This window comes from Rhinolophus ferrumequinum, chromosome 11 (genome assembly GCF_004115265.2).
Source record: "Rhinolophus ferrumequinum isolate MPI-CBG mRhiFer1 chromosome 11, mRhiFer1_v1.p, whole genome shotgun sequence".
Taxonomy (NCBI): Eukaryota; Metazoa; Chordata; class Mammalia; order Chiroptera; family Rhinolophidae; genus Rhinolophus; species Rhinolophus ferrumequinum.
The window spans coordinates 23893540-23965628 of NC_046294.1; the positions used below are offsets into that span (position 1 = coordinate 23893540).

General features: G+C 43.6%; 1 protein-coding gene and 1 long non-coding RNA gene across 6 annotated transcripts in view; one reads left to right on the forward strand and one right to left on the reverse strand.

Moving 5' to 3' along the window:
* LOC117031326 (uncharacterized) overlaps nt 1–370 on the reverse strand; it is an 893-nt gene extending 523 nt beyond the window's left edge. Inside the window, exon 1 of the long non-coding RNA XR_004424501.1 lies at nt 291–370. This is a non-coding gene — a long non-coding RNA (uncharacterized LOC117031326). The remainder of the gene's footprint in view (nt 1–290) is intronic.
* A 27087-nt stretch (nt 371–27457) lies between these two features.
* On the forward strand, nt 27458–48754 carry LMO2 (LIM domain only 2). Of its 5 annotated transcripts, XM_033121050.1 has the most exons (5): nt 27458–27648; nt 38742–38970; nt 41243–41378; nt 42988–43203; nt 47768–48754. In XM_033121050.1, the coding sequence occupies exons 3-5, from the start codon at nt 41359–41361 to the stop codon at nt 47985–47987; spliced, it is 456 nt and encodes a 151-aa protein (XP_032976941.1). In that variant the 5' UTR covers nt 27458–27648; nt 38742–38970; nt 41243–41358; the 3' UTR covers nt 47988–48754. The 5 variants fall into 5 exon arrangements, with proteins under 5 accessions (XP_032976941.1, XP_032976939.1, XP_032976937.1 ...); XM_033121048.1 differs by lacking the exon at nt 41243–41378 and having other exon boundaries at nt 27466–27648; nt 47768–48751; XM_033121046.1 differs by lacking the exons at nt 27458–27648; nt 41243–41378 and adding an exon at nt 37725–37964 and having other exon boundaries at nt 47768–48751.
* The last annotated feature ends 23335 nt before the right edge of the window (nt 48755–72089 follow it).

A 72089-nucleotide genomic window follows, 5' to 3' on the forward strand; every position in this document is an offset into this window, starting at 1 on the left:
CGTTCTAGGAATTAGGGTATGAACATCTTTAGGGGGAAGCCTTGTTCTGCCTGTCCCACTTTATAACCTTAGGAAAACTCTTTTTGTTTTCCTGAAAGCCTCCAGCTCTCCCCAAAATAGGTATTATAATAATTCTTGGTCCTACTCTTATATAGGGATATGACGGAAATGATTGTGTATATCATTTCAATCAAAGACGTAAATATTATCATTGCTTTCCTCATCTGACAAATGCGGATAAGAGTGGTGTTTCTTCTTTATTCAGTTAAAAATATGTATTGCTTACTTACCCTGAGCCATATTGTGCTCCTGTTCCAGTGGAAACGGCTTGACACAGTGTCTGCGATAGAAAAAACACTCAGTAAAATGTAGCTGCAGTAGTTGTGTAAGTTAGTTAGGTTTCCGAGCCTTAAATATGTGTCAGCAACAGACAGCGATGAGGCCAATTCTCTTGAGGAACCAACCATCTGATGACTCAAATCATTACGCAATGTTTGGAAGAGAAGCAATAAACTCAGGTCCCAAGATGCCCCAGTGATGATGAACTTAAGAGTCTGTCCACTGAGCTAACTGAGGGTCACAATGAGCCTCTGCACGCCCCTTGGTAGGTGACAGGGTTAGGACTGTATGTGCCCACCAGAGGCTGTTAGTCCCACCCCTCTGGACCAGTGTTCGGTGGTGATCAGGGGGAACAAAAAGCAGCAGCAGGTCCATCAGAAGAAAGACATTAAAGTTGATTAAGTGAGTGGGCCAATTAGCGTCTGGCTTCATGCAGTGTGGAGTTAATTAGCCTCTACAAAACAACAACAGCTGCTTTAATGGTGGAGCAGGAGGCCCAGCAGAGAGGAGCCATGGGAAGAGAAGTGATAGGGCTAGTGCTTAATAACTTGGCTGCAGAGAGCCTTGCCCCACTAAAAATGTAGAACAAAGCCCTGGGCAAACTTCCCGGCATGTTTCCAGACGGTGCCTGGGATGGAGAACCAGCCCCTTCTAGTGCCCTCCCCTTAGGGAGAGGCCAAACTCAGACCTCAGGCTTGAGTTATTAATACTTTTTGAGGCTATTTAGCACAACTTAGTTTGCATTGTAGCAAAAATCACTCACTACAAGTTTTGTCTTGATCCTCAACTTCATAATTCACATTGTTTCCTAATGGTGGTATTTTCTTCCTTGTTACGAAAGTAATACATATTTATTGGAGAACATTTGGAAAGTATATAAAAATATAGAGGGGAAAAAAATAGTCCCTCCCCCCTGAAATGGATTCTTTTATTCATTAACCATGTATTGTTTGCCTCCTAAATGCCAATGCTGTTCAAGGTGTTCAGACAAAGTACGTATCAGTTTTGGTTTTCCTCCATGCAAATCTACATGCTGTTTTATACATCGGACGTACTGTGCATGGTCTTTAATAACCTACTGTTTTAAGCAATATGTCATGAACATTTCCCCCATCTCATTAAATATTTTTTTAAACTATTCAGCCTCTATGGTTCTACTAATTAAGCTATATTTTAGTTGTCCATTTATTTACGCCTCTTGTCTCCTAACAAACTTCTTGAGGGCAGAGACAACCGAGCCAGGCATGTGGGACATACTCATTAAAAATGTGATGAGTGAGTAAGCAAGTGAGGGAACCAATTTAACTAGTCCCTTCTTAGGGCCACTGAGGTTGTTTCCACTTCTTTATGATTATAAAAAAGGCTGTTCTATCACGTAAGATCAGGTTCAACTGTTAGTGACAGAAAATGCAAGCAGTGGCTTAAATAATATAGAAGTTTATTTCTCTTTTACAAACGTTCAGGAAGTTACTCCAGAGAGGGGGATGGTGCTTCACTCTCCATTGGTAGGGACTCCATTTCCAACGTCACCTCATTGTTCAAGATGACGTTGCTGAAGCTCCAGCCACATTCCAGCCAAAAGCAAGGAAAAGAAAGAAAGAGAAGGACATGAACCCTTTCTTTAAGGACCCTTCCTGGAAGTTCCATATTTCACTTCTGCTTGCATTTTCATTAGTCGGAATTTAGTCACATGACCATACCTAGCTGTAAGGGAGTCTGGGAAAAGTGGTCTTAATTATGCATCTCATCTTCAGGGCTACCATTAATGAGAAAGAAGGGGAAGAAAATTGAGGGATCATTAGCTGGAATGGCTCTTGCATTTCTGGACTGACCCCAGCCTCTCAAGCTAGCCCTTTCCTGATGTGACCCTTAGTTTTTCCGAGTGGGGATCTTGGTATTTGTCAGGTCAGCCCAGTGTCTTGGACTCACGTCTGGGACCAGTGCACTGGGAGGGTTTCCGAGCCTTCACCTCCCTGATGTCAACTTCATGCTATCAGTTGACATAGTCATCGCCAAAGATTGACCCAATAAAGATGCCCCATTTCCCTGAGGATGATTTTCCAATTAGTGCAAAGAGGAAGTTCCAGCTGTGAGAACAGGAATCAGGGGTTTCTGAAATGCAATGATTATTAGTAACAATCAATCAAGCGGCCTCGTAGGACAGTGGAGAGAAAGAAAGCCAGCTCTGGAGGATGCTTATGTGGAACACGGACGACAAGCTGCCTGTAACAAGAGGCAATGTGGCTCCACTGCAATGTGGCCAAGCCCCTGAGACAGAGAGGGACTTTGTAACAAGGTTTTACTGCCTGCAGTAAAAATCCTGCCAAAATGCATTCAGGAACGTGCAGGGAGACGTGTATTCGTTATTACGCCCCTAGCAGCTATCACAGGAAACCATCTGGGCTCAGATGGCCTATAAATTTGCAACTTGCTGTTGGGTGGGCGAGAGGGAATCAACCAAGTGGGAAGTCAAGGTGTGAAGTGGAGCTGGCAGGTTCCATGCACAAGGCTAACTTAGAAAGTTGCCATCCCTGGCAGTTATTGTGCTTTCTAATTTTTTATTGTGAAATAGATCACATACAAGAAGATTGCACAAAACATAAACGTACACTTTAACAAATTATCATAAAGTGAATAGTTTATGTAATCGTCACCCAAGTCAAGGAGTAGGACATTGCCAGCCCCCCACCCCAGAAGCCTCCCAGGCAACCCTTCCCAACCACAATGCCCTCTTTCCCCCCAGAAATCATGGTCCTGACTCTAGTGAGTACAACTGCCTCGTCTCACTTTATTTACTGTTTTGTCACTTCACTATTCACCCTAAAATGGTATCATTTACCTTGTCAATTTTTGAACGTTATATTGTACAGAATCATAGAGTCTATAGTCTTTTGTTCGGATTTGTTTTGTGTGTGTGCTCAACGTTATCTTTCAAATATTTGTCCACATTGTGTAAGACGCTAGTTTGTTCATTTTTATTCCTGAATATTATCCCACTTATCTATCTTACTGCTTTTGGACATTTGATGGTTCTGGGACATTTGAGATGTTTTCACATTGCGGTTATTACAGATAATGCTGCTATGTACATATATCCTGTGCACATATGTATGAGTCTGTTCACAGCCAAGATTCTCAAACTTCAGTGGGCATGATAATAGGAGAGAGCTTGTGAAAATGCAGTTTCTCGGCCCTTCTCCCTAAAGATGCTGATTCAGTAGTGCCCATACGTTTTCATTTCCAACAAATTCCTAGGTGGTAATGAGGCTGCTGATCCCTGGACCATGCCTTAGTAGCCCTGGACAGCAAGAGGTGGCAAACTATGGCCCACGTGCCAAACCTGGCTTGCCACCTGCTTCTGTATGGTCCATGAGCTAAGAATGATTTTTACATTTCTAAATGGTTGGGAAATAATGGAAAGAAGAATCATATTTCATGACACATGAAAAGTATATGAAATTCAAATGTCAGTGTCCAGAAATAAAGTTTTATTAGCACACACCCATGCCTCTTTCTTTATGTACAGTCTGTCAATGCTTTAATGCTCAGCAGAATTGAGGAGTTGTGACAGAGACCATTTCACTAGTTGGTCTTTTACAGAACATGTTTGTTAGTACCTGATCCAGAATATATGCTTTTGAGTGGAATGGCTGTGTCGTAGAGTGGGCTGTAATCACTTTACTAGCGAATGCCAATTTCTAAGGTGGCTGTTCCACTTCATGTTCCCATCAGCAGTGGATCAAAGTTCCTATTGCTCCACATTTTTACCAACACTTTGTTTCGTCAGATTTTAAATTTTAACCAATCCATTGGTTGTGCAGTGGCATCCTATTGTAGTTTTAATTTGAACTTTTCTGATTATTAATAGACGTTGAGCACGTTTTCAAGTGTTTATTGGCTGTTCGGATTTCTATTTTAGGAAATGCCTGTTCAAATCTTTTGCCCTTTGAGGGTTATTTGTCCTTCTCTTTACATATTCTGGATACGATTCCCTTGTACTTGATGTGTGTCACAGATATCCTCCCCTGCTCTGGGGTTGCCGTTACACCTTATGATGGTGTTTTTTTAATGAACAGTTTTTAATTTTAATGTAGTCAAACTTATCAAACTTTTTTGTATGTTGTTGAAGAAACATTTCCCTATCTTGAGATCATGAAGATATTGCCCTGTGCTATCTTTTAAAAGCTTTATTATTTTGCCTTTCACATTTAAGTCTTAGTTTACCTGGAATTGACTTTTTGTGCATGGTCTGTGGTAGGGATCTAATTCCATTTTACGGATACTTAATTTTTCCAACACCACTTATTGAAAGACCACTGTTCTTTGGGCTACTTTTGTCATAAAGCAAATATCTGTGTGTATATATGAATCTGTTTCTGGGCCCTCTGTTCTACTTCACAAATCTATTTGTCTATCCTGGTGCTAATACGACATACACTTAATTAATATAGCTTTATATCTGTTGGAACTTGGTAAAGCAAATTTTTCCGCTATTCTCAAGAGTGTTTCAGGTAATTTTGGCCATGGAAGATTTGTTTCCCTTTTAATTTGTTCACAACTAAACATGAAGTTGAGGGAGAGTAGAAAGTCATTACTGATTGGTATCAGATGTCAAACCTCTTTGGAAAGCAATTTGGTAATACTCTGATTACTGAACCCTTTACCTACCCCCTCCCCCACAAAAAGACATATACGTTAACCCATTAATTCCATTTCCAAAAATCTATCCTAAAGAAATATCCAAAATCAAAATTCAAAACAGAGGAAAAGTTTTTGACGCAACAAACATTCAGACTCAGTGTCAGATCTACGTGCTGGAGGTATAATGAGTCAACCTACCTCTACTTTCCAGAAGCTTCATTTCTTCTTAAGGGAGACAGCCATATAAATAGATCACTGCAATCCAGTGTGGTAAATGTTCAGAGAGAAGTATATATTTATACACTATGTGCACACAAATCTTTATCTCAGAATTATTTATAATGGTGGGAAATTGAAAACAACAGACAATGGAGGAAAAGATAAGTAAATCAAGGCATATACATATGATAGACTATTGTACAGTTATTAAAATAAAGACTGTAGCAACATGGATAAATGATTTTAATATAATGCTAAGCAAAAAAGAACAGCACCCAATGTTGCAAACAAAAAATTACCATATCTGTGGGGAAAAAAATAGATGCATTGTAAAAACACTGGAAGGAATATACTACAATGATAATAGCAGTTAAGAATAGGAGTCATTTTTGTCCTTTTTCTTTTTTTCCAAATCTTTGGTAATGTGGCTATATAAACTTATAGTAAAAATATAAGTAAAAAAGCCAACTGACTCCTTTTTTCAGTACCTATCCTGTGCCAGACAGTATGCTAAATGCTTTGCATATGTGATCTCATTTAAGCCTCAGAGCCTTTACAGGATGGGTATTTTAGGTTATTATTTTAGGTTATTATCTCTTCACGAATAGGGGAGGAGAAGGAGGCTGTGACAGGTGAAGGAACTTGCTCCAAGTCACACAGGGAGATGCAGAGCTGACTCATGGACATTATGTGCCAGTCTGTGGTCTTAACCACTGCCTCAGCCTGCTTCTACCTGCTACAGAACTGTAGTGTCTATCAGAGGGAATCGGATTCAAGGGTGGTCTAAGTGCGGTTCTGCCTAGAAGAAAGTCGGTCATTAGCCTTTAGACCCCTCTGGGCGGGGATTCTGATTCTCAAGCCCATCTCACACTACCTTGTAGGTGATCTTAGATAGTGACCAAATCCTGCTGAGCACCAGCCTATTCTTCTGTCAAATGCAATAAACAGAGCCCACCTCATAGGTTGTTGCATTGATTAATAAGATAATATATATCCTTTGTCCTTACAAAAGGGTGGCACTTGTTAATTTATTTCCCTCCACCCAAGGACACAGGAAACTTTAAAAAGCCCCAGCCTTTTCCTGTCACTTGGCCTCTGGTTATTGTCCTGGGTGTAATGGAGTGGAAAACTCTATACATGGCTCCCTCTGACAGTGAATTTCTAATCTCAGAAAACTTAATGGTTTTTGTCAACCTGATTGTCCAGTGAGAGCGGATTAGGGGAATGACTTCCTTGTCACTGGAAAGTTGACTTGCTTCACAGCGGTTTTCCTGCTGCCCGTGGGAGGCATGATCGATACAACACAGACCTAAATACTTACCTGTGGTTTCGGAGCTGAGGACAAAGGTTGGGTGTTCCATTTAAGTGCTTCAGCCATTTCCAAGTAGACCCAGGCGTGATGTGCATTAAGCAGTTTAGGCTGGTGACCCGGAGCTCTGCAGTCTGGGGAGCAAACCAGAAATCCAGCAGTTGCTTTCTCTTGACCAGCAATGCAGAGATCCCTCTGGCTCAGCTGAATTTGTCCTCTCTGCTCCAATTTTCTTGTCTGGGAAAGAAAGGCCCATTAGTTCCTGTCTCCACTACACAGGAAGGATGGCCTTGATTTTTTCTGGACCAGGACTTCCCAGACCGAATGCACTAGGGCTCAAAGGAATGGTGACTACTAATGGAAACTTGGGTCCAAATCCCCCTACTCACTGCCAGCCTACGACCTGGGGCATCTCTTGCTCTAGGCTACACTCTGCAGCAGGTGGAACTGAAAAACACCTCAGCAGGGAGCATCCGCCAGAACTTAGTCACCTAAGGAAGCTCCTGCCCTATTCTGGGAAGCTCTCTCAGTCCTGCAGGGCCAAACAAAGCCCTGTTTTATCTGAGGCACTTAAAATATGTCACTTCCTCAGAGACATCATCTCTGACATTTCAGACTAGGCAGGTCTCCTGTATATTTCCTTCATGATACTCATTCTAATTAGAAATAAATCAGTATCCACATTCGTCAGAATATAAGTTACATGAAGGCAAAGACATGTGCCTGCCTTGTTCACTGCTGATCTCCGTTTTGTGCTTGTAAACATTTTAGCCACATAGTAGGTGCTCAGTAAATATTTGTTAACTACATTAATGAATAAATCTATATAATTACTTGTTTATGACCTGTCCCAACTGTTTGACTGGAAACTCTATGAGAGAAGGAACTGTGTCAGTCTTATTCACTCTGTACCTTAACACCCAAAACAGAAACTTGCACACAGTAGGTGCTCAGTAAACATTGAAGGAATAATAAAGTACTTAAAATTTTTTTTACATTGATTCATGATATTAATCATATTTAAGTAAAAAACTCAATACAGTTACTTTAGAAAAAGAGTAAAGTAAAAGACCCATCTTTTATTAATATCATCCCTCTTATACAGGCTACTGGATTTTTTTTTTTTTTTTAAGATTTTATTGGGGAAGGGAACAGGACTTTATTGGGGAACAGTGTGTACTTCCAGGACTTTTTTCCAAGTCAAGTTGTTGTCCTTTCAGTCTTAGTTGTGGAGGGTGCAGCTCAGCTCCAGGTCCAGTTGCCATTGCTAGTTGCAGGGGGCGCAGCCCACCATCCCTTGAGGGAGTCGAACCGCCAACTTTGTGGTTGAGAGGACGCGCTCCAACCAACTGAGCCATCCGGGAGTTCAGCAGCAGCTCAGCTCAAAGTGCCGTGTTTAATCTTAGTTGCAGGGGGCAGAGCCCACCATCCCTTGCCGGAATCAAGGAGTTGACTGGCAACCTTGTGGTTGAGAGCCCACTGGCCCATGTGGGAATCGAACTGGCGGTTTTTGGAGTTAGGAGCACAGAGCTCCAACCGCCTGAGCCACCAGGCCGGCCCTACTTGAATTATTTTGATGTTTTTCCTTTCAGAGTTTTTCACTTGTGTATTTTACACGTAACTGTAATTGGGTTATTTTAAGCACACACACATCAACCTTCCAGGTGGCAGAGTTTTATGAATTTAAGAGCAGGAAGGGAGGACAGGCTGCACGATACCCTTCTTATTGTTATAATTAATTGTTGGTCCTACAATGGGATTGATAGCATCTTGGGAACTATGAGTGAGAAGTATTGCTCTCTACACGTCCACCCCTGGGGTTAAGGCAAGTCTGCCTATGGAAACAAAAAATGTATGTTAGAAAGAATCTACAGGAAAATGCTTTATTTTTATGTTCACAAATTAGGGAAACTGGCCGTAGCTGCTGCTAAACATAAACTGGTTATATACTCAGCAGTGGGCTGAGTAGCTCAGGGAGCATTTCTCAGCCTTTTTTATTTGGATTGTTATGTGGAAACCAACCCGGTTTCTATCTTTAAGCCCCTAGTGATACGGTGCCAACATGTGACTTCTACGGTAATTATAGAAGTGAGGAAACTACTGTATACTTTAAAAAAAGAAACAAATCAAAACCCTGTTCTGTTGTATTCAAAACGTATCTAACCGTTTTGAGGGAAAAGTTTCTACTCCCTGTAAGAGGCAGTCTGTAATCACCGACAGCCTCTTAGTTTATAGTGAGGAAAATTCATGGAAATATCTTATTGATAAATAAGGGAGGCAGGAAGTTGAGTGAACAAATTAGTCATCTGTTGCTGGAGGACCACCTTTGAGGTGGATACAGACTCTGTGTTGACTGGAGGAAAGATACTCGTACATCTTGGCCTTGATCTTTTGTCTTTTTTTCCTGTTTTTGACCTAGAATAGACAGGAGTAAGGGGTCGGGGGAGGGGATTATTGAGATCAAGAAAGCAGTGCACCTTCAAGAGATAGTTTAGTGGAAAGGCAGATGAACTGGGTGCTAGCTCTACCTCTACGCCCACCTTAGGGTGTGAATTGGGTCATCTTTCTGGGGCCTAGGGATGATGATGACCTCACACCCCCTACACAGAGTTGTTGGGTGGATCAGATAAAACACTGGCCGTGGATGTAGTCTGAAAAGGGTATAGGCAAATGTTTTATAATGAGAGGTAAGACTGAGCACTGCAGGAGAAAGCTGTACTATTGAAAAGGCCCTAGTGAGGAATTTCAATATCCAAGCTCCAGCAGCAGTATAGGAGCCTAGCTGAGAACAAGCTGAGAACCCAGGATTTTTGTATATTGGAGGCACTGAGGGATAAAGAGACTGCCAAAGTTAAGCATACAAAGGACTGCCAAAGTTAAGAGGCAACTAGAGAGGGACAGTCAAGTGTCCCCTGGACTTCCCTGGGCCAAGGGAACATTCTCTGAACATTCTCTTGTGACCCTTCCCTGGCCTTATAAAGTGTTCCCACTTTATACTGATGCTGTTTGTAGACCTGAAAAGGAAGTCACTTTTAATGCACGCTGTTTGTGGTACTCAGACTACAGGCCTGAAGGCAGCTCATGGACAGAAAACATACTGAGTCCTGAGCTAGTGTGAAGAAAGCAGATTTGTGGGTTCCCCAGAGGTCTGTGGTAGGAGCCATCCTACACGGGCAGGGCCTCCATCATCGATCCCAGGGGAATTTGGGATCCTTCAAGTGACTGGTTTTCTATGAAAACCGTCTGGAGGAAATTTTCAGATCTCAGGAAAAAGGCAAAAAATGGTTTCTTATTTGGAAACTAATGAAAACATCTATAATGATAATGGCTGATCTCTATTGAGCCATTTGTATGTTCCAGGCACTGTTAGAAGTTGTAAAATATGTCACTCTGTTCGATCTTTACCACACCTCCATGAGATGGGCATTATAATCCCTACCTTTTATAGGTAAGAGAAAGGAGTCACGGAAGGTAAAATGTGTCCATGATTCACAACCAGTAAGTGGCAAGAACTAGGGCCCAAACACAGCTAGTCTGACACTAGGGGCTGTGCTCTTAACCTCTCCATTACGGTGCTAAGTTTTAGAAGAGGCTTGGGTCTTATACAGGGCTTAAACAGAGCTTGGGGACTGTCCCAGATGGAAAATGCCAAACCAAAGCAGAAGCATCACCAAGAGTAGGCAACAGGTTCTCACAGGCTGATCCTAACCTGGAGATCAGGCTCAGACAATGTCACACACAGGGAGAAAGTCAGACCAGGAACGCCAACACTCAGAATCAGGTTGCCAAGGTCAGAATAACAAGCGCAGGCGGCCTGAAGCTGGGCAGGCAGGGCCAGAGGGAAAGGTGATCTGCCAGGAGGCAATTAACCTGGCTCCTTCCAGGCGGTGTTTCCCTCATCCTGTGTGTATCTTGGCTCACAGTTCAACCCCTTTGTACTCCTAGAATCTGGACCTCAAAGCATTAAGCAAAAGAGTTTGCAGTGAGTTTGAACAGGGGGTTGGGGGGGAGGGCAGAGGTGGTCAGCCGGAGCTAAGAGACCACATCAAAGTGTTTTCTGGGCTGAGCACCCCCAGCGGGGCCACACAGTGCCTGGGGAATTCACTGGGAGATTTAAGCTATGAGAAAATGGGAAACAAGAAAATGAGAGTTTGAAGAAGAAGGAGGGCAAGGACAGAAAAAGAGAAAATCAAAGTGATTGTGGTGAGAGGTCAGAGATTTGAGCTTTGACAATTACTGCATTTCCCTTCAGTACTGAGCCCCAGAAAAGTGGGGGGGTGGCGCAGGGGGGGCTGGGAGGACAGGCTCTGCCAGACAATCTGGGCTTCCTTCCCCCAGTTTGTCCACTCTTTTTAACGAGTTTTGAGTACAGAATGTCTCTCCCTAGGCAGGAACAGCTTCAGTAATAAGATGCCCAGAGTTGGTTATGACACTAAAGCCTCTTGCAAGAAGAAAATATTTTTTTATGTCATCGTAAAGCTGCCCAGCTCACCTCGGCCTGTTGTGAAAATGGTGACTCTGAAGATAGAAGGGAGATAAGAGTCCCTGACCTGAAGCTGAGGTAGAAGGGAAGTCTGGGATACATGTCCCCTCCCAGCTAGAGAATCAAACTGGCCTTTCTGCTATGCCCAGGTTAGCAGGAAGCAACTCTCAGCAGTTAGGGAGGAAAAGGAGAGGGCAAGGGAATGGGGATTTCCTGGCCTGGCCCAGACCTGTCCAGAGGAACAAAGTCTGTGAAAGGCTCCCAGGGACAAATCTTCCCCCTGGGGACATGGAGAGAGGTGTGGATGGAGGGAGGGCATATATCTCTGGGCAGCTGCCCAGAACCAGTAAGTGGTTAACGGAGCTCCACGTCCTAGCTCCTGCCTAAAGTAAGCAAACGCAGGTCTGCCCGTCCGAGTCCACAGAACACGCCCTCCAACGAGAGGCAAGCCAGCGTCTGGGCTCTGGGTGCAGGAAGACCTCTATCCAGATATTGCTCTGCCCCTTCTGGCTGAATCCCATGGATGACTGCCCATCTCTGAGCCTCTTTTCACTCACTCTGGAGTTAGGAAAAATAGTGCCCACTTAGCAATACTCTGAGGCTCAGAGACGGTGAATGCAGAGCACCACCAGCAAAGCTCAAAGCATTGTATCTAAAAATATTATTACACACTTGTCCCACCTTAACGATGGTGTTCAAGAAACTTATCCTTCCAGAGATGCAGCTTTGAGGGTCTTGCTCACACAGGCCCTGGAGACACAGATGAATACGGCAGGTGTCTGCCCTCTAGAGCACACGATGAGCAACGGAGACAAGACTCGCAAACACCTGATGAGAATAAGTGCTAAAAGAGCCTCTTAGTATAAATATACAGCTTTGGGAGCTCTTGGGAGAAAAGAGTGTCTGCCTAGGGGATCCAGGGAGTCAGCATATGATCCAGGCCTTGAAGAGGGAGCAGGATTTTGTTGGATGGGCAGTTATTGGTAGAGGAAGGGCATTTTAGGAAGAGGGGAACTGCATGAAGCAAAAAATATGGTGACTGGATGTGACCCAGGATACTGGGAAGACAATGAATGTCAGAAGGTCTGGAGAATACAGTCCATGATGGGGAGTAGAAGAGAAAGGTGAGAAAGGTAAGCTGTTCAAGACTTAGAAGCAGCTAATATAACTGAAAGTGATCTGATAGACCAAGGGTATCCCAGAGGAGTCTCTGTCATGATGGAAATGTCCTGTGTTTCTCCTGTCCCATAGGGTAGCCACTGGCCACATGTAGCTATGGAGCACGTAACATAAAGTATGACTGAGAGGAAAATTTTTTGTTTTATTTCATTCTAATTAATTTAAGTGTAAATTTCAATAACTATATGTGGCTAGGGGCCACCATATTGGACAATGCAGCCACTGAACTTATGACTATAAGTTCAGGTGTATAGAGAGAGTCCTTAATGTCACCTTGTGTCTTCAGCCCTTCAAATGGGAGCTCCCATGGAGGCTGTTGCTGTGGTTGTGCCGCCGAATGGAGGAGTTGGGCTGAAATACAACTTGTTTTCTGCTTGCCGAGCTGTGTACCCCGACGTGGTTGGGTCTGCTTAGAGGAAGGAGCAGCTTTTTCTAATTCTTACAATGGTGTCATATAGGCTAGCAGCAGCTCTGCTTCCTTCACGTTGCTGTCCTCAGTGGTCTGTCTGCAGGTAGAGTCAGGTTTCCTCTTTGCTCCTGTTCCTGGAACTACCGGGCCAGGTGAGCACACCTGGAGCATGGCCCAGGTGGGGAATGCGGGATGCTGGCTTTTACTCAGCAATGCTTGCAAAAGGTATAGAGGCCAGGTGCTCAGTATGATTGTCACAAGGTTGTGTTTTTGCAGTCCCAAATGACAACAAGCAGGTCCCTTGGCCTGAACTTGGGAGGAGGCAATAGGAGGCTTCTACTTTGGCCACAGTTCGAAAGGGAGATCATTATTCAGCTTTACCAAGCAATAAAGCATATTGCATAGTTTAATTCCCACTTGGCTTCCTGGTCTATCTTTCAGATGTTTCTAATACAAGGAGAGGAGGAGGAAAGGTAATCCATTATGTTCCCTCAGACCCTCCTCACCTGCCTACAAATTGGACATGGACACACTCTCTAGTCTTGAATACAAAACAGTGACATATTCATGAGCCAACATATCCATGCATGACATACCATCTAAAACAGGCACAGACTTGCACCGTAGGAAGGAATATTTGAATTCTAAAATCTCATCGTAAAGTGTGGAAACTTGGGTCCCAGAGAAGTGTGATGACCATACAGATATCAGAGACAGCCATCCAGAGACTGGATCCCAGGTCTCCTGACTCAATCTCGTCCTAATTATAAAAAGCCAAGGTTGCCAACTGGTGGCCATTGGTTGAAGTCAGCCTGCTGGTATATATATATTTTTAATGTACAGTGTTGGCCCACGCAGAGTTTAAAAAATATTTTTAAATTATTTGCCTATACTTAAAAGCCAGAAGAATTCACTTTGAAATCCAGATCATCTATCATTTCTGGGCCTGTAAATCCACATGGCAGCAAGGATGAAGCAACGTAGCTCCTGATCCTGCCACAAAGAGCAGAAAAGAGGAGAAATGAGAGATGTGGAACATTTCAGAAGCTGATCACCCAATGCCATCAACCTGGACCCCGAAGTAATATAAGCTGCTTTTAAAATGTCTGGTTCACAGCTCATTATTGCTTATTATAAGGAGTTAGAGTTTTAATTTGTAAAAGTTTAAACAAAGTGTCCATCTTAGAGATCAATTGGTTGAATCAATTCATTTTACAAATGAGCATCACTGGGTCCCAAGCCACATAAACCTGCAGATAAACACAGGGCCACAGAGGCAATAACCAGGCAGGATTTGATTGGCTCCCCTGGTTCCTGCTTTGTGGGGTGCGCCAGACCCATCACAGTCCTCCCTTCACAGAGTTTTGGGAAAAACTCCCAGGAGTGTTTCTTGTGGATTCACATGTATTGAGGGCATTGACTTCTGTTCTAAACACATTGATGCCCGACTCAGCACATAATAGGCATTCAATAAATGTGTTGAATGAATGAATGAATGAGTGAGTGAGTCAGGGATGACCTCAAAATTGGGTGCAGCTTCATTCTATATGTTATCGTTCTTAGTACACAATCTTTTCAAATTAATAGTGATGAATCTTGAGAAAATACTAATGTCAATGTCTGTTATAATCTACTATTTTATAAATAAACGTGAGATTGCTCTGATTTGGAGAAGCAGTGAATTAGAGCAATGGTGTTAAGTTTTTCTGGATATATGTTGTGGCCTTATAAAAATATTAATATTTTAGGGCAGCCGGTTAGCTCGGTTCCAGCGCGGTGCTCTTAACAAGTTTGCTGGTTCAATCCCCACATGGGCCACTGTGAGCTGCGCCCTCCACAACTAGGTTGAAACAACTACTTGACTTGGAGCTGATGGGTCCTGGAAAAACACACTTATAAAAAAAACTTAAAAAAAATATTAATATTTCTATTGCCTGCAAATAAAAACTAAACAAATCTTAACTTGACTGGGTAGGAAATCGGAAAAAAAATGGGGGTTGCTGCCCAAAGCCAAGGCAACTGAAAAATGGCCCTTCGGGCATCATCTTCTGAAGCCACTAGTGCCATCTTTGCTCACAGCCAAGCAGCTAGCTCCAATGTCTTGTATCTTGCTGTTCCACAGATATTTCAGTGAAAAGCCTTTGATTCAATTTTCACTCCCTCTTTTATTATAGCTCTCTTGTTCTAGGACTCCACTGGAGGCCCCAGAGCTGTCCTCAGAAATACTTCTGCCTTCCGTCCACTGTTAGCCATTGTCCTTGAATGAGATAAATGCCCCTCAACTTTGCCTCTCTTTGGGACAAGTGGTCTTCTGAGAAGCAGCTTGCTCCTGCAGGTAATTAAGTCCTGGGGTGAGGAGGATGTCCCATTGGTCCTCCAGACTGGTTCTGACATGTCTAAACGCAGCTTAGGAAACCCTGTCTATTACATGAAGGTGGTCACACATTAGAAAGAAAATGAGTCAAGTGCTCTTGCTCTTAGCTGCTGTTTAGTAGAGCAGTGTGGAGTCCTTACTTGGCATTTGCTGGGCTCCAGTTGACAGGAGGACATCACTGGTCTTGGTCGCTGTCCTGAAACAGGTTCTACCACTTTGATGGCCTTTGACAGTTGAAAGTGTTTTTTCCATAAGTATCAATAGGCTGGAGAGGAATCTCCACAGTGAAAACCCTTTTTGTATATTTAGAAATGAAGTGTCTGGATACACTTTGGGACAGAGGGGCAATAAACTACAACTTCCTATGTGCCGGGAATTATACCAATTGTACGTCTTATTAAATCCTCAACAGCCTGGAGGGGTTTTATAATCCCCATTTACAGATGAAAAAAGGAAGTAGAGAGAGTAAGCACCTTGTCTGAGTAAGGGGCTGAGCCAAAATTCAATCCAGGCTTTTCTAACTACAAAGCTAGTGTCCCTTTCTTAGTATTGCCTCTCCAGAGACTGTTTTTTTTTTCTTTAAAGCACACCCAAATCATACAATGAAGCTGACCTTCTTTGTATGTAAAACACTACATTCCCACCGTAGTCTAAGATTGCATAGCGCACATACAATTAACCTGGAAAATCTACTGTTTGAACCACCCCGGTAGAGAGAAAACCCTCAGAAGCCCAAAGCACTAGTCATGCGATGGCAAATGCCATCTGATCGCCCAGCCCAAGGCTCAGCCTAAAACCTTCTGCAGGGTGTCACTCTAAAGATAACCCAAAAGGTCTCGTAGCTTCCTGGTTGTTCAAACAACAACTACAGTAGCAGGAATTGAGATCTAAAGATTAGTGGGGTAGAAATGAGGAAGGAAGCAGCATGTTAAATGACTATTTTTTCCCAACTTGCCCTCTTCTTTCTAGATATAGCCCCAGAATATGCATGGTTATAGAGGGATAATCTGATCGATCAAATGCTATTCGAATCTCTATGTACTTTGAAATGTGTGGTGCCATATAATTCCTAGGAGATTTATGTTTCTATCTCTGCTAGGCTAGTTTGACGCAGATACCTCCTCAGGAGGCCTTTCCCAAGCTGCTATGTGAAGTGTGTCATGTAGTTCTCTGGTCTTCCAAAGATATAATCTTAATACTCTGCTTTCTTTTTGTTCTTTTCTGGTTTCATCCCATCTGTTGCTACTTTGGTTCTTTCTAACTCTCTCCCCTAACTGTACTACTTCAGATGAAAGGAGTTCCCTATATCCCCACTTCCAGATTTGCTCCCTGGAGGGCAAAGCCCGTAACTTCTTCCCTCTTCCTCGTCCCGGCACAGAGGGTGCTTCTTAAGTGATGAAAATCTCTACCTCCAAGAGCCCTCACGACTTCAGGCTCTCAAGCTGTAGTAGGAGAAAAGGTTTAGTTTGATGTGGTTAGAGCAGTCATCACTGAACCTTCATACTCTCAGCCTCAAACCACTCTCCTGCTCATCAACCTCACTTTCCATTTCTCTGGAAATCTTTCATGTTTACCACGAACCTCATAGCCTCAACCAAGGCTGAAACAGGGGCCAAAGGGTGGTACATTTCCTTTCCTGGTTGAAATACTGACTGCTGTGGCTAAGCCATTCCAGTTTAGGCTCATTACAGGGAATAAGAGAAAGGGAAAGCAAGAGTGAGTGGGGCTATAAAAACTGTTGTTACATGGTTTCCCTTAAGCCCCAGAAATAGAAAGCCAGACTTCCGACTTGCAGAGGCCCTGTGCAAACCACCAGACCACACTGCCAGATAAGAAAAATGTTAGATTGTGTCATACTTCCTTCATCAGCTCCTGTTTCTGAAAATGACCCTGAATTTCAAAGAGCCTCGCCATGACGCTAAGATTTAGAAAAGATAGAAGAGGGAGGACAAAGGGATCAGACATCTCTCTTTTCTGGTATAAATTTATTTTCAAACACAGAACTAAAAGAAAGAAAAGATAATAAAGATTAGTCATGAGCTAACTTTATTTGCATGTACAAGACAAAGAATGAACTGGACAGCAACAGGCATTGAGAAAAGTAATCCACTAGCTAAAAAAAGATGTTTTATTGGCCTTTTCAATTCACGTGTTCATTTACTGAGTACCTACCGTATGCCAAGCACTGTGCTTGGTGCTGTGGATTCAAAGAGGATGAGATACTGCCTTGCAGAATGAGGAGGCTGGGCTACATTCGGATTCACCTAGATTCCAACCCTTGCGCTCAGCACCACCTCCACCATGGAAATAATTTTGCTTCTTCCCCCCAGAGCAGCCTCAGTGGGCGCCTATGTTATCAGCCACTGCAGGAAGAGTGATGGCCAGGGAATTGACAAGCTCCTAATTTGAAGGTAGGAGGTGCTGCCAAAGATCAGCTGTAGAAGACCAGGGTGGGCTGCTAATGCTTGGAAGAGACTAGGGATGAAGCTTGGTGAGTTGTCACCTAGAGATAAGTAAGGCCTGGCCCAGCAGACAGACAACAACACAGGCAGGGGAGGCGGCTGACAGACAAGGCCCACATGGGGAAGCAGGCATTTCGGGGATGGCAACAATAACACGCATACCAGTACTTCAGAAGTCAGTGAGCTCACTAGGGTGTGGATCACAAGGAAAGGAGAGCCTGGAATGGTCCCAAAGCCCAGGATCAAAGAGGCAGGGCCAGAGAGCTGACAAGAGCCTTGTGGTGAAGACAAGGGAAAGGAGAGACTGGCGTCTGTTTTATTCAGTCAATAAAAATCCAACTACTTATGAGTGACTTCTGTACACCTGTAAGTGTTCCAGGCCCTGAGGTGTTCAAAAGAAGAACCAAATTAGAATTTAACATCTAAGTAAGAGGTGATCAAATTATTGCTGGGGCCGGCCCGGTGGCTCAGGTGGTTGGAGCACCGTAACGCCGAGGTCGCGGGTTCGATTCCCACATGGGCCAGTGAGCTTCGCCCTCTACAGCTAAGACTGTGAGCAACAGCTCTCCTTGGAGCTGGGCTGCAATGAGCTGCCGTGAGCTGCCTCGGCTGCGTCGACCAACAACGGGGGGAATGCAAGGCTCATAATCCCAGCATGGGCCAGGGAGCTGCGTCCTACACAACTAGACTGAGAAACAACGGCTTGAACCGGAGTGGGCGAGGGGAGGTGGAAGAAGGGGAAAAAAAATTATTGCTGGGTAAGACAATGTGTTAGAAAATGTTGGCACTTGTGCAAGTTCTTTCCTTGCATTATTTCATTTAATTCACTCAACGACCCTGCAAGGTGGATACCATTGTCCTTGTTTTAGAAACGAGGGTACTGAGGTTCTGAGAGGCTGTGTGCCTTATCTAAGTTTATCTCTCTAATAAGTGGCTGAGCTGGGATTCAAATCCAGGTCTGTGTGAGTCTCCGAACTTTCTGGTACAGCTTGCAGCATCCCTTTACTGGAATAATATGGTGATACACTGAGTCAGAGGGAAATGTATTAAATACTTACTGGCTGATGGTACATAAGAGAAGCTCAAAGGGAGGAGAAATGGGCGGGAGATGGTGCCATGCGTGAACAGGGTCAAAGATGGCTTCTTGGAATTAGAGGGTCTGTTGGGACCCGTTCAAAGCTGTGGTTCCTGGGTCTTCTCCACTTTCTGAGCCAGAGAATGAGGGTCTGCGTTACAATTGGGGCCTTCTAGCCTTGCTGTCTGGCACAACACAGAGGCCCTCCCTGACGACCCAGGGATTCCACGCAGAGCAAGCATATCTGGTGTCAGTGCTCCCTGCAGGAGCAGAGGCTCCACCCCATCAGATAGGCAGCCAGGCCTCTGACAGGCCCAGCTTCTAAACCATGAGTTTACAACATACTCAGAAAACAGCAACTGGCCTTGAGCAGAAGTGAGAAGGAAACACCCCCTCAGCCCTAGGCCGTGGACTGGGCTTTGCTGTCCAAAAAGACCTGTGGGTGTCCCGGCACAGAAAAGAGGTGGCACTGGCACCAGGAACTAGGATGCGAGGGCCTCCTGGGAAGGAACAAGGCAATTAGCTGAGAAGGTGGCGGAGGAGCAGGCAGCTAAGAACTGATTGGGGAAGCCACCAAGATTACATCATTTGCTGGTGAGGAGGCTTGATTAGCTCTGACGAATGGAGTACTGCAGGGGAAATTTTTCTTCTTCAAGGAGCCAGAAGAAGTGGTAATTAGATTTGTCTTTTAAAATACAACTGTTCTGAAGCTTACCCCATGGTGTTCTGGGCATTCTGGCTTCTCCTTCGGAGAGGGAGGCAGAGTGTCTATTCATAGGCCACAACGTGGAGAGGCCCCACCGTGCGTCAGGCGCTCGCTGTGTGAGCTGGGTGGTTGCTAATGTCTTCAGGAACTGCTAATTTACCCATCAAATTTGTTCCTCTACGCCAGCCACGAAGAGAGACCATTCTGTCATTTTCATCTAAAACACAGGCTAGTGTTTACCATGATCTCCTCAGTAACTGTGTGTGTGTGTGTGTGTGTGTGTGTGTGTGTGTGTGTGTGTGTGTGTGTGTTTGCCTAATAACCTTATGAGGAGGTGCGGCTGCTGCCTTTGCTAGCATTTTTAAACATCCCAATTCTGCACTGAGGGCAGGGATCATAATGGAGTGTCTCGGAGAGGCCCTGGTCCCCAAAGCGGTTATAACTTGAAGGACGTCTTTTAAAAACCAAGGTACATGGGGATCATGGCCACACAGGGACCAATGAAGGGGAGCAAACATTCGAGAGCATCTACTTTGTGCCAGGCATTGTGCTAGGGTTTTATATATCTCGTTGATGTCTCACAATTACCCCTTGAAGCAAGTATTACACTTTCCTTGGTCCAGATTCTGGTCCCAAAGTTTCTGCTTAGAGAAAAGCTATACTTCTTTGTGTCCCATTTGAAAAAAATTCAATCTGCTGTGAAGCCTTTCCTGACTTTATCAGTAAAATGAATGCTCTCCTTTGTGCTCCCAGAAAATTGTAGACTTTGGGGAGATGGCAGCCTCCGTTTCCTCATCTGTCATATAGAGGTAGCCATACGGTCATGGTGAGGAATAAAAGACATTACTCACGTAAGTGCTTTGACAGTGACGGATCGAGCCCTTGTCAGGCATCTTTGTTGTGGTTGATAACAGTAACAATCACACCACTTGTAATTCCTTGCAGGAGCTGTTGGTTTCTTGAGTGTAGGGATAGGGCTTAGTTGGTTGGTTGTTTTATACCCAGAGTCTAGGCGTGCGTAGTACCTGGGAGGCACTTGTTTTCTAGCTGGTGAATGAATAAGAGTGAAGTATTGGCCTCCTCCTAGCTTCTGTGAACTCCTGAGCACAGGCCCTTGCCTGAGCCATTTCTGTATCTCTAATGTCACCACTTTGTCTGGCACAACCTAAGTGCTCAGTGACTGTATTCAACAAATGAACAGGACCATGAGACGCTGCTACTCAGCCAGTGCCTGACGCTGGGCATCTGGCTGTGTGCCCGTGTCCATGCTCTCGTCAGCTTGTCTTAGCTCCTGCTCCATGAAGTCACCTCACCCCTAGATGGTGAGCTCCTCACGATGGGATCAAGTCTCGTTTATTTTTAAATCCTTAGTGTCCAGCATAGCACCCGGCACACAAGAAATGGCCACCTGTGGCTTTTTGCATCCAATTGGATTCAAAGGAGAACAGAGTCCAAAATGAATTTGTCATCTTTCCTCTATCATCACCCAAACCTTTTCTTCCACAAAAGGTCCCATTTTTGTTAAAGACCCGTTTTCTCATTTATAAAGGTTCTAAAACTACTTGGGAGTGTTGTACCCTAATGGAAAAGATCAGTCTTTGTGGTCAGACCTTTCTGGGCTTGAATCCTGGCTTTAGCAACTATGGGCTATCCTGTCTGAACAAGTTCCTTACCCTTCCTGAGCCTCAGTTTCCCTTTTATCACATAAGGATAATAATACACACTATTCATCCATTTAGTATTTATTTATTGGGTGCCTAGTACATGGCAGGAACTATTCTAGGCCTGGAGATACATAGATGTGAACAAAACAGACATTGCTCTTGCATGGTAAACTGAATGGGAAACCCCAAACTAGAGAGAAAAAGATAGACTCTAAACAAAGAACCAGTAAACATATAGTATGTTCGATGGTGCTATGTGCTGTGGAGAAAAATCACACAGAGTGAGGGGGAAGGGAGTGGGGTGGTCCGGGTTGTCAGTGTCTCAGTCCGGTGATGAAGGAAGGCCTTTCCAATAAGGAGATCAACATCTGGGGAAGAATGTTCCAGGGAGAAGAAAAGAGGAAAAGCCCTAAAGCTAGAGTTGGAAGAAAAACAAAGGGGACCTGTGTGGCTGAAGCAGAGGGAGGGAGAGAGTGTAGGAGAAGAGGACCTATGGATGGTTGGGGCCAGGCACAGAGGTCCTCGTGGGGCTTTGGCTTTTATCCGGGGCGAGAAGGAAAGCTTTGGAGGGCTTCAAGCAGAGGAGTGAGATAATCTGACTTAGGTTATAAAAGGATCTTCTGGAAGCTGCATGGAGAATGGCATGTGTGGATGGGGCAGAAGCAGGAGGCCAGACATTTGTACACCACAGGCTTTCTGTGAGCAATGAATAAGATACGCTATTAACACTAAGACAGGTCTGGCAAGGAGTAAGTGCTCAGTCCACGGGGGTTTCTAGAAATGCTGCTGGAGATGCCTTGGCTGCCCCACCCTTGTCTCCCTCAGACAAGTCTTGCCCAGTCCACCCGGTTATTTCCTCTGCCCTGTACCTCCTTTCCTAACCCTTCACTGATGTTGAAGCTCCTCAAATCGTGGCTCTGCCGCCTGCCTCTCCCACCCCAATCCAACCCAAATGCAGCATCACTCACATCCTTCCCCTGCTCAAAAGTCTTCAAAGGACTAATGGCTCGTTAAGACCACATGCTTGGAGGCTAACATTCAAGGCTCCCTCAATATGGCGCTGCATTTACCTCTTCCACCCACGTTCTACTGCCCTCCCAGAAATATTGGATACTTGTAGAGAAGAAGTTGGGTGCCATATGTCACTCCCAGCAGAATGACCGAGGAGCCTAACTGCACTCCCAATAACAAATTGATACCATGGGCCCTTACTCCAGATTCCCTGGGCCACCCAGTGAGCTCCAACCGTGGTGAACATGGATGCCTGACTATGACTGGCTCACGCCTCCCACCATGCTCCCAGGGACTCCACAACAATGGGTCTTCTCTTTCTTTCTTCTTTCTTGTAAAAGATTTTATTGGGGAAGGGGAACAGGACTTTATTGGGGAACAGTGTGTACTTCCAGGACTGTTTCCACGTCAAGTTGTTGTCCTTTTAATCATAGTTGTGGATTGTTAGTTACAGGGGGTGGAGCCCACCATCCCTTGCAGGAGTCGAACCTGGCAACCTTGTGGTTGACAGGACACGCTCCAACCAACTGAGCCATCCGGAGCTCAGCTCAAGATGCTGTGTTCAATCTTAGTTGCAGGGGGCGCTGCCCACCATCCCTTGTGGGACTCGAGGAGTTGAACCAGCAACCTTGTGGTTGAGAGCCCACTGGCCCATGTGGGAATCGAACCAGCAGCCTTCGGCGTTAGGAGCACGGAGCTCTAACCGCCTGAGCCACTGGGCGGGCCCCGGGTCTTCTCTTAAAGCTACAAAATGGCATGTGGTTTGCCAAATCAGTTTCCTTTCACTGCTCTTATCTCCCTTGATACCTGCCCCTATGGGTACCTCACCCATAACAAAATGCCCTCATTTTGCCTTTATGGTTCTGACAGAACATCCAGGCTCCATGTCATGGATTCCTACAGCCATCTAGCTGCCACAAGCTCCCTCAATCCTTCATTTCTCTATCTTTCAATCTGAGCTCAATACACAAAGGATTGATGCCCAGACCAAAGGCAGATAATAAGCTGGGACCTGCTAGCCATAGATTAAACTGCAAAATCTCCCCTGTTATGCTTCTACCAGCCTAGAGAACAGGCACCACCATCCCCTAAAACATCCTGTATGATGGAACTTATGATGGATTTAAAGGCTGAGTAATTTTGGGTCCTTTCACAGTAAGTATTGACACTTGGACTGACATCGACCACCAGGTGGATCTTGGAAAAAGGCAAAAGCGATCCTGGTCCCTAACACCCATGTTCTAAAATACCATGCCTGAGGCTACGTATTCCTCACCACACGATGTTGAAGCCAGGACAGGCTCTCACAGCTGTGAGAAACAGATACCCCCGAGCATTATAAATGGGCAGCCCTGAATGTACCGTGGAGCCTAAAAACCTGACAATGATACTGTGGAACCTTTAGGTTATCATTAGCTGGCTATGCCTCCTGTGGCAGGTGGCCTCGGTCTGGGACACAATTTTCCTACTCAATGCCAGGACACCTGGGCAATATGGCAGCCACAGTGTCATCCCTATCTATTTGGAGTGTACAATTCTTCTTCCATAACACCACAGGCCAGGCATGTTATGTTATCCTGAGAAGCCATCGGGAAAAACAAGTAGGAATGTGGTCCTGCCCTTTTAGTAACTGCCCTCCCCACCACAGGCTGGCGATGCCCAGCTGGCTGCCCAGCACATACCTGGCTGTGCCCTCAAGCACTCCTTCTACCTTGTGCATCTTGGTGACAACCTTCCCGATATCAACCGATGTCTCCAGGACCTGGATCTGTCCCCAGAGTTGTACTGGCCCGGGAGCCAGCCACCACAGTGCAGGTGATGACCACAGCCCAGACAACCCCGCCTCTCAGAGGATGGTTACGCAGTTACCCACATCATCTACCAAGGTGCCGCCTGCCAGAGCACTACCATTCGGCATGTATCACATACTCAAAAGAGGTAAATAACAGATAGACCCTCAAAGTTATAACTCTCTCCTTCCCATCGTCCCCTTTGGGCACAATAAGCTCCATTCCCACTGTGACTAAAACTTCCCCTCCTGGCCCTCCCAAAGCAATCCCCAAGCTAATCGGTATGTCCACATGGTCAAAGCCACATCCCAATGACGGAACCTCACACAATGTTGGGCGCATTTTGCCCCCGTGAACAAGCTAGCCCCCCTTCACAGCATGCCAGATGATACTAAGCTCATAAAAAAAGACCCACAAACCCACCGATACCAATGCTGCGGTCTGGGCCCCAAGGTCTTGCTCTTTCCCATCCAGGACCAGACGGACAGGACAATGATAGATGTCATCAAGTCTGGTCCCTGGCCTGTACGTCCAGATCAATGCACCTATCCAAATGCACGGCACATGCCAATGTTTGTGTCATAGCATGCTGGAACTCATGGCCCTCCGCTGGCCCAATTATTAAAGGAACACAAGCAATTAGAAGTTCCAGAGGGACCCGGGTTCCCCTGGTGCCACTCCTGTACGTAACTCCCTCTGATGTCTCAGCTCTCTAAATTGACCTGCACACCCTACGAACTCTGATAACCTTAACATTTTTCTGACTCCCACGATTGAACCCCACTGGTCACAGAGCCCAGTGGGAGGTGATGAACCATTTTCTTACCCATTGCCCTAGATAGGAGTGACGTTTGGGGCTGGAGGAGTGGGACTAAGGGCTCACGATATGATTTCACAAGGAAAATAGCAGATGCAGCAGAGGAAAAGTCCAAGGTCCTGTCAGAACTTTGTGACATATACAGCAGTAACACTTGAGGCTTTCACTGAAGAGCAAATATCCCTAACTCACTGCCAGGGTGGCCAATAACAGACCAGCTCCAGGTGATTTGCTAGCTGCCCAGGACTATGTGCCCTCAAGGGAACTTCCTGCAGCATGTGGATAAATAACGCAGGCAAAGGAATCCAAATAGTCCAACAGATGCACCACCAAACCAAAACCAAATTTTACATGAGGTGCCCTGAAACTTCCTAGGACCTGGATGTCCCTGGCAGCCTGGGGTGACCTTCTGCCAGCAAGTGGACTTTATGTACTGAACTGACTGTAAAATCAGCACAGCCTGCAGACAAGTATATTAACAAGAGTCTTGGCATGGTGAACCAAATGTCAGGGGGTGAATTTTGGAGAAATTGACTTGGGAGCAGAAATTAGCTCCCAGCAAAATGACATTTGGCAAAACTATTGGAACCCACTAGGGCAGAAACCATGACACACCCTGCCCCCCTCACTTCTGTTACACCTAGTAGGTCACGTGCAAGGTAACCCACCCTGCCCCCCTTTTTTATTTTCCTGCCCCAGCCTGACCCCCCACTGGAACAGAGCCCCTGAAATTAACCTGCCACCTACACCACCTCCTGGCATTTTTCAACGTGGGAGGCTCCTGTCCTATATCTATGTCCCCAGGACCAGGCTCTCTCCCTGCAGATGTCAGGGAGCTAGCCCTCTTGTCAGTGGGCCCCTCGCCTAGGGACTCCCTTCACTTTGCCAGGCCCTGAGTCAGTAATAAATCTTTGAGTTATTTGTGATCGTGGCTCAGATTTGGTGCATTGGAAAACCAGTTGCAAGTTGACCCACGACAATATTCCAACAAAAGGAAATTTAAACCTGTCATTATTCCATCACTACCCCAGCACTGCACCTCCAACTCCTGACTCCACACCCAGACCTTTACGCAAGCTGTTTCCTGCCAGCCACACCTGCACTGTTTACTGGGTTAGCTAGGAGACCTGGTTCTGAAATCACTGGCTGTTAGTTCCTATCAGTCCTTAGCAGTTCTGTGACCTGGAAGAAGTTCCTTAGCCTTTCTGTGACTCAGTTTCCTCATCCATAAAGTTATGATTACATTATTTACTTTAGGAGAGTGTTCTAAGGGCAAACAAATGAACAAACAAAACTACTCTCAGGAAAGCTCTATTACAAGCCTGACTACAAAGGCAATTCCCACGTGTTTACTCATCAAGGGGCAATTCAATTTCTACTCCCCCCAGAAAAACCTTCCATGCTACTCCCACTCCAATTCCTCCTTAATCCAACCGGATTATATTTTTGGTTAGCACCTCATTGTTGATCATATATTTGTTCTCTGTTCTTTTTGACTTCCCAAGTAAGAGATAAAGTTTCTTGAAGGCAGGGACTACATTATACCTGCCTCTCCTACTGACTTGCTGTGTCATCTTGCACTTAATTTTCTTGGGATTGAGTTTCTTTCTCTGGGATGGCAAATACACGGCATGTGTGCCAACATTTCCCCATTCCATGGCCTTGGGAGACACTAGTATTCCATATGGTTCTCCTCCTCCCAGAACCTGGGTCAAGACTCAGAATCCTTCTTAACTCAGTGCTTTGGACAATGTCTACTAATTTATCCAGTAACATGTATTGACTACTTACTAGGTATGACCCCCATTTAGTATTCTGGAGATAAAACTTTGGGCATTTTGTCCCTGCACGTATGAAACTTGTCACTAAGTGGGGGGAAAAGACAATAAGAAGATACATAAATAAAAAAATCAGATGGTGATAAGTACAATGGTGAAAACAAAATAGTGGTATATTAGTGCCTAGAGAGGCAATTTTAGATTGGGTGTCTAAGGAAAGACTTTTGGGGGCCCCTGGAAATTTTGATCCAGTAGATTTGGTATGGGTCTAAGAAGATGTGTTGTTAACAAGCAAATGCAGGAAATTTGGGAAACATTGACATGATAAGTAAGAGTGAGGGTATGGAGTCAGAAGACCTAGGTTCAAATCCCATTTCCTACGTGTAGGTAGTTGTGTGACCCTAGGCAATTTATTGAACTTCTCTGACCCCCAGTTTTCTTATCTGTAAAATTGGAATACTACTACCGTTGATCCCAGAAGGTTGTTATTAGGATTAAATAAGACAAAATACATAAAATCCCCTGCACATGATATGTGCTCAATAAACGGTATTTATTATTTGCAATAGGCCTATCTATTCCTAGCTGTAAACTTTTGTCTGAATTACTCAAAAGACAAATCCAACAAATGAGTTGATTTTCACCTAATGAAACTCTTCCTCTTGAAGAATAAATTCGCAAAAGACCTTCTTGTGAGCAAGAATGCCAGAGTCGAGTGACTAAGTGTCCTGTGGCTCTCTAGTTTAGGCAGGTTTGAGATTTGAAATCACTTTGGCTTAATTTTCTCTCCTGTCAAGTGGGAGCCCGGCTGCTTGCCCTTTCTCACTCGGGGTGGGGGTTGGGGGTGGGAGTGATTTCTAAGACCCAAAGGAATGTGAGATTTGCCAAGTGTGAGACACAAAGAGCACACTCACATCCTCAGAGCAGCTGGAGCAGCCAACGACAAGGCCATAGCATCAGCAATAGGACAGATCCCGATGTACAGGCCCGAACATTTGGAGAAGCGGGTCGCTCCTTCACATTTATAAACTGAGCTCATACATAACGAAGAAAAAAAAAAGTTGGGCAGGAAGCAGCCTTTTCAACCAGAGAAGAAACCGTTAGAATCCATCCCTGTGCCCTGATGCCAGAGCTCCGCCTGCCCCACCCAGCCACATTATCAAGGACCCTCACACTGTCAGAAAGCCCTGGGGGTATTTGTCCCTACTTTATCAAGGACCTGTGGAAACATTTCTCTAACTGAAGATAAAGAACTTTTTTTTTTTTCCCCTTTCTCTCTCCATTCTACTTCTAGCTCGTACCAGAGAGTTCCTCTCATTTTCTTTCAGTAACAACAGTGCTGAAAAGAAGATATTTTCCAACCTGGACTTGAAGTAACTGGTGGAGAGGCAGGTAAGATGTGTTTCATTCATTCATTCCTTCAGCAAATGTTTATTAGGTACTTACTACGTGCTAGATCCTCGGCAAGGCTCTTGGAGTAAATTCTGAGCAGAAGGACCTTGCAGTCTTTGGAGAAGCCAGATGATGCTTAGCAATCATAAAATGTGGAATTATCAATTGTGACCCCAACTGGGAGGAAGATCATAAAATGGTGGGTCCTAATCTAGTCACAAGGGGCTGGGGGCACTTCTGTGAAGAAGTAATATTTGAGCTGAGAGAATGTGTTTAATACTCTGCTAGATTTCGCTCTTGCCCTCCAAGTGGGTGTTTTCAGGATTAAAAGGGGCCCTAAGGACTTGCTGCCATTCCATGCCAGTCTAGTTTCCGATACCAAGTCACGATTACTCGACCCTCGTGAAGGTTAGGATGGAAATGACTTATTGAAATGATAAAGAAGCCAGCATAAACCTGCCAGGATTTCCTTCAAAATTCAGTTCGCTTTGCAAAAGTTGCCAGATAAAAGATATTTCCAGATGGAGGGCCACGCAGGAAATACAAATGGAATATTTTTTTAATAGCTCTTCCTTTGCAAGATATGACGCCAGGCAGCCTTCTGCAAGATGATGCAAAGCATGGTAGCCTGAAAGCGTGAGAGGAGCTGAGCTGACCCTGGGACCTTTAGAAAGGGGCAGTGGCCTGAAAGGATATTAAAGGTGCCCTACTTACAAGACACACCACCACCACCAGTACCACCACCACCACCACCCAAAATGGAGCCTGTGCATGCTACACTCTAACTCATGGATTCTCAGAGGAGACGGCAGATAGATAGATATCTATAAGAACATTGAGTTCCTTTAAGGATGTGGCTTTACATAATAACAAACTGCACCCTTTTCCCTGTCCTTGGAGCCAAGTGCGCTACAAAGGTCATCCGGAAGTCAGGGACCAGCAATGCTCACAAAGGCCTAAGTTGGCAAGGATTGCTGTTGGGGTACCTAAAGAATGTCTCAGAGCTCACAGGACTGGCTTTACCATAACACTGGGGTTGTTAAATGGGTCCATAGATGAACCTGAGAAAGTTGTGAAATTCTGCATGTTGGCACGGACGTACATCTAAGGGATGGTATTTAACTTTTACCAGGTTGTGTTTTTTTTTTTGGGTGTGTGTGATAAAATATACATAACATAAAATTTGCCATTCCGAGGTTCAGTGGCAGGAAGTACATTCACATTGTTATGTAACCATCATTGCCTCCTATCTCCAGAACATTTTTTTCCCTCCCAAACCGAAACACTGTACTCATTGAACAATAACTCTTCCTCCCTCCCCCAGCTTCTGGCAACCACCATTCTACTTTCCGTCTGTAGGAATTTGACTATTCTAGGTAACTCATATGAGTGGAATCCTTTTGTGACTGGTTTATTTCACTTAGTATAATGTCTTTAAGGTTCATCCATCTTGTAGCATGTGTCAGCATTTCTTTCCTTTTTAAAAGTGGAATAATATTCCATTGTATGCATATACCGCTTTTTAAAAATCCATTCATTTGTTGATGGACATTTGGGTTGCTTCTGCCTTTTGGCTATTGTGAATTTGCTGCTATGAACTTAGAGGGACAAATATCTGTTCGCGTCCCTGCTTTCAATTCTTTTGGGTATATACCCAAAAGTGGAATTTCTAGATCATATGGTAATTCTATTTTTAATTTTCGGGGAACCTACGTACTGTGTTCCGTAGTAGCTGCACCATTTTACATTTCCGCTAGCAGTGCACAAGTTCCAATTTCTCCAACACTTGTTATTTTCTGGTGTTTTGTTTGTTTCTTTCTTTCTTTTTAATAATAACCATCCTAATGGGTGTAAAGGTGTATCTCATTGTGGTTTTGATCTGCATTTCTCTAATGATTAGTGATGTTGAACATCTTTCCATGTGCTTATTGGCCATTTGTATATCTCCTTTGGAGAAATGTCTATTTAAGTCCTTTGCCTGTTTTTCAATTGGGTTGGTTAGAATTTTGTTGTTTTTGAGTTGTAGATATTTATGTATTCTGGATATTAACCTCTTATCAGCTGTATAGTTTGCAAATATTTTCTCCCATTCCATGGGTTGCCTTTTCACTCTGCTGATAGCGTCCTTTGATGTACAAAAGTTTTTAACTTTGATGTAATCCAATTTGTCTATTTTTAATTTTGCCGTCAGTGCTTTTGGTGTAATATTCAAAAAATCATTGCTGAATCCAATATCATATAAATTGCCCCCGATGTTTTCTTCTAAGAATCTTGTAGCTTTAGTTACCAGGCTTTTAAGAGGTCTGTGCTGACAGTACAGGGGCTATTGTCAATACTGATTCTGGAGAGACCCTCCTCACCAATATAAAGCCCCTCAGGTCCTGATGAATGTCATTGTGAATCTAGGAACTTGGAAATCAATAACATGGATGTGATATCTGAAGTCTTTAACTCAAAATGAATTATTGAGTATCTCCAAATGTATATCAGTACCCTTGGAGATAGTGAATTGCAAACCATGACCTCTCTTCTCCAAGAACATAAGGCATTTTTGAGGTGACAAGATGCTACAAACGTATGAAATCATTGCAATGCAAGGCAAAGTCTAATGAGCACCTAACCAGGCCCTAGAGCCCAGAACAATGAGAACTCAGGAAGGGATTGGCCACTGTGTGCTTCAGGGAACAGAAAAAACTTCAGGGTAAAGGTGTGGCTTGATTTGGGTCCAGGTTGACAGACACCATTGGAAGAGGCAGAGAGGACTAGGGAGGATTTTGTACTACTAACTGCAGAAATGATTTCTATTTACTGAGCACTTACTATGTGCCAGACACTGTGCTCTGCCTGCTGCACACATTATCTCCGTTATGCCTCCTATCCCTATATTTATCATTGTCTCTATTTTATCATTGCAAGCACTGAAGCACAGAGATTTGCCTAAGATTAATTACCCAGATAGTAAGTTGTGAAGCAGACTCGAAACCAGGTTTATTTATCTCCAAAGCCTCTACTAATTTAGTACCAAAGTTTTGAAACACAGACAGTGCAGACATCCCAGATATTGAGAACAGGATAAGACAATGCATAGAAATGGGCACATGCAGGGTGTTTGAGATCAAGGAGGAGCAGCCTGGCTGAATGGGAAGGTTTAGGCTCTAGGGGTGTGGGATATAAACTGGAATCGATATAGTAGGCAGGGTCGCAGGGCGCCGTTAATGGAAGCACGGGGATTTGGTCTTGATCTGCCAGGACAGGATCACACATAGAGCTGCAGCTCTAACCTTCCAGTCCACCTCTTCCCTCTATAAAAATGAGAACATTGAGGTTCCAAAAGCTAAGCCACTTGTTACAGGCTGTAGGGAGCTATTGCGAATTCTTGAGCAGGGTGGTGACAGTGAAGAAAATAGTATACCAGATAGGTTAGCTTTGGCAGTAAGATACCGTGTTTCCCCGAAAATAAGACCTAGCCAGACCATCAGCTCTAATGCGTCTTTTGGAACAAAAGTTAATATAAGACCGGTCTTATTTTAATATAAGACAGCATATGATATAATATAGTATAATAATACAATATAATATAATATAATATAATATAATATAATATAATATAATATAATATAATATAATACCGGGTCTTATGTTAATTTTTCCTCCAAAAGACGCATTAGAGCTGATTGTCTGGCTAGGTCTTATTTTCAGGGAAGCACGGTAAATGAAGGACAGCTGAAGGGAAGCAGCTCTTTCCCTGGTTTTTGCTGCAAGGTATCTCCCTGACTGATGAGTATTTCTAGGGAGCATCATAGGCAAGACTCCTTCCCGCTGAGATTTGAAGTTTAGGAAGGCAAGTGTCATTAGGAGGGTCAGACTCGCCTTCCCTGCCAAGCTCAGTATATTTGGCTGGGACACAAGTGCTGGAAAACACAGCTTCCCCAGAGGCAGCCTGGCCCCTTCCTCCCATGGAAGGCGTGGCTGAACTACAGTGTCTTAGATCAGAGACCCCCAACACTGAAGAGCCAGTGGCCAGGACAGGCTGAGGATTCCATCTCTTTATGTCACCTCCCTGAGCATGAGACTGGGGCCAGGTGTGTATAAACCTCCCCCGCCTTCTCTGGGGGTCATCAGAGCAGGTAAGATCAGGCAACAGGCCCCCAGGCAAGGAGGCTGAGCCCACTCTGCTTGGGCTGAGCCCTCATTGTGGCAGAACTCCAGTATCCACCTCTGTCCAGCCAAGAAAGGCCTGCCCTGGTTGACTATCCTCCTCTGAGGCTCTCTGCTTAATTATTTCTAATAATAACTGTCATCCATTGAGCACTGTGCTAAGCACTTGACATTCATGATCTCATTTTATTCCTACAACCCTGTGATGAAGGTATAATTATCTCCATTTTACACGTGATGAAACTGAGGCTCAGAGTCATCAAAGAATGCCTAAAACCATGTAGCTAAAAGAACCAGGACTAAAGCATAAGCCTATCTATCTGCAAAGCCTGTGTCTTTACCTCTGTGATGGACTGCATTCTGCACATTGGTTCACTGCAGCCATGTCTCCTTGTGGGCGTGGGGACCCTGCAGTGGAGAATCAAGCTTCGAAGAGTGACCTCACTGCTGCTTCACACCCCCTGTACCTCAATGTTCCTAGACGTCAAGAGCCTAATCTTTTTCCCAAACCAAACTCTGGGGCTCACATCTGAATGGTATCTGGTCCCTCATCCTCTCCCAAAAGTGATGCTCCAGAAAGACAAGGGATCTTCAAGTTCCTCACAACATTCACCCAGAGAACACAGTGCAGGTATGCTTTGGCCAAGGGGGGAAGGGCTGCCATTTGTACATTTATTTATTCAATGACTGTTTCTCAAGGGCCTCCTGCATGCCGGACACACTCTAGATACTAAAGACGCAACTGAGAACAAGTCATAAAGAATTTCTATGTTCATGGAGTTTACATTCTAGCCAGGAAGAAAGGCCAAAACAAAACACCAAAAATAAACAACAAATGCATGTGTAGTAAAGCAGAAGTAATGGCGGTACTAGGAAGAAAAATAAAGCAGGATGGGATTTTTAAAGGTTCTTATGAGGATAAAACATTTGAACAGAGAACTGAATGAAGTACATGGGAGCCATAGGATGACCTAGAGGAAGAGTATCTCAGGCACAGGAAAATGCGAGTACAAACCCCCCCTACCTCCACCCCCACCCAACAAGAATCATCTTGGTTTGTTTTCAGAAATAGAAAATAGGTCAGTACGGTTCAAGCAGAGAGAGTGACAGAGTTGTGATGGAGAAGAGTAGTAGTAGGGACCAGATTGTATGAGGCCTTCTAGAACACAGGAAGGACTTTGGATTTCGAATGTGCTGTTCCAGGGTCCCAGGCACTCAGGTGGGGCTCCCTCTGAGTAGCTAAAAAGAAGAGATGGTTTGCATGAACAAAGAACACAAAGACAGCTCAGTGAGTTGGCTCAGCCAGCTCTGACTCTCCCTTGAACTTGGAGAAGCAAATAAGTTCAAGGTCCAGTACCTAAGGGAGAGATGAGGGAGGGTTTGATGATGGCAGAAATGGAAGAGGGAGCTGTTGGCTCTATGTCTCATTTGCCTTGTCCATCAAAGGGGATGTGAATTATCAACGGGTGTTCAAATATTTTAAAGCTGAACTACTCTTCCACAGAAGCTTACTATGTGCCAGTCTCCTTTCTAAGCACCTTTTATGTTTCATTTCAGAGAATCTTTTTAACAGCTCCATGACATAGGTACTTTGAATATGCCTACTTTACAAGATGCAGAAGCTGAAGTCCAGAAAGTTTGAGCGACATGTCCAAGGTCAATAAGTACAGAGCTGCTGTCATTGGAGCAGAGGCAGGTGAAGGCTACTACCGTGTTTCCCTGAAAATAAGACCTAGCTGGACCATCAGCTCTAATGCATCTTTTGGAGCAAAAATTAATATAAGACCGGGTCTTATGTTATATTATGTTAGATAAGACCTGGTCTTATATTATAGTAAAATAAGACCGGGTCTTACGTTAATTTTTGCTCCAAAAGATGCATTAGAGCTGATGGTCCTGCTAGGTCTTATTTTCGGGGAAACATGGTAGAGAGGCGCTTTAGAGCTCCAAGGAGCAAGCTGAAAAATCCCGTTTCTGAGGTCCCTTCCACTAGGACATGCTATGAGCTTAACTCTGCTATGACCTTGCTGTAGAATTGTGACATTTGTGTCAGTTACTTCAGCACCTGATTTTGCCTCTTGTCTTCGTTGTAAATGGTGATTTAGGAGTTGTTGAAAGGGAAAATCAGGTGAATAAAATCAGGGATGAGGCGGAAAAAGGCAATGTAGTAAGGGAAGCAATGAAGCTGTCAGCTTCAGCAGCCAACCAAGGACCTAAATGGGCACGATCCTGCATTTCTGGTCAAAACATGTGGGATCCCCAGCTGATGTCACGCACACTGCAGCTCTTTCTACAGCACCTCAGCCTCAGCATTCTTTGGCCGATATCCTGACTAACGAGAGATTGTTGTTTCCTGATCCAGTGGTGATTACTTCTGAAAGATGGGGTAATAACAAAGCTATCATTTCTGAGCATTTACTATGCACCATCACTGCAAAGCATTTTTACACACATTGTCCTATTGAATCCTCTCAAAACTCCTGTGAGGTGAGCCAGCATCCCAGGGGCCTCATCTTAGTCCTGGCCCTACTGAGCGTTACAATTGCCTTCACTTGACAGATAGAGAAACTGAAGTTCAGAGAGGTGAAGTAACTTCCCCCAAATCACACAGCTAGTAAACAGCTGAGCTATGTTTGTCTGGCAGCTATGCTCATTCTTCTGAACTCAGTTGATGTGCATTTTTTTGATATATCTATATTTTGGGGCTCTTTTCTACAGTATAAGAAATCTGATTTTGTTTTTTTTTTTTTTTTTTATCAGTAAGGTTACTAACAGGTCAAACATTCTGTGAAAACATTTCCATCAAACAGCCATGAAATGTTCTGAAATAAGTTTGGGAGCCAGGTGCCTCTGACAATTGAGTAGTTTAAGAAATTTTCATGAGAACTGAAGCCATATCAAAACAAATCTTTATTTTTGTTCCTATATGTGAATGTCACAAATAACAGGCATATCGTGCAACTTGGCTTCTAATGGTTGGAAAAGAAATGAAAGAAGTAAATTGTCGTTCTTGGCATTTTCCCAATGACATTTGCATTTTCATTTCTATTAGAAGTCCATTTTAGCACAGAAATGTAGCCTTAGTCACCTGAAACTGCTCTTCCCTAGAAAACAATCGTAAATGTAATAAGCCAAAAGAATAGAAAACGCCAACAGGAAAGAACTAATCCACCTGGGCTCAGATTCATCATACAGACTGATTCAGTCTTCCTCTGACATTCACATTCAGGAAGGAAAACTTGGAAATTTTCTAAATTTTAGGGTATTTAAGATTTAAGAGGAGTGAGGGAAGGGAAGAATTAAATTACAATCCCACTGGGTAAGAATCAAGCACAGATTTCCCCAACTCTCAAAAACCATTTTACGTGTTTAAATCACCTCATAGTTACTGAGTCCCTCTTCTGCGTAAGGTAGAAGGTTGTTATGGAAAGAGACAATAAGGTCATGATTGCTTTAAAATATTCATAATAAAAACACATTTTCAGACTTGATTCTAAATGTTAAACTTAAATTTGAGCAATTTAATTGCCCATTGAATAGAAATGAAATCCCACCGGTAGGCAGTTATTTCTTCCAACCACTGTGTGTGAAATTGAAATCTTAAGATACCATTTCAAATATTCACTTCTCTAAGGAAGTTCTCCCCAAAGAGTTGTGAAAGATAAGAAACTAACCCAAAGTCATAGGCAGTAATCGCTCTTTCTTTGCACTTGGGTCAAAACAGAAGCATATTATTAAAAAGAAACTTTATGCGCCAGAATCAGCCGTTCAATGGTTACCTCCTGGAACCCAAGGATATATTTATTTTAACAACTAACTTGAGGCCCATACAAAACTGTAGCAAGAAAGTAGTAACTTATCAGATTTAATCAAAACAAGGAGATGCAAACATATCATCTAGTCACCAAGATAATGAACATTAAGATGGAAAATGTTTATATGTTTTGTTGAGCAGCAATAGGCGGTAAGGTAAAGGGACCCTGCTCTGTTTGCTGTTTAAAAACAGAGTTATTTTGTAATTTGGGTGGGAAATTCTTATCTGAAACCCCCATTTCACCTTTAAATTTAATTTCAAGCTTGCTTTGTTTGTTTGTTTACTTATTTATTTATGAGGTATAATTGGCGTACGTTATATTAGTTTCAGGTGTAAAATACAATGATTCAGTATTTTTATATATTGTGAAATGATCACCACATAAGTCTAGTTAACATCTGTCACTATACATAGTTACAATTTATTTTCTTATGATGAGGACTTTTAAGATCTACTCTCTTAGGGGCAGCTGGTTAGCTCAGTTGGTTAGAGCGCAGTGCTCTTAACAAGATTGCCTGTTCAATCGCCACATGGGCCACTGTGAGCTGTGCCCTCCACAACTAGATTGAAACAACTACTTGACTTGGAGCTGATGGGTCCTGGAAAAATACACTAAAAAAAAATTTTTAAACAGTTTAAAAAAAAAAAGATCTACTCTCTTAGCAACTTCCAAATACGCAATATAGTATTATTAACTATAGTTTGTCTAGTCTGTGTAGACTGCACATTACATATGTAGGACTTATTTGTTTTATAACTGGAAGTTGGTGCCTTTTGACCCCCTTCACCCATTTTGCTCACCACCCCCCCAACACACACACACATACACACACTGGCAACCATCAGTGTGTTCTCTGTATTTATGAGTTTTTTGTTTTGTTTTTGTTTTTAAGATTCCATATAAGTAAAATCGTATGGTATTTGTCTTCCTCTGTCTGACTTATTTCACTTAGCATAATGCCTTCTAAGTCCATGTATATTATCACAAATGACAAGATTTTATTCTTTTTAATGGCTGACTAATATTCTATTGTATATATGTATAACACTTTATCCATTCATCCACTTATGGGCACTTAAATTGTTTCCATATCTTGGCTATTGTAAATAAGGCTGCAATGAACATGGGGGTGCATATATCTTTTTGACTTAGTGTTTTTGTTTTCTTCAGATAAATAACCGTATGTGGAATTGCTGGATTCACGCTCTTTTTAAAATCTCCCAATGATGTCTTTTGCTATAACATAGCAGCTGCCAGTTATATGCCAAGTGCTTTCCATGCATTAAATCTCATATTTATTATTACCCCCACCCCACAAAGTCTATGTGCCACACTTTGCATGCATTCACTTATTTAATCCTCACATCAACTGATACAATGGGTCTGGCATCCCCATTTTACAGATGAGGAAAATGAGAGTTTCAATTCCTGCTGTTAGCCCAGGTTCACACAAGTGGGAAATGGTGGATTGGCAGGCAGGCAGTCTGACTCCAGAGTCACAACCCAATAACTGCCTCCTCAGATTAAGTAAGCGTCCAGGGACTCACCTCTGACTTAAACCACCTTTCAGGGTGAACTCATCCAGGCCCTTCAGTGCCATCTTTAAAATGGGAATAAAATGTCTATCACCATGGTCCAGACGGTTCATAAAAAAACTATGGATTCTGAAAGTGCTTGGTAGTTTCCTCTTTACAAGATTTGTGACTGGTGTCATGTACAAATAGGCATTTAATAATAATTTCTGAATGTGATCATTTTCAAGGAACTCTGATGAGGCCCAAGGGACCCAAAGTTTTTCTCTAACAGAGAGCAGACTATTGGCCTCATCTTCTCCCCTTCTGCATTTCTGCCTCTTCCTAGAATTTCTCCCTGAGGTTGGAGGGGAAACCTGAACTTCAAAATCAAGTCTGGCTTCTTCCCTTTCCCTGACCCGAGGCAAAATAGTCTCTTGATCATTGCTCTTGATCATTGGAAAGGCACTTTCTCTGTGCAGAGTATTACTGGCACTTTATAGGGGGCCGGTTTAACCGCAGGAGTCCGATTTTTAAAAGATGCTGAGGGAGGGAATTCTGCTGCCAGCAGATGGAAAGGAGACTCAGAACAGCTTGGTCCCTCCCAACCACCCTCCCTCCGGGATTAGCTGCCCTGACACTGCTCTGGCGTACCCAGCCCGTGTGGTCCCTGCTCGCACAGTTCCAGCCGCCTGTCTAGAGCGCGCACGCAGTCACAAGCCCGCAGCCAGCAGAGCCGCGCTGTCCCGGGCATCCCCGCGCACCGCGTCGGCGGACCTGGGACCTCGAACCCCGGACGCGCGCGAAAGCCATTCGGAACGCTTGCATTTCTGTATGTGCTTATTTCACATTCTTGTCTTTTCTTTCTTCCCTGAGCGGCCCGCTTGTTACTTTCAGTCTTAGTTAGCCAAAAGGGAAACGCCGAAGAGGGGAAGCCCTGAGAATTGATTTAGAGGCAACCCAGCCGCCTCTCCAAGGAGAGGTGTTCACTGAGCGACTCTCCCCGTCCCCGACGCGGGCCCCTTTAAGAAGCCAAGTCTGTCCTGCTGCTGCTGCTACTGTTTGTATTGCAAATCCCCAGGAGCCCCGTTTAAAAAAAAAAAAAAGGAAGAAAAAAAGGGAGGGGGGGGACCGGGCAGCTGTCTCTTTAAATGTGATTTCCTTCTATTGTATTTGAATCGTGATCAGGAAAAAGGAAATGAAACCAGAGACAGAGGGAAGCTGAGCGAAAATAGACCTTCCCGAGAGAGGAGGGAGCCGGGGAGAGAGGCAAGGTCCCCTCCCCGCCCCCAGGCCGCCGCCCCCTCCTTGCCCTCTGCGGCGAGCTGCGCGCCGCGACCCGGGCTGAAGGTGCGAGGGGCGAGGGGCGGCCGGGCGGGCGCGCACCATCCCCGCGGGCGGCGCGTCGCCGGGGACAGCGCGCGAGCCGAGCCGAGCCGAGCTGGACCGGGTGGCGGCGGCGGGACCGGGATGGAAGGTTAAGTCCTGAGCAGCAGCTGCTGCTGCTGCTGCTGCAGCCGCCCCGGGCCAGGCTGCGCGCCCGGTTCCCCGCCTCGGCCGCGGCGCGCCGGCAGCTCGGTGATTCGCTCTCTCTCTTTGGCGTTTGAAGGGAGCGCGGTGACTGTCCTTGATCGCGGAGGGGCGAGCTCGCCGCCAGAGCGCCAGAGCAAGAGGAGGTGCAAGAGCGGCGGCGGCGGCGGCGCCCGAGCACCGGAGGGGGTCCGAGCCCCGGCAGCCGGCCAGCCCTGCGCCACAAAGGGAGCGCCTCCGCCGCCTGGCACGCCACCTCCCTCCCCAATGTCCTCGGCCATCGAGAGGAAGAGCTTGGACCCGTCTGAGTAAGTGTGGCGCTCCTGCCCCTGCCACCCACCGCGTCCACGGCCTCGCGCCCCGGGGCAGCAGGGTGGCGCCGGCGGCCAGCTAGAAGGCTCCAGGTGCGCGCCCGCAGCGTGCCCTTGGCTCACTCCGCCTTGCGCGGGGCTCCCCCTGGCTTGCGGGTGACTCCAGGGGCACTGGGAGAGTGGCTCGGCGGCAGGCGGCAGGGAGAGGAGGTCAGCCCGGCGCCTCTGTGGGCCCCTCTGGGCTACCTGGAACACTCCCAAAAGCCGCCGCGGGCCAGAAAGTTTACAGGGGAGCAGGCACAGCGGGGAGCTCGGAGGCGCGTAGGTGCCGTCCCGAGAGCGTTCAGGGCTTGATTCTTCCCCTTTTTCCCCACGAAGCTTGTTCTCAGCCCCCTTTCTCTTTGTCCATCTGGTCTTGGACAGGGGGACATTCCAAGTGGATTCACCCTGAGTCCCCACCGGCCCCCTTCCCGGCCCGCTGGTTGAGCAGTCGCCAGCACAGTCAAAGACGGGCGGATGAGGGCTGCGAGCGTCCACCTCGGAGCTCGCTTTGGCCTGCAGAGACTTTAGAGCAGCTAAATCCGGAGTTAATCTGGGTGCATGTCCCCCCTCCCCTCGGAGTCCACCGATGGGGTCCTTGTAAACCTCGAAAGTTAGTGCACATTTTGTGTATAGGTGAATTTTTCTGGGGAGCCGAGTCTTACATCTTTTATCACAGTCTACAAGGAGTCAGGGAGCCAGAGCTCTAACGACCGCTTGCCGCATTTGTTTCCTGAGCCTCTTACTGGTTTGAAGTGTTTCCCTATTCCCAACCTATCTACCTCCAGCTCATTCCTTGGTGTTAACAGGGGGAGAAAGGGTTGTTTAAGATATTTTCCCGTCAGCACAAATGCCCTTTTAAGATTCATTAGCTGTCTGGTTTTGAGAAATTTTATTCCTTTGAAGTCCCCCATCTAATCCTTTGAAGGGATTTGTTACACAGACCAAAGGAGCTGGTTAATGACTTGTCCATTTGTGCTTTTAAGAGGCATTTGTTTTGTTTTGTTTTCTTTTCTTTTCCTGCTTTAAAAGAATTGTGCTTTCCTGATTGAAGTTCTCCCCTCCCCCGCCCCCACTCCAGTTTCAGCCTTCTGTGGTGTTTATATACCTGGGTTTTACCCTCAGTTACCAGCATAAAAGCTCAGCGTGTTCTCATAAAACACAGGAAGTACCATGATCCAATGAGAATATAAACATCACTCTTCAATCTTGAAGGTTCAGACACCATTTCTATAAGGAGCTAGGTTTGTTCTAACAAAACCCAGCTTCCTTAAGTTCTCAGGAGAAAAATTATATATATATGCACAGACACTGGGTTTAAAGGGTGGTTTTCTCACTTTTTTTTTTTACAAACCTAGAATTACAACTTAGCTCTGGAGTTTTCAGAGCCTGAGCAAGACCACAGTAACGCAGTAAGTGAATTGGATGAATTGGTGCCTAATGCCTTTTCAAATAGCAGAACTTAGTCACTAATCTTTTTATTAGAAGATAAATCTGGAGGTTTTGGTGCCCTAAAGGAAGTTTGCTCTTTTCAAAGTTTGTGCTTTTCCACTAATATTAGAAAATGGAAACACCCTAACCTCATAGCACAACAGGCACACACTGAAGGGAGCTCATCTATTCCATCCTATGTGTCACTATTTGCCCAGTGAAGGCAGGTGCTGATGGAAGGTAGTTTTAAGAATTACTGCAGCACATTTTTTTCCCCTCACTCAGAAATTGTCGAGAAATTATCCCAGAAATCCAGGCTGACATGTATTTCAGGTATAATGTATAGGCTCTAGAAGAATATAAAATATTAATTTGAGGGTGAATCCCACTCGGTTATTGGCTTGGAACATCCACCAAAGATAATGTGATATTATCGTTAATTACAGAAAGACAGATAGAGCCAATATCTTAACCTGTTCTTTCCTGTCTCAGGCCATCACAGTAGCTTTTGCTTAACTTCTCTGCTGTGGAACCCTATCCTACCAGATGCTTTGTTGTGTACTCACTCAAAGCCCACTTGGGTTAGTGCGATCCACATCTCCAAATGACAGATAAAAACTTGCCTAGGCATATGCAAATGAAACATTTAGACAGAAAGACAGCCAGAATTCTTGGTCCTGGAGATTTCCTCTGCCACACAGTCGGTGGCCCCCAGCATCACCCGGTAAATAACAAGAGCAGTTCATTTTAATTCCTGGCAGTTTGGCACCAGCTAAGTGCAAATTCTCCTCTTTCACAGTTGGTTGGCACCATCAGCATCAGGGCATCCAGCGGTGTTAAAGTTCCCTCAGTGTTTTTGAAAGCCCCAAGTAAGACCAGGCACTGTAGAAAGAGAAGAGATGCAGTTCTGGGTTGATGCGCATGGAAAATGCTGGGTATGTTATTTTTCAGAAAAGAGACTGGAAGTCCTTCCGTCTAACCTGTGGGGGAAAAAGAAAACCAAGTCAGGCGTCAGGGAACTCTTAAAACTGTTTTAAAGTCTTGAGTTTTTAAAAGAAAACTGGCTTGGGTTTTTCCATTTCCTTGTTCTAAAAGGTGATAATCTCATGAAAGACCCTTATATTCAGTCTACAAAATGTGGGCTTGGTTTTGGTATGCCTAAAGAGTCAGGAGGTGTGCACTTTACAAAGTCATCTGAAGCTGTCAGAGTGTGTCATCAACACTGATTACCTGAGCCTCCCCGTCCCTAAGTGTAATGGGTGCTGAGCTCTGTGGGCACAGGCCAATCAGGACACAAGGTCACCCGGTAAATTAGTGACAGCTAGAAATAGGAGACACAGATTTATACCCTCAAGGTACCCAGGGGGAAACTCCCTTTGGGAATTTCACAGTTGGAAGCAGGTCCATTTTTTAAAACATAATAGATTTTTTAAAAATAGACTTGTGTTCGAATAAGGTTCAAAAGAGCATTTGTCAATTATTACAAATCAACAGGTATTAGGTTTTTCCTGTGTCCCATTGGTGCTATAATCATTTCTTCCACTTCCTTTATTTTCTTTTGGCAAATAAAGTCGTTTATTTTAAAACATAAAACGAAAGTATTCAGATTCCAGTTAAGCAAAGTGAACTGGAGATGCTGTATGATTTGAACGAAATAACCCATCATAGGCTTATAGTAACAACTGCCTGGATGGAGACTTCAGAGTCTAATTGCCTTCCCCCCTCTTGAAAATAACCGTTGACTTCTCCCCATTGTCTTTCCTAAATCAACTTTATCCAAATCAGTTTTGCTGTTGTAAAAAATTTCACATGCAGAAATGTCTATTTGATATCCTTTATAAGTTTAGCAATGGCCTTAACACCTGGGATCTTTCTCCAAGGATTCATTTGATAAGAAGGGTGGGATGAGGAATTTCTGTGAAAAAAACCCTTTTATATCTTGGTGGAATTTTTATTTTGGAAAGAGAAAGCAACCTAAAATAATTTGGTGTTACTTTCTTCTTTCTTTTTCACCTCTGTTTTTGTGCAGTTGGGAAGGGCTTGAGGTAGGATGGAAGGTAGGATCAATAGGGAATTTGCAGATTTTTAGCTCTCTAGTCGGCTGTCCTGGCAGCAAGCAACGTTTTTAGTCCTAAGTGCCTCCTCTGGGGTTCGGCAGTGCCCTGGGTCCTGGGTATGGGAGGAGGGAAAAGGAGAAATGTGGAGAAAGAGAAGGAGAGAGGAGGGGAGAGTGGGAAGAGAAGGGAGACCAGAGGCGCGGAGAAGGGTGCTGGGCTGTGGGTACAGGGACAGTGCCACCTATAGTTGCTTCGGGTGCCTCTTGGCGCCCTGCATTTACTTCTTATAGGACCAAGGATATAAGGTCTAGCTCGCTCCTGTCCTAATCCCAGGCGGGCAGGGCCTCTTTGTAGTTGTCCCATCCTTTCTCCTTATGTCACCGACAGGCAACTGAGTGAGATTCCCTGTTTGGCCCACAAGGATTCCTGACCCCCGGTGCTTATCTCACCAGAATGAGGTTGTCCCTAATCTCGGCCTTCTTTCCAGGGAGCCCGTGGATGAAGTGCTGCAGATCCCCCCGTCCCTGCTGACATGCGGAGGCTGCCAGCAGAACATCGGGGACCGCTACTTCCTGAAGGCCATCGACCAGTACTGGCATGAGGACTGCCTCAGCTGTGACCTCTGCGGGTGCCGGCTGGGCGAAGTGGGGCGGCGCCTCTACTACAAGCTGGGCCGGAAACTCTGCCGGAGAGACTATCTCAGGTATCCTCCTGGTCACCCTTCTTGGGGCCCCCAGAAGCAGGAAAGCTGGGTGCCCACAAACACCTGAGTCTGGGTCGATCTCCCCCTGCTCCTGCTACCTGCCAGAATGAGGGCAGGCCGCAGAGGCTGAGTCTCCGCTGCCCCACACAGAGAAGCAGGTGGCATTTCTTCCTGTTTGAGAAGCATGTTCTCAGGGATACATTCCTATGGGGTCAAATACTAATGTTTTAAAGGCAAGAGAATGATACACACAAAACTCAGAATCCTTTATAAGGTTCTTAGGAGCTCATTTGATGCTTCAAAGCATAGTTACAGGTTATAAATATTCTTTTGTATGACCTGAATATTATGTGATGAGAAATTTAAAAATAGAAGGCATGTTCCTCCAAGAATTTGACTGTGAATGTAGAAAGGCCCTGAAGTCATTTGTAGGTTTGAGCCCCAGCACCATTGCTTTCTAGCTCTTTGACCAGGGGGAAGTTATTTAACTTTCCTAAACCTTGGTTTCCTCGTCTATAAAATGGGGATAATAATAATACGTACTTCCCAGGAGGAAGTGAAGATTCGATGGGGTAAGACATGTAAAGTGCTTGGCTTGGTGCACAAGTATCAAATAGATCGCAGCTCCTCTTGTAACTAACCCTCCTGATGTGATCATTAAGTCTTTTCCTGTTTAAGGAAAACAGAGATGGAAGAATGGAAGGGCAAATAGGAATTCTGCAACACCAGTGACACAAGTGCCGAGGACATCTCTGATGCCCCAGGTCATACTATTAGCCATGTGAATTTTCCGTCACTCAATGAGTTCCTTTGCCCGGAATGTTCTAGCATTTCCAGTTTCATATTAGCTGCTGTGGAGGTAACTCTGTGCCCTCTACTGTCAGATCTGCTCAACTGTGTAGCTGTCAGTTTTTTTGCCATCTTCCTGTGGCAGAGAGTCTGTGGAGCATGCAGCCCTAACACGTTAGGACCTCCCAACCCCACGAAGCTTGTTTAGACTCCAGTGCCCTTGACTGCCAGTCCAGCTCTTCCTCCCCAAGCCCCAACCTGCCTGCAGAGCATTTTGCATTAAAAACAAACAAACAAACAAAAAAAACCTGCAGGCAATTCCACAGCGAAGGAAGCTTATCTGTTTATCAGGAGACTGATAGAATAGGCTTTTTTTGTAAATTCCCTGATAAACTCCTTGCAAATGTGGTGGTTCAGAGAAATCGTGATGATAATTTTGGTCAATTTATTTTAAGTTACAAGAAAATAGAGCCAGGATGAAGAGAGACCTGATTTTGCTCACAACCAGTTTGCCAAGGCAGTGCGGAAAGCAGCCTGGCAAATGATTCCCATTGGGCCCCCTGACTACATCCCTGTCAAATCATTTGAATCTTATTAAATGAAGTGCAGATAGAGTAAGGTCAGAAGAGCCCGGGCTTCTCCCTATTTCTACGGTTTTATATAACATTCAAGAATAAACCCGGTGCTGTCTGGTCTTGTTCATCTTTTCCATTTTTAAAAAGGAGAGAAAGGAATAGTCTGGGAGAACCCAATGTTAATTAACTTGTGTCTTGGTGACATGAAATAATTCTTCTCCCCGCTACATTCCTAGGCAACATGTTAATTAACTCTGTGTTAGTGCAGGCGGTTCCAGCCATCCTTTAATATTTACATTATTGTTATTAAAACGGGCAGGAGAAAGCCTAAGATGTGACATCTCTTGACAGAGGAGAAAAGTCTTTTTTTTTTTTTTTTGCTTCAGCGATGGTCCTTTAGCCTTGGACTTGTTTACATGCATTTGTAACATATCTGGCAGTGTCTTAAAAAGGCCAGTTGGAGGAGTGACTAAATGGGTCCTGGGATGGGATTCAGTCCTTCTTGCTCCTGGGATAACTTCTCCTGAGGATTTCCAATGGCTGGCTCGCCTGTTACAGTCCTTTTCAGACATTTAGCCTCAAATATTCATGAGACACCACCACACACACACACACACACACACACACACACACACACACACAGAATCTAAACTCTGTGCTGTGTGTGTGTTGTTGGGGACTTAACAGTAGCTGTTCATCATGTCAGTGCTGGCTCAGCTCCCCTCAGATCCTCAGTTCCCTTCTTACCAGGTTTTGTGTTCAATGTACCACCCCCCTTAACCCCCAGTGGTTTTACTGTTAACAGCTAGCACCTGTCAGAGCCAAAAACACGCCCACTCCCCACAGACACCCAATACATCTTAACCAATGATCGTCATCCCTGGAGCACCAAAGCTGGGCAATCTTGCCTGCAACCAGGGCGACCTGGAGACATAATAACTTATACCCCAGATCCCCCACTGGGTCAGGCCAAAGCTTCCCCACCTGAGGGCCTCTGCCTGAGATGCAGTTTTGCTTGCCTTCCTCCCCGTCTGTCCAGCTTCCCTTGCCACCTAACTAGTCCCCCCTGAGAACACATCCTCAATAAATTCTCATCTCAGGCTCTGCTTCTGGGATGTTCAGCCTAAGGCATGGATTCTTGGTGCCAGAGGTGAATGCTCAAGTTAGATGTCAAGTCCTGCTGTATTTTTACTGTTAGTAGAATCTCAGAATACCAGAGCTGGAGGTGGGCTGCAGAGAGACCTTCCCTTCCAGTTTCCTTGCTTTCCAGCTTAAGACACAGAAGCCAGGAGAGAGGATGTCATTTGCTCTGGGGCACCTGGCTCGTTAGAGGTGATGCTAGGACCTGAACTTGTCTCCCAAATATTACTCCTTCATCCTTCCCTTCGTTAGCTGCCTGACGTGTATTGTAACTTACCCCCAACTTCCCTTTAATAAACGCTGTCCTTCTTTAAGGGTCACACACCGCAGGCAGTTGGCTTCATTCCATGTACACTGTTTTGTGAGTCGTTTATCCTTGCTCAGGCCCAAACCCAACTTACTGAACAGGCAGGAAACCAGAACTGTCTTTCCACTCTGTGACCTCCAAGGTGGCAGTTTCCTACAGCTCCACCATCTGTTACTTTGGGATAAAATGTTCTCCCCTAGTAATGAGTTTGCTCCCAGGTGGTGCCTTGAAAACACTCCGAGCTCTTCAAATGGAAAGCGGGATTCAGAGGGAAATGAGCTGGCGCTGGGTCTAAAGATGAGCTCTTCACCCACAGACCACGTCTTCTTGATTCCATTAATTTTGCCCAAATGTTTCGAAATTTGTCAGCTGCCCTTTTTCCCTTACAACCTCTCAAAATGAACCCATTGATTCTCTGCTAATGAAAACAAGCATTTACTTAAAACTGTCCTAAAGGTTTTATGTGGAAAAGACCTGCTAACATGCCATGTGTGGAAATGACTTCCTGTAGCAAGACTGGCACAGTTGGGAACACCTAAGATATGTTAAAAGACAACGTGCATTGGCTTAGCCCTTGACTGTTGGTGCTTTGACATGCTCCATTTGATCTTTCTAATAGCCGAGGGACGTAAATGCTGTGCTCACTGCCATTTCACAAGCTCAGAGGAATCAGAGTCCTCTCTAGAGTCACTCAGGTAGTCAGGGCTAGTTTGGGACTGAATCTGGGTCTTCTGATTCCAATGCTTGTGTCCTTCCACTCTTGTAGGCTGGTTTTCAAACTTCAACCTGGAAGTACTCGTTAACACTCAGAATGCTGGGCCTTCCCCCACCCGCAAAGTGTCTCAGTCAGGAGGGCCTGAGAGTTTCCATTGCTAACAAGTTCCCTGGGGATGCACCTTTGAGAACCACTGGACTACGCTCCACCGTGTTCCACCTCCCATCTCCCACGTTGACATTTAATATTGGTTGAAATAGTCAATGATGGGTCTACTGAAATACTCATGGACTCGTCTACTGAGATCTGGGAGAGTTGATTTCAGTGTCAAAAGAGAAGTTTTTCCAAAGATTTCAGGCCAACGGGGCAGCGAGGGCCTTGAATTAAGATCTTCCCTTCAATGTGGAGAGATACTGTTTGTCCTCCAGACCTCTGAGGCGTAATTAACTACCCACGTGTTTTTGTCTCGCAGAGGCTGGGGCCCCAATGAACAGTCATCTGGAGATGGTCTTTGTAGCTTATAGAGGAATTCAAGACCAACCTTCCCATGAGTGGAATTAGTGGCTGTTGACATGATAGAATTGGGAGTCTCAGAAAGATGCCCATTTCATTGCATTCCCGGTCAGTTCCCTCGCAAAGGGACCCCCCAGGGGTTCGCTCTAGCTCCTCTTCTAAAATGAAAGTTCCCTGAGAGGGTGAGGGACACTCGATACATGCTTACCCTCAAAACTCAGATCACTTCAGCTGAGAGTCTTTTGCACAGAGGAGGGCCCCGGAGCAGCCTGGAGGTGTGGAGAGAGATGCTACAGGCAGGGAGAATGCGCAGAAAAGGGATGCGTTATGCAAACACAAATGCCACGTTACTATTTCATCCCAGAGTACCCTCTTCCTTCCAGGAAAGACTCTACCGAGTCTTCCTGTCTGGACCCAACTTCCTTGCTTCCTGACATCTTGGAATTGCCACCTACTTCTCAAACCTTTTCTTCCAGTGTCGCCTCTGCCTGTGTCTTCTTAGCTTTTCTTTCTTTTTTCCCTCAGGCTTTTTGGCCAAGATGGTCTCTGCGCTTCCTGTGACAAGCGGATCCGCGCCTATGAGATGACCATGCGAGTGAAAGACAAAGTATATCACCTGGAATGTTTCAAATGTGCCGCCTGTCAGAAACATTTCTGTGTGGGTGACAGATACCTCCTCATCAACTCCGACATAGTGTGCGAACAAGACATCTACGAGTGGACTAAGATTAATGGAATGATATAGGCCAGAGTCCCCCAGTCACTGACGTCACTGTCCCCGGGGGTCTTCACTCTTAGGCACTTTGGGGATGTGAGGGTGGGATGAAGCATTTCTTAGGGGATGGGAGACCCTAACTGGGCCCAAGACACAGCATCCAAGTGACATAATGCAAAGGATAAATACAATTTAAATGTGACAAAATCACCAGCCTTTAGGGAAGACTTACAGACAGTGGCCACAGCCTATCCGTAATAACTGACATGATTAATGATGGAAAGGAGCGTTCAGGGGGCAAGCAAGCACTGTGCCAGCAGGATGGAACTTCACATCTGCAGATAGGGTGTTGTTGTGTAAAGACATGTCATGACTTTGGTCTTTGAAAACTAGAAATGTGCAATTGATTTCTTCCTGGCTTTTATGACAACCCTGTTCCAATCACTGTCCTCCACTCAAGGGGAAGACAGAGAGGAGAGTGACTGTCCTTTCTTTCTTGGCCACCTTCCCAAGGCCTTAAGCTTTGGACCCAAGGGAAAGTGCATGGAGACACATTTCAGTTGAGAATGGAAACTGCAACTTTTAACCAAACACTTATTTAAAGCAATGCTGGTGAATCACTGTTTTTAGACACCTTGGTTGTGAGGAGAGGAGTTCCGCAGATTGTTTCTATACAAATGTAAATCTAAAATAAAAAAAAGTTGTTCAACTATTTTATTATCTTAGATTATATCAAAGTATTTGTTGTGTGTAGTTAAAAAAAAAACACCTCTGCAGACAATAAAAATAACAGATTAAAATGCAGTGTTGTTTATTTGATAATGACTTACAATTTGGGATGGCAGGGAAATGGCTTTTTATATTGTAAAGGAGAAGTAAATAAGCAATTTACTTTTAGGTCAAATAAAAACTTCCGTTTATTGCTAGGGTTTATATGAGGCAGGCACATTTCTATATTACTAGCAATTATATAACAGGTCATCATGTAGCTCAGAGGGATGTAGAATAATTAAATTGTTATTGTAAAACTGTGTTTCACTTCAGCATCGTATAGAATGAACGGAAGGCAAGATCATTGCCTTTGGGAAACCTATAACCTAGAAAGGACACAAATACATAAAACAGATTCCCTTTGGGATAGAAGGTAATTACCTAGTTTGAAATGTGGCAAAGATGCTGAGCTTGACACTTCGATTTTCCAAGACGTGTGTCTCAGGGTATTTTATGACAAGGGGTTGAGAGGACCTTACTTTGAGGATTTAAAGCAGGCACCTTCCTTGTTGGATTTGCCTTTCACCCTATCCAGGCCACCATGAACTGACTCCGAGCGCCACCTGCTGGTCATCAGCTCTCAGCTCACTAGTTCAAGACTGCCCCAGTAAAAGACCACATCCTAGATGGATATACTTTTCAATTGTTTCATAAAAATATTGGCAAGCACCAAGAAGTCTTAATACGTTTAGTTATCAAGACATCAGAAACTTTCATCTATTGCTACATTTAATTAACTATGATATTCCTTTAAAATTTCTATCACTAAGGTTTGTTTTTCTTCTTCTAGAGGAGAAATAATTAAGTGATGGCTGTCTTGGTCTATAAAATGCTAAAAGTGGTTGAGAGATTTGACTGTAAAAAGTGGCCTATTAAAACAAATCTAATTGCATTGCATTCCAACTCAAGTGATGCTTGAGTAAGGTGCTGCCAGTGAGGGGATGTTTGTTCTAAATCAACAAAGGGGATGTGGTTCTCGATTGTGGTCCCTGAAGCACCGAGATCAGCATCACTTGAGAACTTATTTAAAATGAAGATTTCATGGGCTCCACCCCAGAGTGAATCAGAAACTTTGGGGTGGGTTTCAGAAAGCTGTGTTTTAATGAGCCCTAAGAATGATTCTGACTCATGTTCAAGCTTGAGAATGGCTATTCTCTAACATCCCCCCGTTAAACAGATCGTTCACTCTAAGTTGTTAATAGTTAATATTTAACACAGAGGTTGATCACTGAGTAACTTTTCCACATATGGACAAACACTGTCTACCCTTGTTCCATAAACTGAAAACTTTTGCACAATTTTCTCACTCAATTAACATTTGTCATCTACCAGATCAATCACAGTTCAATCTGCCACTTTTAACCATATTGACATTAATATAACAATAATAATAGATTTTAGCTGTGCAACTATATTATGAGCAGTTGTAAAAATAAGATGATTCTTTCTCTGGAAATGTAAACTTTATTCGTAATCTTCACAGTAGTACGAACACATAAGATTCAGAAACTCAGCCAACACCTTGGCCATCCTCAATAAAGCAATAATTAACTTTTTCTATTTGTCAGTGGCACCACCTTGCAGAACTGTGAATGCAGAGTCTTCATGGCATGTCACCCCAAGAGCCCAAATGTCTAACCCACAATTGAGCCGAGCAGAAAGACATGTAAAGAGACTTCATGTGGGACCAGCTCCTATAGTCCACCCCAGTGGCCCTTGCCTGAGTGTAATCCATGTGCCCTAGACCCTGAGTTAGGAGAACTGAGCACCTGCTTCCTTCCCTGGTCTATGCCCTTAATTCAGCAGTTTGCTGGAACATTTTGCTTCCTCTTACTTAAGACCTTAATGTCTTAAGTCCGAACGAGCTTCTTTGTATTGCCGTCTCTAATAGAACCACTGCTTCTCAGGGAACCTTCGAGTTCCACAAAGTTAAGAGAGAACAGTGGCTAGCAGAGCTTTATCATCTGAAGACTTGGAATTGAATTGCATTGATGTGACTCTTTTAAATAACAAACATTTACATAACACCACGTGCCAGGTACTATTCTTTACAAATATCAACTCCTTTAATTCACATAACAGCCGTATGTGGCAGTTTCTATTTATTATCATCCACACTTTAATGTTGGAGAAACTGAAGCACAGACAGCTTTTGTAACTTGCCTAATGTCCTACAGTAATAAATGACAGAAGTAGGCTGTCATTGAGGGCCTTCGCCCTGTGTTCTGTTGCAAAATAGGGAAAGTTAATACCTTTTGCCCAGGTTATCTAAAAATTTTTGAATTCAGTCTTGACAGAAATGTAACGAAAGCACAATAATACAAGATTAACACCATAATAAAGATATGTAAAAAGTGTCTTGAAAACACAGATAAGGGAACAGTTAAATTGGCCGGGGGTGGTTATCTGGAGTAAAGAGGAAAGGACATTTGAAAGGATCCTGGACCAGGAAAGAGGGGACACAGGCAAGAGCAAAGACTCACAGACCTTGACCTTGTAGAACAAGTAGTCAGGTAAGCCCAGAGTTTTCATGGTGGTGGTGGTGGTGGTGGTGGTGGTGGTGGTGGTGGTGGTGGTGGTGGGCTTTGGCTGGAGAGGAACTGGGGCTGGTGAGTAAATAAATAGGCAAGATGAGATTTTCTGTGATTTTGAGACAGAACAGCAAATCTAAATCAAAAACCAGGAATCTCTAAAAGGCGGAAGGAGGAAGCAAGGGAGGTACAAGAGGGCAAGATGGGCCTGTGACGTCTTATGCCAGAAAGTAAGGAAGTGCTAAAAAAAAAAAAGAGAGAGATATGTATATGTACATATACACACACATATAGGTGTACATATATATATGTGTGTGTGTGTATATATATATACATGTGTGTATATATACGTGTGTGTGTATATATACATATATGTGTATATGTGTGTGTGTATGTGTATATATATGTATATATATGTGTGTGTGTGTATATATATACATGTGTGTATATATACGTGTGTGTGTATATATACATATATGTGTATATGTGTGTGTGTATGTGTGTATATATATATGTATATATATGTGTCTGTGTGTATATATATATACATATATATATATGCATGTCACAAGGATAAAGAAGCCAGACTGAAGGGGCTATCAAGGGCCAAATCTGGGACAATTTGACTACCAAAATAATTAAGGACAGAAATGAGTTATAAACTATTGAGGAAAAAAATAAGAATTTGTCAGTTCATACCAATAATAAATGAATGGAGAGAAGGGAAGGCTCTTGCTTACAGCAGAAACTTGAGTGTCAACTGGTAAGTGTGAAGAGAGGGTACGAACTGGAAAATCACCATTTTGCAACTATCATAGCAAGATGACACAATCAAGCAAGAATCATCAATAGCAGCTAAATAAATATTAACAAAGCAAGGGCAGGATACTTGGATGTTTTTGAAATGCCTTCCCATATATTGCTTATTAGTTGCAAAAGGGAAAACCAGTAATTACACAGTGGAGAAACGGGATAATAATTTCACCAGGTGATCAGTGAAGAGCAGAGGGACACTGTACACCTCCAGATGTGATACCCTGCAAAGGACACATCACTCTTTTGAGTATTCTGGCTGAGAATGCATAACCTGAATCTAATTATGAGACAAATGATCAAACTCAAAATGGTGAACATTGTATTTACAAAGACAGGTTGTGGGAACGTTCCAGATTAAAGAAGGCTAAGGAGACCTGACAACTAAATCCAATATCTGACTCTATGCTGGATCATTGCTGGAGGGGGGAAAAATGCTATAAAGGACATCATTGGGTCAGTTGATAAAACTGGAGTGTGAATGGGTAGATTAGTTCGAAGTATGACACAAATGTTAAATCTAGTGAAGCTGATTTAACATTTGTTCTGTAAGAGACTGTAAGAGAATACTCTTATTATTAGGAAATGCACATTGAAATATTTCAGAGTACAAGGTCATGATGTATATAACTTATTCTCAGATGATTGAGAAAATTTACGTGTGTGTATGTGTGTGGGAGAGGAGAGAGAATAAATTATAAAGCAAATGGGGTAAAAATGTTAACAGGACAATCTAGGTAAAGAATATACAGGCACACTGTTTTTATTCCGGCAACTTTTCTATAAGTTTGAGACTATTTACAAACAAAAAGTTGTGGTTTTTTTTTTTAATTCAGGTAATTGGACGTTGTTTTGTTTGTATCGTTTGGTTCAATTAGGAGAGGAACAGAAGGTAAAGGGAAAATGTAGTTTAGAATTCAGTAATATACTATTCACTTGTCACGATTTCTATGTATTTTGACCTCGTGAATAAAAGTCATGTGTTTCAAGCAAGTTATTCCCCCCAAATTCACACACATAATGTGAAAAACGTGTGTAGGAGGATTCACTTAGTGCTAATTTCAAAGCAGGTTATTTCTCAATCTTATAAAATGAGCTTACTACAAGTTCTGCATTTCCTTTGTAATTAGGATCAAGATGTAATCATATGGCTCTGAAATATGTGTACTATAGGGCCAGAAATCTAAGCTACTGTATAATGTTTTATGTTTTACACCCAGATCTAAGAATTGAGTTAAAAGACATTTCAAAGCACCAAAGTCACTTCCGGTTTCTACCAGTGGCTGTGTATAAATTTTCCCAGAAAACCATAATTTCCCCGAGTTAATGAAATCTTTGAAGCAAAATCGAGTCAATTTCCATTGTCACATTATGAAGCTTTTGAACTGGGCTCACTGAATTAGCCTATTTGATGGCCACCTTGAAGATGGCTTTGTGATTATAGTAAGAAAACCTACAGCAGCTTTTGTGTGTTGCAGTCTTTCCACCGCATCCCATTCGTTCTCATTATTTAATGAGCAGGTTAAGGAAAATACCCCCCTTAGATATGTAGTACCGTGTTTCCCCGAAAATAAGACCTGGCCAGACCATCAGCTCTAATGCGTCTTTTGGAGCAAAAATTAATATAAGACCCAATATTATATTATATCATATTGTATCATATCATATTATATCATATTATGTTATATTATATTATATTATATTATATTATATTATATTATATTATATTATATTATATTATATTATATTATATCTGGTCTTATATTATGTTAAAATAAGTCCAGGTATTACATTATATTATTTTATATTATATTATATTATATTATATTATATTATATTATATTATACAAGACCCGGTCTTATTTTAATATAAGACCGGGTCTTATATTAATTTTTGCTCCAAAAGACGCATTAGAGCTGATGGTCCGGCTAGGTCTTATTTTCGGGGAAACATGACAGGTAAAACATATATGAAAGCAATTTAATATGATAAAAAGAACACTGAAATGGAAATGGAAATAGATTTTGCCACTAATTAGGGGTGTGTCTTTAAACAGACCTCAGTTTCCTCATTTACACGGAATTCAAATTCTAATATAACCAATGCAAATAAAATGTCCAAAGCCTTTGCCAACTTGGAATTTTTTCATTGCACTTAATGTTACCTGACAAAATAAGAGGGGGCATGATGTAGAAGACTAGTTTTCAGAGACAAGTGGGCTTGGGTCTAGTTCTAGTCAGTCATCTATAAAATGGGGATAATACTTTAGCATACTATGGCAAAAAATTATGGGTAGCCTACATAAAGCAACAAGATCAGCTCCTGGCATTCATGCATGCATGCATGCATTCATTCAATAAATGTTTGTTGAACATCGCCTGTGTGCCAGGCACTGTTCTCAGCAATGGAGATACAGTGGTGAGCAAGACACACATGTTCCCTGTTACTATGGCACTCATATTCTAGTTGGAGGAAATGGAAAATAAATAAGTACACAGAGACATGAACAAGTTATTTTAGATAGTGATACATGAAATTAAGAAAATAAAATAGGACAACAAGATAGAAAATAAAGAAACACAGAGTGATGTTTTCATTTTGGAGTCAGGGAAAACCTTGGTGAGGAAGTAACTCTGAGCTAGGTCCAGAATGACAGGAAGAATCCAGCCATATAAACACTTGGAAAAAGAGGGACCAGGCAAGTATGAAAGTCTTAAGCCAAGAGCAAATTTGGTGAGTTCACAGAACACCAACAAGTCCTGAGTAGCTGGAGAGGAAAGATGATCCGTGAGGCCAAATCATGTAGGATCTTGTAGGCCTAGAGATGAGCTCAGATTTCATTCCGAGCAGAATGGCAAGCCTTTGGAATCTTTGAAGCAAGAGAGAGACATACTACTCTGATTCATGTTTTAAAAGATCGCCCTGGCTGCTGTGCATGTAGGACTATAGAGAGACGAGATGAGAGATGGTGGCTTGAACTAGGGTGTTTTCAATGAGGATGGACAAAAGTCCACAGATTCAAGATATATTTCTGAGGAAACTAAAATTACTTAACAGTCTCTAAAAAAAGGTTATTTTATGACCATGAAAGGTAAATGTTTTCAAGCGATTCAGGACATTGAGTCAGCCACGACAGCACAACTAAAGACACTCATGAAAGAGGACTTCCAGAACTGCTTCAGAAAGTGGCAAGATGATAAGTGTGTTCAAAGTGTGTGTGGGGGGGAGGGAGGGAGGTTATTTTAAGGGGGATTAAGGGCAATGTGTCTTTTCCTGTAGCATTTTTTAAAATTTAAACAGTCATTGTACTTTTTGATCATACCTCACATACATACAAGTATGTGTAATATATACACATATGTGATATTGTGATTTATGATAAGAAATATGTATTTAGTCTTTAAAAAATAAAATAAGGTTATTTTATTATTATTACTATTAATAGGAACTTCTTAACCATCTTGGGCATCAGGTTTTATTGAAGAAACATTGTCTTCATGATGTTTGTTGCAATATGATTTGCTGTGTTCTCTAAAGTTTTACTTGACTGGTATGATCAGAGAAAATAAACTATTGAGAAAAGAAACATTTCATTTAAATATAGACAAAAATCTTCCCTTCATTACCTGGTGACTGATGAAACAAAGAAAATTGGTCTTAACTGCTGGGGACTTGGGTATTTTAGGAAAGAATATAAATTTTCTGATCATGCGTGCCATGGCTTATGGTAAAACCAAAGTGCCCGGTGATGAGTACGCCCAAAATAACTGAACAGGGGAAGGATGGTGAGAGGAGTCAGGCTCAGCTCTATGCAAAGATGAAGTAAAATCAAAACTGGAGCATGCTTAGTTTTGGCAAGACAGTAGCCTAAGATAGCTTACAATACCTATAAATGCTGAATAAAATAGAACCAAAGATAGTTAAATGCAAAAGTAATCTGCAAGAAAAACAAATATAGACAATATTAGGTCCCAAAATAAATAGAAGTCAGAAAAATTGCATAAAGCTGACATTGAGAGGCGCTGAGGGAGCTATCAGCCACTGTACGCCGGTTCCAGGCAGGCATAAGAGATGAAGATTGCTGGAAAGTGGGAGAAGATTGTTTCAACATTTGGAAATCAGTCAATGTAATTTTCCACATTAATAGACCACATGATCAACCAAGAAGTTGGAAACACATTTGACAAAAATGTACCGCGGCTTTCAGCCTACTAGGAATGCAAGGTAACTTCCTCGACTTGATAAAGACTATCTATGAAGAACCTACAACTAAAATCATACTTAATGAGGAAGGCTGAATACACAATAGCTGTGTGACACTGGACAATTGAATTAACTTCTCTGGGTCTTGGTTTCCTCAAGTGTGATGTGAGGGTAATAACAGAATATTACAGTTTGTTATAAGGACTAAATTAAGTCATGTATGTAAAGCACTTTGTACACTGCCTGGCATGAGATTCAGTCACCAGCTCAGGGATACTTTCTTTTTTTTTTTTTTAATTGGGGAACAGTGTGTACTTCCAGGACTTTTTTTCCAAGTCACTTTGTTGTCCTTTCAATCTTAGTTGTGGAGGTCGCTATTCAGCTTCAAGTTGTTGTCCTTTCAGTCTTAGTTGTGGAGGGTGCAACTCAGCTCCAGGTCCAGTTGCCATTGTTAGTTGCAGGGTTGCAGCCCACCATCCCTTGCGGGAGTCGAACCTTGTTGAGAGGAAACAGGAAACGCTCCAACCAACTGAGCCATCCGGGAGCTCAGCAGCAGCTCAGCTCAAGGTGCCGTGTTCAATCTTAGTTGCAGGGGACGGAGCCGCCCACCATCCCTTGCAGGACTCGAGGAGTTGAACCAGCAACCTTGTGGTTGAGAGCCCACTGGTCCATGTGGGAATCGAACCAGCAGCCTTCGGAGTTAGGAGCATGGAGCTCCAACCGCCTGAGCCACTGGGCCGGCCCAGGGATACTTTCTAAGCCTCTTGCTTTAGTTCTGACTTATCAAGAAACTTCTGTTATGGCTTGGCTCCCCCAGTAGTTTTCCTACAAGAGAGTTGGCCCAATGAGTGTCCAGTTTCCCAGATAATTTTATTTCGGAATGTTAAAATTGCATTCTGGACTATAATTTAATCTCACGAGTTTGATTAATATCAGTCGCCTTCCTGTATCCCATCATCTCTGGGACACTAAGATCATATGTCTAGACTTGTAAGGCTGAGGACCTGATTCCCTAGCGTGAAGGAGGCCCAAATGAGTGGATGCCCCTGGCATCATTTCTGGTCCATCATGCTCCAGTAGTAACTCAATATGGTGGCAATAAATACGAGGGGAGATAACATATAACTTCTAGTCTTTAAAAATATTTTTGGATACAAGAAATATAGTTTACTTTGCTCAGGAAACGGGGGGAGGAGAGAGAGGCACTAATGAAATATGATTTTATTTTCTTGCAATAAGCATGACTGGATTAGTCTGCGTGGCTATTCTGGTTTATAAATGATTTATTATTATTCATTCATTCATTCATTCATTCATTCATTCCACGGGGAATTGAAATAGACATTTTGGTTGAATTCTCATTCCTAATAAGATCAAGTAGAAAAGAGAAAATAAGTCCTCTTCTAGTGCTTCCTAGTGCTTCCTAGTTATTTCCATACATGTAGAAGAGAATGTTGCAGTAGCGGGAGGAAGCTGCTTGTGGCCCAACAGCTCGCCAAGGGTGTTGATAATACAGACACAACTGGAACCCTTTCTAGGCACACCAGGCTTCCCCAGCAAACCAATGGTTCTGCTCCAGGAGCAATAGCTACAAATGAAGCGATTGCTGAGGAGGAAGGAATAATGGTCTAAATACTGGCCAGTTGCAATACTCATTCCGTAGCAAGAGACCTATAAACCAATCAGAACACCTCAGTGTGGGCCCAGGAGCACATTCCTGGATAGTTTTCATGACAATGAACTGACACCACTGCTGAATTTATGTTTGCCACATGAACGTTGGCTTAGTGTCTTTGTTTGACCCTAAATTCATGAATCCAGGAGGAAGGCTAAATTTGGGGGCATATTGTTGATGAATTTTTATCCATTCATTATCCCTTTTTGACTGTCTATCCAATGTATTTCTGTAGCAGAAACAAAAATGTATTAAAAATTATTTCTTACAATTTTAAAATTGGAATAAAAATTCCGACCTACCTACTCCACAGAGTTGCCATGAAAATAAAGTATAAGAATAGTACCTGTCACGTAGTAAACGGCATGTAAATGATGGCAATTATTGTTTACATGTTCACGCTCTGATAACGAATGCTTAGATTAATAAAGAGTCAACATGTTAAATTTACCAAATTCATCTTAAAAGAGTGTGATTTTTTGTAGGAAATGTGGAGATACTTGGGAACTTAGTCACTGCTACTATTAGTAATGAATTGTCAAAAGATATAATAGAATCAGAGAACTGGGACCTGGAGGGGAAGACCAACACTTTCCTTTTCTAGATGGAGAAAAGATCTAGAGAAAGAAATCCACAGTAGCAAATCTGCAATAATGACCAACAGCTAACTGTCCTTGTCCTAGGTTCTTCTCCAGAATGCTATGCTGTGGATAAAAAAACTTTTTTTTTTTTTAAGTGATTCAGAAAAGCTAAACACTCCACAAACAAGAGATAGTGTAAGCACTATATTTGGGCAAATAAAGTCTGAATCAGCTTATCAACTCCCCTAATGGAAACAACAACCAGCACAAGCAAAATGCCTTGTGATTTGAAAGATAACAGCTCACCAGATCTCCTGTTATTACTGATGGAATCCTCCCAGCTATTGTACCTGGGGAAAACAGTAATGTGTTCAGCCAACAAATACACATTTAAAAGAAGAAGAAGAAGCAAGTGATGCCGTATGCTGCCATGCCACCGATATTCAAATGTGCTGAGCTGTGTCTAATGTCAGCATCATTTTTTTAAAGAGACATATCCGTTGCAGTCAAGGTTTTTATTTCACTTTCTCCCATTCTTCACTGCCTGGACTGGGGGGTGGGGGGGAAGAATTACCAGCTACATTACTTTTTTAATTTAATGTCCTTGAGTAAGGGCAATAGCAATGAGGCATGATCGAGGTTTCGGGAGGACAGCAAATGGAGAACGGTTGTTAGTGCAACACCTTCCATGAATATTGGTTGCAGCAGCTGTCTCTGCTATCATCTCTCAAGGTAATGCCTTGCTTCCCATTGTCATTGTATCTCAGAATCAAATGATTTGAATTCCAGACACATCGACAGCACACTGAAGGGCCCCTGCCAATTTTTGCAGCTCGCTTGGAGAAGAGCATCAGGAAGCATTACTCATTTATATGAGTCCCAGGCTCCTGTTGTAAATTCAGCGTGCGGGACTGCCTCCAGGTGCAGCCCTTCAGTTTAGCTCTCTAATCCTGTAACCCTTTACCACCAATTCCTTCCCACAAATACGTGCAAAAATCCCCAAGCCAGGTCTTCCAACTCTTTGAGCTTCTGTTCGTGCAGATGGAGTCTAGGCTGCCAGAGCCGACCTGGGGACAGAAGCCAGCTCTTTTGCCTCAGTCAGGCCTAGGGGTGAAAGCCCCAAAGCACAACACACTGAATTATCCCCACGGCCCCCCTTCCAACATTTTCATACAGATGAAGTCTAGTTAAAAGGAACATCTGTCCTACAATAGTGAAACAGCTGATGATGGCTTGGAATATGAGGGAATATTCTTGTTGGAATAGGAGGAAGCCATTAGCAAGGGTGTTTTTGAAGTTTTTTTTTTTTTTTTAATGACCTAGGAAAAAATCTCACAACACAAATTTAAAAAAAACGTTGTCTACTCCCAAATTTTATATGTGTTTTATATATGCATGCAGGGTATCCATACACATTTAACTGGAAGAAAATACATTAACATTAACAGTGATTGTTTTCTTTTTCTTTATCTTTTTCTATATTTTGTAAAACAAACCGGCATTACTTTCATATTCAGGAAAATAAATGCTGTTTATAAAAAAAAATTCCCGTCAAGGGTATTTTTTAAACAAAAGGACTATTTGCAAAAGGTTCGCTACATAGTCCGTCCATAAAGCCCCCGTTTTGAAAGCAAGGGTCCCTGCCCACTGCCCCCTGCTTAAAAAGGCTGCCTCAAGGGCCTTCTTTATGCACAAGTCTAGAGTTCTAGTTAAGGAGTTTTTTCCCCCAGGACCAACAGTGACCATATCAGTCCAGTAGGATTCTCTCCCTTGAACTGACCCAGAGAAAGTAGCAAAGGCGGAAGAAGAAGGGAAAAAAGATTGGAAAGAAAGAGTCGCTTGAATGGTTAGAGTGTGGATTGCCGAAGAGGGAAAAGAGGATTTTATAGCTGGAGCTGCCTTAAGCCCTGGACTAGCTTCCAATTCCAGGATTTTGTGCCATGCAGGTCCATAATTGCTATTTTTTCCATGAGGTCTTGGTGGTTGGTCTTCCTGGGTATCTGGGCAGATCCCTGGCCAAGAATCCTGTTTTCGTTAGTACCAAGGGTATCCTTGTCTTAGTGGGACACAGAGACACTTTCACTTGTGAAATTCACACTGTAACCCCCTTGTCATGGTATGGAAGAGAAGCTCTATCATTGCAGCTAAAAAGACTTCAATTGAATCTTGGTTCTACCGTGTATTAACTCAGGACTGTGACAAAACTGCTTAACCTTTCTGAACCTCAGTCTTCTCATCTGCAGAATACGAGTAATAGTTTCTGTCTGAAAGGGTTGCCTGGAAGAGTACATTTAAAAATGTATACAGAGTACCTAACTATATTCCCGGCATGTAGCGGTTTATAGATTTCCCTTTATAACTTCTCTGCCTGGTTTGGACACCTACTTTTTGTCCTACTGGCTTCCTAGCCTCTGCATTTTCCTGCTTAAACAGAGAGCAGGGTTGGCGGGAAGGACCATGGAATGGTGGGCCCTGGGCTGGAAGCTTCTTTGGTCAGGTGTTCAACCTTTCCAGAGCCCCTGTTCCTGCCACTGGGGACAATCTATAATATTTGGGGCCAGATTATACTTTGATATTTTTTAAATCACAGGATACAGGAATTTCAGGCTACCAAAACCCTCAAAAGAGGCAAATGGAATTCATAGGTCATTTTATTCCTTATTAAGTATACTTCCCAAGCCAAAGCTACCACCAGCCCATATGGCATTTTATACAAATCGGAAGAAGATAGCTCTTCCTCAAGTTGAAAAAAAAAATTGTTATATTACTTATTTCTCAATAATAACAATTACTAAAGAATAATTACTAAAACAGTAAGTCTATAAATTATACAAGTAAATGATTCATGATAAAATAATGGAATATTCAAATGTTTATAATATTAGGAACTTAAGTCACTTGGATCTAATAATTTGTTATAAGATAGACATCTTACCTTGGTAGAAATAATTCTTTTGATGGTTTTAAGGCTTGCTTTTTAAATTTATAGTTATAGAAATGATCCCCAGATTGGTAGTCTTTCTTACAGTGGACTTTGCATTGGTTTTAACATATTTAATTTTGGGAGGCCACATTTCTTCACTGACACTGATATCGGCAAAATTAATTGTACTTTGAAAGTTTCAAAGTGATTTGGAAACAGACCTAGTCAATTATCACAAAAATACTGCAAAATTTTGATGGGAGAATATTAGATTTTAAAAACACTTTAGATTTTCAGTCCTTTAGATATTGATGAATGGTGTATAAAATTCTTTAATATGCTCATCAGTCAATTTCAGTTGTACATTTTTACCCAGCCTCGGTACTTCATAAACATAGTAATACTTCAAATCGCATGAGATATCTAGAACCTTGCTACTCCAAGCACCCAGCATCAGGGCATCACCAGGAGCTTATGAGGAATGCAGAATCTCAGATCGCACCCCTCAATTACTGAATCAGAATTTATATTTTCATAGGATCCCTAGGTGCTCTGTTCACACGTGAAAATTTGAGAAATACCGATCTAAGATACTGAAAAGTCCATGATATTCTTTCAGCAATATAAACCTTTTTTTTCAAAGATAATATTATTACCAACAGAGAAAAAATGGCAATCAATTTTGGATCATAAGTGGATTGATTGTGAAAATAATATTTGAAATGAATCTTCCTCCCCTCTCTGATATTTTTACCTTGGGGAAGTTGGGGTCAATGTCAAGAAATTGCAATTTGTTTAGCAACAATAAAATCTTTTTTATTATCATAAGTTCATTGTCATTTAATTCTCATAAATTCATTTTTCTTGAAAGATTTTCTTAGCCCATTATATGCTTTCAAGGGAATAATATACACTGATTTTTGGTTCCCATCTAATTTTGCTTATAACATCAATTTTACCTTCACTCCAAATTAGTATTGAACAATGCATTTTAAAGAGACTATTTTCAAAAGTATGTATACCTTTTTTAAAAATTGTTTTTACTTTCTAATTACAGTTGACATACAATATTATATTGTTTCAGGTTATATCTAAAATAATCAAGTAATATTTGCATTTCTTACCTTTTTCTAACATAGATAATCCATTGCATCTGCTATAATTTTAATTACCTCGTTTTATATTTCATGCCTTAAAAATGTGTAATATAATTTGTTAATTGATGTGCCGTATGTTATCCAATTTTGTGTAGTTTCTGCCAAAGGAAGACAATTCTCATCATTGTATTCATAGTTTTTTGGATAAATCTTCTCCCTACATGTTGCCTTGCCAAAAGTTGAATCATGTATAGTATGTGTTCCCAATGTTGTTTCTCATTTTCATATCATCTTTGTTTGCCTGCATCTCTCTCAATATATATTTTCAAATCACATTTCAACTTTGAATTCTTAACACTGTTAAAAGTAAACTGGCATCTTAAGATGCTTAACCACAGAGCTGGGAGGACTATGGGTGGAGCTGGGCCCCCTTGTTGACTCTCTAGTCTTGACTTCCTGTTGAACTCTATGGTAACCTCTAGGGTTTGCGGAGGGGATGTCAATAAAGGAGGAAGCCATGTTTGTCTCTGGGCTCTTTGCCACAGAGGACTGCCCTCCGGGGTTGAGCATGTTTGCACTCTTTGATGGTTTCGTTTTCTTTTTCTTTTCCCGAATAAACCGTTTTCTTTTGGTTGATTATCTGGAGAATTATTTGGCCAGTCGACAACGCTAATGTTGAAGTGAATTTTACCTTCTATTTATTAGTAATATGTGATATACGTGCACTGCCGATCCTTGCTCACATTTTCTATTCTCGGTTGATTTTTTTTCCATCCCTGAAGAAGTTACAATATAGATAAAGCATAGAAATCATCGAGGTAGAATAATGTGGGGTTTTTGATCATTAGTCAGAACTTATGAATAAATAATTTCTGAAAGCTTCCTACTGGTGGCGATGGTAGTTAAATGTGATAAAATTTGATGAAAAATGATGAAAATAAATATAATGAAAAGTTAAATTTCTTATATAAGGTAGACAAATTTCAACTAAAGTGTTATGAATATTCAAATTGTTAAATATTCAAATTATATAGTCAGGTACCTGGATAGGATATACATACTTATATCCTATATATATGTGTGTACCTATACTCGCATATCCAGTATGTTTTCTTTTTCTCTTCCACTGTTTCTCAAAATTAATCAGTTATGTTTGGCATAAATATTGATGGTAAATTCAAATCTTAGTCCTGCAGTCTTTGCCTCCCATTCCATCTTCTCAAAAGATGTATTCAGGGCCAGCCCGGTGGCTCAGGCGGTTGGAGCTTTGTCTTCCTAACTCCGAAGGCTGCCGCTTCGATTCCCACAAAGGATGGTGGGCTACACCCCCTGCAACTAGCAACTGGCAACTGGACCTGGAGCTGAGCTGCGCCCTCCACAACTAAGACTGAAAGGACAACAACTTGACTTGGAAAAAAGTCCTGGAAGTACACACTGTTCCCCAATAAAGTCCTGTTCCTCTCCCCCAATAAAATCTTTTTTAAAAAAATGTATTCAATGATCTGAATTATTCTTTTTCATTTTCTTCTCTGTTATCTGATTCTGAAATAAATTTTTAAAACTCTTTCATAGTATCTGAACAAAAAACCAATAATTAGTATTTTATTTTAGAACTTTCATGTATGTAGCATACTAAGTATATAATTAACAAGCTTTTAAATATTGTTAAGTGGTAATATTTTTACCAACAGAATATAACAACAAGCAATTGCTATTATATAATTACCAGGTCATTAAATAATAATCTCTAATTTACGTGCATATAATTTATTTTGTGGATTGTTTGTGCATATGTAGTTTGATGGTGATTTGTACAGTAATGAAAGTTCTTGCAGATTTACATTGGGAGGTCAGCAATACAGCAAATAAACAGCAGATGAGGTGATGCAATATGAAACATTAAATTAGCTGGTGCACTAATAACAATGGGAATTTTTTCAATTTTTGAGATACCTATCAGCATATCAATTAGAAAAGCTGTTTCTTGTTTAGAAGCAGAAATATTTTTAGATGACGTTAGATCTGCTGTTAGTTCTGATTATTGACTTATTTTTCCTTTGTGTGTGGAAGCAGAACAAACTATATTATTAAACCTCTTAAAACAAGACACTTTACTGCCATCTGCCGGGAAGTTGTCATAAATATATAAATCACCCATCCATCTTTGCGATAAACAATCACAACAAGCATACCAAAATGTTCAAGATAATAATGGTGCCCTCTTAGATGAGGAGCGTGTGTGCAGTGCCCAACGGACATAAGCAAGTCCAGCTAGTCATCTGGAACCCAGGTAGGAAACTGATGAGCCACAGCTATATTCAGGGCCCATATGTGTTTTTTAAAAAAACATTACCATGTTTTAGGGTATTAGACTCGACATTTAAAACTAAGGGGAAGGTCACGGAAGCCACTGTGAGGGTCAGGTAGTGAAGGGTTGGGGCTGGATGACAGTTGGGCAGTTGGAATGAGGAAACTGAAGAATCTGAGAGACAGTTGGAAGGCAGCCCTGACCAGGGTGGTGGGATGTGGGAGACAGAGGCTAGCGATGAGGCAAGGGCAAAATGTCATAGACAGGAAAAAAGAATAAATAAGTTCCCTGAGCAGAAGTAGGGAAATTGGGAGGGGATATGATCTGAGAGAGAGTTTCGTCTGTCTTTAGTGGACTTAAGGCAGAGAGAGTCACCGAAAGGACAGAGTTCTGCCTTCCAGTAGTGTGTGGCCTGGTAAAGGAGACAGGCAAGCTCACAAGAAATTAGCCTGCAAGGCTGAAAGAAAGTTCTCTGACAAAATTGCAAGATCACATGGCTTGATTCCAGAGGAAACAGTTTGAGGAAGCTTGGGGCTCTCCGACCCTGAGATGAAGGCAGACTCTCAGGAGCAGGTGTCGGCAAGCTCACAGGTAGGAGGTGGGATGGGAACTGAGACTTGGGAAATAAATACACAAAGGCTTGTGACTAAATGAATAAGGGAAAGGGAGAGTTGCTTGACGAGGAACAAGTTGTTCAAGACCAGCCTGGAGCACTCAGAACTGCAGGCAGAAGGGAGTGGTGGTTAAAAGCAAGGGACTTGGAGCCAGAGGGCTCGGATTTGAACACTGGTTCTGCCCCTTGTTGGTTGTGTCTCCTTGGGAATTACTACCTTCTCTGTGCCTCAATGCCTCCATCTGTTAAATGGGTACCATTATAGTGCCTATGATGAAAGCTACACATCTGGATAATGCAAAATGTGAGTAACATTGCTTGGTGCATAGTAAGTGTTCAATTGATGTTAGCCAGCTTTGAGTGCATTAGGAAGAAAAAAGAGTAGCTGGAGAGGTTGGAAGCAGCACTGAGGTGGTGCAACATCACTGAAGTTTTGGGGAGGAGAGGGTTTTAAAGAGGATGGGGTCAGGATTACAACAGGGAACATGTATTGAGCACGTGAGTACATTTTTTTCATTAAGGAACTGTTACGAGCTCGAGTTTACAGATGAGGAAACCGAGGCTCACAGATAAGAATCGAGTGGCACAAGGTCACACAGCTGAATAGATGTGGAGATGGAATTGGAATCCACATCTGTGTAGCCCTACAACCCATGTACCCACACTTTCCCCCACCCCAGGAGCTTCCAGAGAGGGCAAGGAGATTGAAGACGGTGGAGGAGAGGCAACGTGGTGCGGGGAAGAAACAAGGTGTTCAGCACAGTGTGGGGCAGCAGCCTGGTGTAGATCTGAGCTGGGAGAGAGAAAATGGAAATGGTGGGTGTCGGCAACTCACCTGAGAACTTTGGCCAAGAACGAGCTGAGGAATGCGGCCACCGCGTGGGGGCATGAAAGCATCATGTAGGGGTTTATTCAGAGCAGGAACTCGGGATTTGTTTTCAAGACAGGAGGAAACGAAGGAGGACATACTGAAGAGCCTGTGGTGTGTAATTGATGGGGAAAGGCCCTTTGGGATGTGTGAAGGGCTGAAATCAGGGCCACAGCTAAAGGAACTTAATTTTGGACAAAAGGAGGAAAAAAGGTTTATTACTGTAGCGAAAGAGTCAAGGGTGGGACCTCTGCTCACTCCTGAGGGGACAAGCTGAACCCTACTTTGAGAACCAGGTGTCTGGTGGACTGGTAGGACACACCCAACGGGAAGCATCAGCATTTGAGTAAGGGCTTCAGGGGGCTCTGGGGAAAGAAAGAAAGTTGGCTCCCTGCTGGGGGATCAGACCAGCCTGTGCCCTGCCCACCCACACCACCCTCCATCCAGGCTCTCCACGAACGGTTAGAACGACATGGAGAGTCGAGATTTAACAACGTCGATTCTGTCTTCACCAAGGCGGTTCAGTCTGTCAAAGGAGAGACAGGTGGGCGCCGCTGTAACTGGTGGAGTGCATGACGCTGTGGGCAACCGAGAGGCCACAGTGCAGAAGCGAGGTCTAAGCTGACAGCTGAAGGACAGTGCGGGGTCAGGGTGGTGAAGAAGGTGAGGGGTTGCAGGGCAGGGGCAGCAGCTTCTGCAAACGGCTTCTGAAGGAGAATGGAACAGTATGTTCCAGAAACTGCAGTTCACAGCCACTGGAGCATAGACCAGTGGGTGTGGGAAGACGTTGCACTTTAATGAGGCTAATGGGGCCATTGATGTCTTTTGAGCAGGGAGACCCATGGTGGAATTTATTTGAAAGCTGCCTCTGTTTCCTCTGTGGGGTGCAAATTGAACTTGCACATGACTGAGGTAGGAGACCAGAGGAGGCTGCAGTGGTCATGCAGGGGAGAGATGACCTTGGTCGCGATCACGAACCTGAGTGCCAGGCTCAAGAAATAATCCAGGGACATGGGAGTCTTGGCAATTGAGAAGACATTGGCGAATACTTCAGTACAGGGTTCACGCTGGGGGAGGAATGGGGGTTTTGTGTGAGCGAGGGAGAGAAGCTCACTTTTAAAACGGGGCTTTCACGTGCACGTGGGACATCTGGCTGGTCACATCAGCAGGCGGCTGAAGTTGTGGGATGGTGGTTTGGAAGAGATGTGGGAAGGAGCTGATGAGTTGGGTGCTGTCAGCACACAAATGAAGTCCCAAGTCTGGGGACAGTGTGTGGAAGAGTCCTGCCACTGTGGTCTTTTCTTTTGTATCACTCTGAGAACAGAAAGGCTGCTCAGCCTGGGAGACATGAGAAAGTGAAGGTTTGGTTTGGTTTTTTGAGGTGGATGAGATTTGAGCTTATGTAGACACTGCTGGGAGGAGCCAGTAGAGTGAGCAGGTGGAATCCTAGTGTAGGGAGGGGATGGATATCTTAACGGATGGCTGTCTCTGAGGAGTGTGGAGTGGAGAGGACTGTAAGGGTTCGCCTTTGGCAGAAGGAGAGGGAAAGGGCCATAGGATGAAGATTTAGGAACAAGGAGACAGGTTTACACAGGTGCTCTAAAGGTGAGAAGAGGGAAGTGAACAGAGAAACTTGAAGAGAGGCCAGGGCTGGGTTTCGAGACCATCACTCCACAGGGAGGGCAGAAGAGGGTAATTGTTGATTGTTTTTGTCCACAGGACTCCGCAGCTTAGGTGCAGGGGAGGAAACTGAGGTTGATGGTCAGATCCAAAGGAAGGGCCATGGCATCCACCTTGCATTTCAAAGGAATAAATAGAGAGGTATGCTGGAGAAATGGTGGACAGCCCTGGAAGTCATCTGGGCCCCGATCTGAGGGGTTTGGGCATCCCATTCATGGGCGTGTAAGGAGCCTCCTGGGAGCGACTTCATCCTGAAGGGCAACAAGGCCAAATTCTGATCACTGGCCTTTTGACCAGAAGAGCAGAAACGTACCTGGAGGGTCCCACAGGACAGCAGCCAAGCTCAGCGAGAGAGCAGATCTGTGAGAATATCAAGCTGTTCATGGGGCCCCCAGGGGAGAGGTGTGCTCCAGGTAGCTTTGCAGGAGGAGAGAAGCTCGGGACAGTGGAGGGGCCAAAGGTACTTGGCTTTTCTTTGCCCCCCAGCTGGTGTTGCCTGGGGATGCTCTGTCAACATTTGTGCCCACGAACCACGCTTAGCACAACACTCAACACCGTTAAGCAATACCCACCATATCCAGGACTCCCTATAGACCAGAAATACTTGTCCACAAAGTGCATCATTTAATGCTCACGACCTCAAGGGAGGGGTGCTTTGCTGCCCAACCTGTAAAAATGAGGAAAGGGCAAATTGGAGAGGTTAAGTGATTTTTTTTCTCAGATCACTCAGCTCATGTGAGGTGGAATCCAATCTCATTCATCACGATCTCTTTTCACATCCAACTTAAGTTCCAAGGTCCTTTGTTATAAACGGTCTCTCAGAGACACCCACTGCTCCTCTCCTTGGACTTATCCGGCAAGTGGCAACCCTGGTCACCATCAGCTCTTTGCCTGCCCCACCTACAGAAGGATAGCTGTAGGTGGCTGGAGAAAACCTCCCCATCCTGATGACCGAATTCATGACCTTTGACCTCAAGGAGGCCCAGGGGAGCCTGGGTGCTGTCTGGCCCCTGCACTCTCCCTCTCCCCAGACACCCACTTCATACTTCTTCGCTGACCTCACACCTCCTGGGAGCACCCAGGGCCTCAGTGTGCTCCATGGTTTGTGGTGGGAAACACCTGTCTGCTCAGAAGGCGACTGAGGTCTGGATACTGACCTCACTGATGGCGGAGCTGTGCTTCCAACCTTGGTCCTCCCCCACCCTGAGTGAATTAAGGGATGGGCCTGATACCTGCACTGACCACTCCTCTTCCCAGTCCATATGTTACCTGAGAGTTGGCCCTTCTCGGCACGATGTCCAGGTTCTCGGCATCTCAAGCAAAGAATTGAACGAGACACCAAGGGAAAGTAGTGAAAAAGGTATTTATTAGAAGAAAAAGTACACTTCAAAGAGATAGAAGCGGGCCCAAGAAGAAAGCAATGGCTCAGGCCATTGTTAGAAGAGAGTACACTCCAAAGGGACTGGAGCAGCCTGAGCAAAAGAATGGGCTCAAAGGCACTGACTGGCGAGGACTTGGAGTTTTTATCCTTTTTTTTCTAGAATGGGCTGTTCCTTTCTAGAATGGGCATGGGACCACTTGATTGACACCTGTGATTGACAAGGGGCTATTACCTCAAATTTAAAAAAAATTTTTTTTATTTTTATTTTTTATTGGGGAATATTGGGGAACTGTGTGCTTCTCCAGGGCTCATCAGCTCCAAGTGGTTGTCCTTCAATCTAGTTGTAGAGGGAGCAGCTCAGCTCCAAGTTGCCATCTTCAACCTTTAGTTGCAGGGGGCACAGCCCACCATCCCACGTGGGAATTGAACCGGCAAGGTTGACAAGAGCTCTCGCTCTAACCAGCTGAGCCATCCGGCTGCCCCTACCTCATCTTTTTAAACTGTGCATGTTCCTTCCCAGAATTCAGTCTGTTATAATGATATTAATGAACTTCTGGGCATATGCATGATATTATAATGATGGTATAATGAGGCCCAGGTGAAATGAAGGCCATTGTGGCCTTTACTGCGCAGGTGTGAGTGGCCGGTTTAATCTAGTTGGGTATTTTGTACCCATTTGTTTCCTCATAGGGGTAGATAATTGTAGTGAAAAGGGGAAGTTTTGGACAGAGAGGGGAGGTCTTTTGGGCGGTCGCATTCTGTGGGTTGTGCAGGAATGCAGAGACCAGATGCCTATCTCTAACTGCCTGCCTTGTTTTCCCCTTGAGAGACTTGATCCCCATAAAATCTCTATGGAAGTTGAGGGACAGGTGGTCTTTTTTTCTGTATCTGCTTCCTGCTGGGCAGGGGCGTAGAGCTGTCCCTACCTATTGGGGGATTCACAGAACTCTCGCCCTATGTGATCTTACATGAGAGGAAGTGGTCTTGAGAGCCGCCTGGAAGACCACATTGGCTTCTTTGGTTGCAGCTGGCAATCTTGCTAGAGTGTCATCTATATCCCCGAGGTCCCTAAATGAGGAAAAATAGATTTTGGTTAAACAGAATTAAAAGTGTTGGCCCAAGAAGCAAGACCCAAAGCCATCCACGCAAGGTGGCTGTGTAATAGTAATTCTGTTTAGCTTCATGGAGCCTGTGGTCTTTTCCTCTGGTTAATCCGGTCATGCAGGTGGCATTCTTCACCCAGAAGCTGGGCCTGGAATGGCCTGGAGCAGGGGCAGGGGACTTCCTATGATTCAGGCTAGGAACCTCTTCTGTTTAAGATGAAAAACCTGATTTGAAAGGTAATTAAGATCAGGAACCAGGGAGCTAAAAACTCGTTTGGCCCGCATCACATAGGGGTTAACTAAACAAGCAACAGCTTCTCTGACACTAATTCTCATATTTAACATGCTCTTGGAAGCAAAGGTATTTTGAATATAGATTCCATTAATATCGCATTTTTCTTTGAATGTGCAGGGTTATAGGAACCACAACCACCCTCTACTAGGACACCAGTGGTGCTCTGCCAGTCCTGTCTTTCTGTCTCAATGAGGGGAGAAGACTCACAACTGTAGGTGGCTCTGAACACACAACCTGGCTGCCTCTCACTGGCCGGGGTGAGGTGACTTGGGGAGATTCACTGTGACGCCAACTTCTCCGGGAACACTTGGATCAGCAGAGCTGCCGTCTGTCCCACCCTCGCCTCACGCACTGTTACTGGAGGGTGGGCCCTCCTTGGTGTGGTGTCCAGGTTCTTGGCATCTCAAAGAATTGAACAAGATACCGAGGTAAAGTAGTGAAAATGTTGTTTATTAGAAGAGATAATACACTCCAAAGAAATAGGAGCGGACCTGAGCGGTAGAGAATGGCTCAAGGGCCCATGGTGGCATTATTAGAAGAAAAAGTACACTGGGCCGAGCAAAAGACGAAGGTCAAAGGCCCATAGGCTCAAGAGACGCTGACTGGCAAAGACTTGAAGTTTTTATCCTTTTTTTTTTTCCTAGAATGGGCTGTTCCTTTCCAGACGTGGGACTACGTGATTGACACGAGGCTATTACCTCATCTTCTTAGACTGTGCATTTTCCTTCCCAGAATTCAGTCTGTTATAATGATATTACTGATCTTCCGGGCATATGCCTGATATTATAATGATGGTATAATGAGGCCCAGCTGAAATGAAGGCCGTTGTGGCCATTACTGTGCAGGTGTGAGTGGCCGGTTTAGTGTAGTTGGGTATTTTGTACCCATTTGTTTCCTCGTAGGGGTAGATAATTACAGGGAGAAGGGAAAGTTTTGGGCAGAGAGGGGAGGTCTTTTGGTTGAATTCTGTGGGCTGTGCAGGAGTGCAGAGACCCGACGCCTATCTCTAACTGCCTGCCTTGTTTTCCCCTTGAGAGACGCGATCCCCATAAACACTCTATGGGTTGTTGAGGGACAGGAGGTCTTTTCTTCTATATCTGGCTTCTGCTGGGCAGGGGAGTAGAGCTGTCCCTACCTATTGGGGATTCATGGAACTCTCGCCCTATGTGATCTTACATGAGAGGAAGGGGTCTCGAGATCTGCCTAGAAGACCATGTTGGCTTCTTTGGTTGGGACTGGTAATCTTACTGGGGTATCCTCTGTATCCCCAAGGCCCCTGAGTGGGAAAG

Coding starts and splice junctions, on each gene's coding strand:
- LMO2 (XM_033121047.1), top strand. Junction 38,971..42,987: donor AAGAGCTTGGACCCGTCTGA/GTAAGTGTGGCG, acceptor CCTTCTTTCCAG/GGAGCCCGTGGATGAAGTGC. Junction 43,204..47,767: donor TGCCGGAGAGACTATCTCAG/GTATCCTCCTGG, acceptor TTTTTCCCTCAG/GCTTTTTGGCCAAGATGGTC.